We start from the raw sequence: 72089 nt of genomic DNA, 5'->3' as shown, positions 1-72089 counted from the left end.
CGATCCTCGCAGCAGATAGCGCTATTTAAGCAACAGCGAAAATCAGACCTGAAAAAAATCAGGCCTGTACGGGATTCGAACCACTGACCTCTGCGATACTAGTGCAGCGCTCTACCAATTGAGCTAACAAGCCAACTGGGAGCAGGCCATTAAATGGTTCGAATCCCGTACAGGCCTGATTTTTTTCAGGTCTGATTTTTGCTGTTGCTTAAATAGCGCCATCTACTGCGAGGATCGTGCATCATACGTATCTAATACCGCAGTTCAAAATATATGAACTTCATATATGTCATTGTATCTGATCATGAATTTAGCAGTTTTAAATCCATCCAAACGACTTGAACTTGACAGGCCAGGCAGTAGAACGCTTAAAAAGATGCATTTATAGAATTTCATTCAAGCTGAGATACAAATGGACAAATTCGAGATTCAGATTCGATTGATCAATGGCATATCAATTCTTATACCATAAGGCGACATCACGACACTACAACAGTATTCAAGGACTTGTGAAGTGTCTGACGAGTCCTTTAAAACGAAACTTTAAATGAGAATTCCCACGATACACAAGTTTTCAACACAAGTTTTCAACACAAGTGTTCGTGCCTGACATGACCCTTAACTTCTATCGTCCTCTATATCGTATTTACCTCTTAATCCGTAACAAAGATATTTTGCACTTGTCGGGATAACTAGGCATTATATTTACATTCATATACTGATAGAGTCATTGAAAGATTCAAATGACAAAAGCTATTTGAATTAGTCCAAAAAGTGGTTGAGACACAACTCAAAATTACTGTATCAAGAGTTTAAAGGTGCAGCTTGGTGACAGTATGTTTTCACAGTTTTGGGGTTGTTTGATAATCTCTTATACTGAGGTTAAAAATCCACACAGAACATGATTAGAAATGAGATATCGTGACGATTTGGCCAAAAACGGTACCTTCAATTATAGCTGCTCAGAAAATAATCAATATATTACACGCACTTTGATATGCTAACCCAATAATTATAGGGACAACCGTCTTTAGCTGGTGACTATGACAAAAAAAAAAAAAAAAACTAAGAAAGATGGAAAAAAAAGGTGTTCTCGCAATATATTCCTCGTCGGTAAACTAAAAGGACGAACATTCTACTGCTAAAATAAGTTCTCCATTGCCGAAGAAATCAACTCGTCTAGCTGCATTCTTAAATAACCATTAGAAAGCCTTAAAAAGACAAGGGAAGAAAAGGCCAAAGACAAAATTGGCATCAAACAAGAATTGTTCTGTATTTTTAAATTTCCAAGGAATTTAAGGCTTGGAATATTCTTGGATGGAGGCTGCTAAATTTGTTCTTGTAGATGTATTTGTGTTTTGATTGCAAAATGCAAAAAGCTTTTTGTTATCTGTTATGAAGCAGTGTAGCCTTAGAAGCATGACAAATACAGATTATAAGCAGCACATTATTAATATTAGCAAATACGCATGTAACTCATGAGTAAAGAGTCTTAATCTTGTTCATTAATCAGTTAGCTCACATACACTTACAGTAGAGTTAAGCTGGTCAAGTTGTCAAATATTCCCTCTGGCAAAGTGTGCAGTTCGTTGCTCGCGACGCTTCTAAATTTGGGAGCAAAAGCGAACATTTATATTTAAGTAAATTTTCAGTTGTGATCGACTCTAAAAGTTGCCTCTATCCATTCATTACCCGAATTGAGAGACATTGTATATCCCCTTGATAGTACACACCATTCCAATACAGGTACTTAAGGCGAGGATTATTCTGCCTAAATACAACAATATTTATAACATTCCAAAAATGAATTGGCTCTTCTATGCTAAAATTACTATAATATTCTAATTACGCTATATCGTATAATTTACAATAAATCACATTCTAATTAAGAATTAAGATATAAACAAGCTAAAGGGCCTGAGATTCATGTTACTTCTAATCTTGAAATGATAGGATGTCAAATTACTCTTAAGGATCGAAAGTCCGTACAGTTCCGCAGATAACTTGGTAATGCATCGAAAATGGCTGTTGAGCTAACCATTTTTTTTTTTTCACTGCATTACCGCAGTAGGGTAGGACTAGAACGGAACATATGCGAACGATGCGAGTAGTCCACCCAATAAATCCCACCCATCCCACCCATCCCACTCCAGGGGAGGACATCCATCACACAGTAACCTCGTGCGTGGGAAATTAATGTCTTCTACCCCTAACCCTTTAGGAGACGGGACCTCCATTTGTTCGTCCGAGAAGAATATAATATCTAACCATTTCTTGGTGTTATAGAAAGGTAACATATTCTTCTCAATTATTTTAAGACCTTGAATGTTGGTCCGGCCGGGGCTTGCACCCTCGACCTCCCGCACAACAGTCCAGCGCTCTAACCATTAAGCTAATCGGGAGGCGGTCTTGAAAAGTACCACTTTTGATGGGCACCTTTAATCTGACTTCACAAGACGAGCGTAGATTTCTTGCTGGTGCGTGTTGTTCGAGTTTTAAGTACTGTGGCCAATAGTCGAAATATAATGCTTTCAATACGCAGTGCAGTAACTGAAAACTTCTACACTCTATCAGCTGTAGGCAGTCTGCTTCTTTCGCACAGCGACCTAGTACATAACCCGCGCATACATTTTGGACTCTTTGTAAGCGCTTTTGCCGACACAATGGCAATGGATAGAACACTGTACTAGCGTAATCTAACTTAGATAGGATCAAACTCTCTACTAACTACTTCTTCACACGGAACGGTACTAGGTTACGTAACTTTTTTAGCACGACCAATATACTAGATCAACAAAATATATGTCCAGACTAACAAAAAATGCATTAAGCGATTGAATATAGATGTAATTAAGTGGTGATTGAACTTCGCGTCGTGCAATTTTCTTCTAAAATCAAACAAAATTGCACTCCACTCAGTTCAATTACCATTACTTATTTCTGCGCTAACAATTTATCTTGTAATTTCACTCAGAAACATTGTGAGCTGTCATTTCCGTACGCTAATCTACATGGAAAGTCAAAATAGTCCTGCAAAGTTAATTACAAGTTGTCCGCTACTGGACCTCTTTCGCTTTGCCCTGCTGAAATATAACCAAATTTTTGGAGAGATTTGCTCTGGTTTATAAAACTCAAAAAAAAAATTATTCAAGATATTTCCAGTTCGTTAGCGTCCTTACTTTACACTTAAAAAAGCTGTTGTCTTTTCTTACCGTGAAAGGATAGTCTGTTTAACTGTGCAAAATATTCTTATTAAGCTGCTATTCATTTTGATTGAGTTCCATACTCTTCTATCGCGGAGTCGAGAAGAAAACAAATGCTCAGTTACTACGTGTGGTGATTGGACCTGGCGGTAAGTTATATTCCATGTTATTAAAGCTCTATACGATATTATTATTCAGGTGACAGCACTTAGCTCTTTAAGGTGCGCTAACTACTGTAGGCCCTTTGTTCTCCAAACTCTCTCTTTACTTTATTTATTAAGTAACAGTCTTTAAGGAGCGCTACCTACTGTAGGCCCTTTCTTCTCCAAACTCTCTCTTTACTTTATTTATTAAGTAACAGTCTTTAAGGAGCGCCACCTACTGTAGGCCCTTTCTTCTCCAAACTCTCTCTTTACTTTATTTGTTAAGTAACAGTCTTTAAGGAGCGCTACCTATTGTAGGCCCTTTCATCTCCAAACTCTCTCTATACTTTATTTGGTAAGTAACAGTCTTTAAAGGCTTCTTTTTCTCTGTAGACTTCTTTTTTAAGCGTAATTCAAATTTTAACAGTAGGTTTTCTATAATTTTCATATTGTCAAACGTGCTTTTGTTTTGCTAGATCTTTACTGAAAATTTATGAAATTTAGGTAGAAAATCACTTTGAAAAGAGTCAACAGAACGGAGGAACGTACTTATTCCATTAGATTTGAGCTAGCCTATCGTATTGCAACAGACTGAGTGTTTTAGGAAAGTGTACAAGGTATCAAGGCGTGCTCAAATTGAGAGTCAGAGGAATCTTGAATTCTTCTTCTAACCCTTTTCTATAACTTTTTCCGCGTTAAATGTGCCTCAAACGAAGAACAACATAAAAGAGCATATAGTCGTAAACAAATTCACGTAGTGAAAATCACCGAAGCTGTCTTCATACGAATCTACACAAGAAGCATCCTTTTGCCGAAGATGGGACAATACGTACAATCTCGGTTCTAATATTTTGTCTTTCTATGGAAAAAGTCCTTTCAAACACGGAATTGGCCTGTGGCAACCGGTTATATTACATTGTGCGCTGACGTTCTGACAACTAAGCCGGAGAACTTCAGGAAGGTAAAGCAGCTCTCGGTGAAAAAGACGCTTAAATGCTTTAAGGCTCGTGACCACGATTTCGAAAAGAAAGAAAACCCTGCAGACTCAAATATCGAGGTTACAAGACGGTTTTGTCGCCAGAGAACGGTATATTTCGGTTAAAACTTAAGTGAAAAGGCGAGGTAGACAGACACTTGATTCTTTTGAGGGTTTTTCCATGTGATCGAATCTCTATATAAATTGATCAGCTCACTCATTTATAATCTTCCGCTCTTTACGCGGAACGCGGGCTTATATTGGATCAGGTGGGTTAAGACAGAAACGCTCGTAACCTTCCGTTTTTTCTTTTTTTTCCATCTCCAAATGCTTTGGGGAGATACGTCACCATCCGGAACCAGGGTACTTTCTCGAGGGAAGAAGAGAGAAGATTCTGGGTCCAGGAATCGAAGCTGTCCGAATGCCTCTTCTTATTTTTTCTTAACACATTTTGATGTCACCTGGGATTTATATCTGTACAGTTGCACGGCAACGTGGATATCTATTTGTTAATTATGATTTCCATAAGTTCAGTGTCCCTCCTCCTGTTTATGACCAATTATCAGGAGTCAATTCATTAAAATGTTTGTGGTAGTTCTTTATTAACCACCAGTGATAAATGATGTCGGTGGCAGATTAGTAATAACAATGTCATAATATATTCAGTGAAATTGATAAAATCGACCATATCGACATTAACTAACCATTTGTTTAATAATTTTCCCGCTGCTTTCCATCAAGTATACTTGCTACGTTTCAGCTCACTTGAAAGGCACTCCACACACTATATCCTTTCCTTCATTCTGCTCACCCAGTATCTTTTAATCAACTACGTAATTTTATCAGTAAATTTCTATAGTGAAACAGCTCTGATCAAGTACTTACATAGAATCACTCAATGTATTTTCGCACAAGAATTCCCGTGACTTAAATTTGAGATATTGATTTTGACTCGATTTAATTCTTTAACTTGCCGGTCGATTACAAGTTGAAAAAATCGTTAAACTAGGACCTGCAAATGCATATATATGTAACATATGCACGTGCACAATATTAAATAACCCCATGCTTCTAATACTATCTAATAAATGCTACTAATGATCTAATACTAACTGCGTGCTTCTAACACTATATCGTCACATCTTCCCTTTCTTATAGTTAAGCTCTAGTTATCGATCCTTAGGACATTGTTCAGTCTGATCACGACATAACAAAATCTTTAAAACGATCAGGAGTTTTTCTCTGTCTTGTTGATCTCCTGGCCTTCCGCTCGACTGACGTATCTGGAGTTGGGTTAGATTTAACTGCAGGGGGCAACGCTGAGGGTGTGACTAAACGAGTCTGGGAATGGGTGGACGAGTTTGGAGTTGGTGCGGAGCCAGTTAGGGGAAAAAACACTGAGGGTGTGTCTACTGAAAATGGCACCACAGGTTCAGTTACGGGGAAATGCGTCGCAGGCTCAGCCAATAGGAGTGGAGTGGAGTCAGTGGAGTGGCGGGCCAGCAGCAATATCGTGCTGAAGTATAGCTTCTCTGACTTTTGAGTCGCGGTGAGTGGGACAAACATCACATTGAATAACAAAATCTTCATTTGCGAGCTCATTCCGGGCCAGAACATGCATTCTCGCAGACGGCGAAGGCAACCACTAAGTCCGGTGTGACTTGAATGAGCGAGGGCCAAGACTTCTTTTCTGAGCACACTGGCAACAAACAGACGAGAGCCACAGAGAACCAAGTGTTCTTGGACAATCAGCTCCCCACAGAACTAGAAGAAAGGACGGAGGGCTGAATCGCAATCACGAATATCGTCTGGCCACCCATTTAACACAACTTGCCTGAGAAATTTACAGATGTGATGTTGGAAGGATTCTTTTTCAATCGGTGCCAGTCTCCATGGAGAAACACGCAAGGTCTCGATATGGTCCATAAGCTCAAGAGACTTCACTTCCTCACAAGATGCTGTTTCAAGAAGGTAAGTACGACTCAGACTCTCAGCAATATACATGAGAGGATCTTTCTCGTACCGAACTTCGAGATTGTAACGCTGAAGGAGGAGAAGCATTCGCTGCAGTCTTTGAGGGGCATCACAGAGGCTCCTCTTAAAGATCGCTTCTGAGGACTTGTGGTCTGTTTCTACATGAATTACATTGCGCCCAAAAATATACTCGTCAAATTTCTCGCAGGCTAACACAATGGCGACGAGCTCTATCTCGATTTGAGTGTACCTAGTCTCGGTTTGAGTGAGGGCTCTAGATGCAAAGCCCACTGGCTGCTTTAATTCAAGTAGAGAGGCTCTTAAGTGTCCCTGTCTGAGAAAGTGTTCCAGGAGCCAGAAGTAGTGGTCAACCGATTCGGCAGAAACTTGGCACAAAAGTTGAGTGTGATGAGATATTTCAAAAGCTACTTTGGCTCACTTCTCTGATTGTTTGTTCTGGAGTTTCAGGAGGGGTCCCATTTGTGGCCTGTGGAGCACCAAAAGTTCATCCTTCTAGTTGGCATTTTGAAAGTGCTATATAACTCCATTGGTAAATTGTGCTGCAAAACAAATTTGACCATGGCCTACACTATAGTGGAGCTTTTACTTCATAAATATAAATGTGTTCTCAAGTTATTAGGGTGAGGGGGGCCTGGGGCCAAAGTTAGGTCAAATTTGAGGTCAAAATCATCACCCAAAATTGCCATTCAACAAAAGACCATAACACTCACTTGCATTTCTGCATAACTTTCATACCAAATCTAGTATTGTTATGAATAATTTGAATATATCAACAAAGTTGAAATGGTAAATTGGCCATCGTTACGATTATAAAAGCTGACGGAGGTGTCTACGTGATGACAGTTTTGATGTCGTTCCACACCTTTTCTTGTGAATCTAATCATGTCCATTCCTCGTTTTTCGCAGTCAGCTGGCGAGGCGGATGAGACATTTCTAACAGGCGAGGGAGAAATTTAGCCAAGTGCTGAACTTTCTCATTTAAGTGAAGTAAGCTCTTGACATCAGTGGGGCGTGGCACTTCAAGTATGGCGTGAACCTTGTCCGGATGAACTTTCAGGCCCGATCAAGTTCTTTAGTGACCTATCAAAGGAACTTCTTACAAGCACAGTTGAAGTTTCCCTACTACAAGCTTTACCCCACGCTGGGAGCAGCGCTGAAGAAAGGCCACAAGGCTTCCGTTGTGATCGCAGACCGCTTCCTCATATGTCTCTGCAAAACCAGCCACAAAAGAATCAGCTGCCACAACCTTGGTACCGGTGAGACCCTCATCGGCTCATGAATTCGCCCTTGAAAAACGTCTGGAGCAGAAGTTATACCAAGCGACATTCTACACCATCGATAGTGACCAAAGGGTGTATGGAAAATGGTAAGATAAGACGAATCTTTGTACAACTTCACGTGCCAAAAACCATGTAATTTTGCGTCCAAGTCTGAGAATATTTTAGCGCCATGTAGACGAGTAGCAATATCCTCCATATGACACGATTGACGATTTTACAAGGCTTACGTCCTTAAGGCTGTTGCCTTCTTATGGATTTGAGACGGTAAAACAAACCGTATAAATTTCCCACTTGCCACTTAAAGCATTACGAGGTTCGAGTCACAATTCTGGCTCGTTGACACTTTGAACGCCTGAAAGACTCTTCTTCCTCCTCTACCACTGACACTTGATTGGAGTTAGAATTCAAACCACATTTCTTTGCAAAGTGGTTATCCTTTCTGCACCCGTTATACTTCTTGCCCTAAGCGGGGCAAGCCTCGCGTTTTCCATACGGTGTTTTCTTCCACAAAATCTCCAAAGATACCGCAATTGCTATGCTGGAGCCATGGGGGATTTTTCTTTCCAGGTTTCTTTAACTTGGTGAACTTTTATGCTAGCCGATGTGAGGTCATCCACCGCTTTAATCTGAGCCTGAGACATTTCTGCGGCGCGGCAATTATCAAGCGTCTTGTCGAGATCGAGTTCGGGTTCCCGAAAAAGCTCCTCCCTGACTTTGTTGTCGCCAAAGATAATCCTGTCTGTAAGAATATCATCCGGCGTAATAGTATCAAAACCACACTTAACAGTCATATGGCGAAGGGTAGTTACGCACCGATCAAATGATTCGCCGGGCTCTTGTTGTCGTAAATTAAAATGATACCGCTTAAAAAGAATATTCTTCCTCGGGTTACAGTAATTTTCGAATCGCTCGATGACAGTTTTGATGTCTTTCTTTTCATCGGCGGTTAGATTCCAAGTTTTAAAGACTTTCCTCACTTCAGGACCAATAGCCGCGAGAAAGGTGGCCACTTGAACCTCGCCAGCTTCTTTGTTGGCTTTAGCCGCGACGCTGTAGTGTAGCCACATTTCTTTCCACTCGTTCCATTTCTCTGTGACGTTGAGTCATTTATATCGAGAGAATGAGTCGCAGACAACGATTGAAGATAAGCCATTGGTGGTCAAACCACCCGACACCATGTAACGACGAGATTATGTTTAAAATGAAAAAAAACTCCAGTTCATTCTTTAACTTGCTGGCCGATTACAAGTTGAAAAAACCGTTAAACTAGGACTTGCGAATGCATATATACGTAAGCCCCAAACATATGCACATGTATAATAATTAATGCTACCAATGATCTAACACTAACTGAATGCTTCTAACACTATATAATAAATACTACTACTGATCTGCCATTAATTGCGTACTTCTAAAATCACATCGTCACAGATTTCTATAATTTACAGAACAAAATAAAACAAAAAACAAAAAACAAAACACAACTAATCAATTTCCAAGGGCTTTAAGTTCTTCAATATTCCCGGATGAAGGCTACTTAGTTTGTTTTTGTAGATGTACCTGTAATTTGATGGCTAAACGCAAACAGCGCTCATTACCATATGTTATGAAGCTGCGTAAAAGAAAGCCGGCTTCCTATTTCTGGTGTCATGAACCTTGTGCAGTCTGAGTTTGAAACTTAAAGTCGTAGTAGCATAACAAATGCAGCCTATGAGCGGCACGTTCAGAACTTAGGAAAGAATCCCCAGAATCGCAAAGCACTCCCCGCAGATATTGTTGACTTGTCAAGAATTTCAAGTCGCTTTTACTTTTGTTAACAACCATTTTTTTTATGCCACTTAGTTGCACGATCACTGGGCGTTATTCATATCTCTTCTGCATTTTCAATTACATCAGAGACGACCTCTTTATCAGATTCCCGGCTAAAGATGATGCAATTGTGTTATTCAAATTGGAGAAGATGATTGGACTGGACTTGTTTGGAAAATGTACTTCGTATTGCATATCGATAAAAACGGATCATACGGCGGTCATTCTACCGGCGGGAACAAAACTCAAGCCCTTGCGCCAAATAGTTCGCATTCGGGATTGTAGGAAACACAGAAAGGAAGCGTTATATCTGGAACTAGCGAGTGAATGAGGCGGTGAATATTTTAGAGACTCTTATTCACAATTACATGGACAGGTGCATGCCTTATCGGAGAGTGCGCATGTCATCGCGTGATCCGGCGTGGATGACTCCCTTAGTTAAGTGCTTGATGAGGGCTAAATCGAGTATTGATTCAAACAATGTAGTTCGGCTACGTGAGATAAACAGAAGAATAAGTGAATTGATCAACAAGAACAGAAGAAATCTTCTGCAAGTACTCATAGGTACTAGGGAGTGGTGGAAAAATGTAGATGACCTGTCACAGCGTCGCTGTCACTCAGCTAAGATTACATTGGACATGCAATCGCTGGTTGAACTGAATGATTATTTTGCTGAGTTATATTGGGACACTGAGTATAAGCAACCTACACCTGCCCAAGTGGAGAATGGAGTCCAAGTTCCTGAGATCGGCAGAAAGACAACTGTTTGCGGCTCTTAAAAAACCAGCCACTGGACCAGACGACATACCTTTTTGGGTGAGGGAAGACCAGGCAGAAATCTTTACACCTATAATTTGTAAGAACTGGAACTTGTCTCTGAAGTTTAGTACCTGGCCCTCATCGTGGAAAAGAGCTCACGTAACACCCCTCACTAAGGTTGATGTTCCCAAGGGAAAGACGAATCAAAACAGAGGAATCAATAGTACTCCAGTAATTGCGCGAGCTTTTGAGAAGAGCGTGTATAACATCCACGCGCGGGACACTGTTGAGAAACACTTGAGCTCGACTCAGTTCGCTAACAGAACAGGGGGGAGCTGTATAGATGCACTTATAAGTATGCCGCACATCGCGTACAGCTATCTCGACGATCCTAAGTGCAAAGCTGTGCGGTTATTTGCTATGGATTTCAGTAAAGCGTTTGACAGCGTTAATCACGAACTTTTGTCTATTAAGCTTAAGCAGGTACCATTAAATCCATTTATAATCAATTGGTACTTAAGCTTTCTTGAGAAATGTCAACATCGCGTGATTTACAATAGTTTTCGAGGACAGTGGAAATGTGTTAATGGCGAAATGGGTAACTCGACATAAGCCCATAAAGAAGAAAATATTGTTTAACCTTAAGGATAATTTATTGTCTATACGAATGCCAAGTTCATTTGTCATAATGATCCCTACGGTTTCTCGAAGTTTCTCTCGACCAGGAGGTTTTGATTTGAGGTGGGAGGAATGTTACGGGAAAATTTAATGATTTTTCCGTTGGTTGTTCAGGCATATGTATTCGTTGTTTTCGGTATTTTGGCGTTCTCAATTCATGCGAGTTTCTTTCAGTGCGATGTTTCATAACCTATCGTCACACAAGCATATAACTGGTAAAGAGGCTTAATCTCGTTGATCAATCATTCAGCTGATATATATGTATAGCTACAGTTAAGTTAAGCTGCTTAGGTCGTCAAATATTCGCTCTGGCAACCTCTGGAGCTGTACTCATTTTTCCAATACCTGCTTCGAGGATCGTGTTTTTTCATTGTTAGACTTGAATGCGATATATTATCATCGGTCAATTTCCAAACGAAATATTGATAAAACAGGGTAATCCATTGCTCCAAGTTTGCACCGATTTTAATGAAATGAAGGACAAGTAAGTATAAACAAGTACAATTTGTTTCAATCAATTGTTATAATGTTTCTTTACGATAAAGAAGGGCACTAAAATTTGCCTCGCTCTCGACGCTTAGCTTCGTCGGTCGGTCGGCTCCCGTCACAGCACCAATATTTTTGTAAGCTTCATTTTTGGAATTTCTTTAAATACAGCTAACCCACTAGATCATACCTCGAGTCATTTTAATTGAGAGTAATAGACTGCTGACTTAATTTAATCCCACTTTGGGATCAAAAAAACAAACGACACGTCACTTTCTTTCGTTGACACTGAGCAGCAGAAACACTCAAAGGATGAATAATAAGTTAAGTAAACACTGCTAATTAAATTTTGACAGGCTTAAAATTTAAAATACTTGTACTACGTCTATGAGAGAGAAACAAAAACAAAAGAAAAACGCTGAACGAGACGTATCTGCCGGTCATTGTGGCAGCTTGGGGAACTAAAAGCTACTTTATACAGATATTTTCCGGGCCATCTCAGGATAATTGTTCCTCAGAGAAAGAACGAAAGAGCATATAGCCGATAAGCAGATACTTAACCCCAGCAGCTCTAGTTTTTCCTAAACCAAACTGTCCTAGTCAACTTAGCAATCATATCAAAAAATATTAACATCGGAAGAGATCTTCTAAGGAGCCCCTATTAAGAAAATTACAATGAAGTCATTTAATTTTCTAATAAAAGTGTGCCTGATCTCTGCTGTTTACAAAAAACAGGCAAACAAACAAAAAACACGACCACTCACAGATATTCCAAGGACTTTAAGGTTTTGAACATTCCTGGATGAAGGCTGTTGAGTTTGTTGTTGTTGATATACCTATGATTTGATTCGAAAGAGAAACAACAAAAACGCTTTAGGTGACTTATCTGCCGATCGTTGTGGAAGCGTGGAGAACTTAAAGGTATTTTATAGATATTTTCCAGATCACCTTAACATAATTATTCCCCAGACGAAGAACAAAAGAGCATAGAGCTAAAACAAAGACTTAACCCAAGCAATCATAGCAACAAATCTTAACATCTGAAGAGATCTCCCGAGGAGCTCTTATGTAAAAAATTGCAAATAATAAGTCATGTAATTTTCGAATAAAAGTGTACTTGACCAAAAGTTTTCCTTGTGATTTCTACATTTTCCAAAGAAACAACAACAAATTAAAAAAAAAAAAACACACACAACCTCCCACAAACGTTTCAAGGACTTTATAGTCCTGAATATTCCTGTATGAAGGCTGCTAAGTTTGTTGCTCTTGATATCACTATGATTTGATTGGAACAATCGTCAAAAACGCAAGCAGCACTCTTTGTTATCTGTTCTGATTCAGTGTAAAAAAAAAACCTGGCTTTCTTTGAGTGGTCTTATGCACTCAGTACAATAAAAGCTGGAAAATTACTGACCGTGTGGCATTAGAATGCAGCTTATTAGTGGCATATTTGAATTTTATGAGGCAAATATTGTTTACTTGTCTAATAATAATAATAATAATAATAATAATAATAATAACAACGGTTTTATTGCAGTTTATTTATTTATTTTATTTGTTAATCTATTTATTTATTAACTTCTCCACTACAAAGTATGGCAGGGGAACCGCAACATCGGGTAGCAAGTTACTGCGGGCCTTGAGAAAGAAAATGACTAAAATAAAGATAATAATAAAATAGATACAATAACAAAAACAACTAAAAGAATCTAAAAATAGGTACAATTACATGCAGCATGTAACGGGCATAGCAAAGCTTCTACAGCGATTACACTTGAGACATACAGTTTTGAACGAAGGGGGTTATTAACATCGTAGGTGGCACTAAGGGCGGGATCGTAGCATAGTGGCCATAAAAGAATAGATACTGTCCATATTAAGCTCAAGTTCATCGGCAAGTGTGTTCCAAATTCGCGTAGATCTGATAAGAAAAGATTTCTGAAATGTTGAAGTTCTATATCTATTGTCTGTATATTTGATGAAATTAGTGTTCGATCTTGTGTTTCTACCGGTAGATCGAATACGGAGAACAATGTTGATATCTACTTTAACAAGACCGTGGGTCAGTTTAAAGAAAAATACCATATCAAGATATTGTGCCAATATGTTATGGGAAGCAACTTCAACAATAAGAAACAGGGCTCAAAAAAAGGCAATTTCAGAATGTATTTAGTTGCACGCGTTTGCTCTCTCTCAATAGAAGAGATGATACAAGTACAGATGTTAATATATATATATATAGTTTGAGCACTCTGGCATGGCTTAGACGATACCACAAAGGTTGGGTCGTTTGGGGTGACCGTCTCGGTTCTCCCCCATCCTAGCATTAGCACTGCACTGATGAGGCCCAGAAGGCCGAAACAGTACTGTCTGCAGTTAGTTATATATATATATATATATATATATATATATATATATATATATATATATACATAATGTATACAATTGGTGACCATGGAGCTTTTATTAGATCTTCAAGGAATGTATCACAATTAAAGCGTTTGAAATTCCGAGTAACAATAATTCTCGGTAGCGGTTTCAAACGATGTAACTTACGAACTGCAAAAATAGCAGAAGGATCACTACCCAAGACCATTCCGATAAAACTTTTCAGCGGCATTCTCCCTTAACGCTTATCTACAACGATTGCCATGCCACGCCCACTATTTCAAAATTTGATCCCTTCCTTACCACATGTGGGAAAATCGTCTCACTGCAAAGGGGAAGATGTTGGTTTTGAGCACCATGAATATATATTTTGTTAAAAAGGGTTTTACTTTAAGTTTCTGTTTGGTTTTTATTGCGCAAGGAACGGGCATCAGGATACTTGATTGGTTCTCAAGGACTTGTGATTGGTCAAGGAAAGCCAACCAAGTGTCATGAATATGTCAGGTATATTTCAGGAGGCGTGGCACTTCTGTTACTATGAATTCTTTTAAAAACCCCTAGTGGATGACACGATTAAAAATGTATTGCAAGGTCACTGTCTCTTTGTTATATAATGCGTTTACATGTCCAGGGTCGACTCCCTGTTAAATCTCTCGCCTTTGCACACTTTTGTGTCCAAGAATATAATTTTCTAGTCTCATACTTCCTCGGTGAGTCTGATTGCAATTTTTTTGTGCCTGGTTGTGTACTTCATAAAGAAAGGTTGTCAAAATAGCTATTCCAAACCAGCGGTTTAGTTGTACTCTGGTTGATTATACCTTTTCTCTTTCTACGGCCATTGTCATTCGTGGGTTGTGAGAAACAGTACTGCGCTCCCGAATAATAACTACAACTGAATGCCGCGCAAAGCACATTGGTGGGCGGGGCCCTTTAGGGACCCTTAAACCGCCATCGAAACAAAAGAATTTGTTTAAGGAAAATAGACAGCCGGTGTTAACGATAAGAGACAGCGCAGTAACTGTAGCTTTTGAACAAATTGATTGAATTGTTACAGTGACAATGATATCATAATATAGCTATCCATGCCCTTATATTGGTCATTGTAAAACTATGCGACGACCACGGCGACTATGACGAGGTCGTACCAAAGTCATGCCTCTTTTGTGAATTTAACATGTCGGCCGGAAGAACATCCCAATATTATTTTCTATAGAAATCCATCCACAATAATCAACAAAAGCAGAGACCTTTCAGGCTCGAGTGATCGATGCCTTATTCTAAACGGCACTTCATGTCGGTAACTTAGAGAAATTTCGCATGTGTCATTAGCGACACTTTACCAGTATTCAAGGACTTGTGAGGTGTGTGACGAGTCCTTTTCAACAAAACTCTAAGTGAGACTTCTCACGATAAACAAGTTTTCAACAGAAGTGTACGTGCCTTTCCCTACCCTTAACCTCTATCGTCCTCTGTATCTTATCTACCTCTCAATCCGTAACAAAGATATTATGGACTTCTCTTCTCATATTCACATTTATATGCTGATAGAGTCATTGAAAGATTTAAACGACAAAAGCCATTTAAATTAGTCCACAAAGGGGTGAGACACCATTTTTGTATCTCAATTTGTCCGAACTTTTCTTTCCAAAATCATGGAACTAAAAACATTTCTTTAACCTTAAAGTTGTTTTCTCTTTTTTAGGAGCGGTGGAAGATTTTCATCTTCACTTAGAGTTCAGTTATTTGTACATTTATTTTTAATACTAGATATATTGATCTGACTGGCCGGACTAGAACTAGAAGGAACCATGATTTTAAAATCAGACCAAGAGCTGCAACTATTTTTTAAACATTATGTTAATGTTAATGATTGGAACTCGTTACCTAATCCTGTTATGTCGACTCCCAGTTTAAATGTATTTAAAAATCGATTATTTAATTATCTTTATACTCATTTGTTTTGTATTATTTAGTATGATTTACTGTATTTAGACTTTATTGTATTATTTATTATAATTAACAATCATTCCATGAGCACGCGTTGGATATGAGATGATAGATAGCCAACGAGGCGCGTAGCGCCGAGTTGGCCATAATCATCTCATATCCAACAAGAGCGAGTGGATTAATTGTTTTATTAAAAACGTTAAATTAAGTATAAAATTTTATTAAATTCTTAGTTCCCTTTTAATATTAAGCTGACACGTACGATGGCCATATTTGTAGATTATGGTATAAAGGCTGATATACCATAATGGCTAAGCCAATAAAAAGTCTTGAATTGCACTATCCAATGATCTAGTTTTTAATAATTTACTATATTTTCATTTTATTGTCAAGACATAGTAGTTCCTTCACTTTCTTTTTTATCTAGATGCGTGGTTATGCAGTTGTCATTTCTTTTTATTTTATTGTCTTCTAACTTGGAGAGCAGTTTTTACATGGGAATTCAGTTTCTCCCTATTGCTTTCCTTTACTTTCTGTACCTATTTATTGTTTATTATTCTTGTAAGTGGTAAAAAGCCTTATTAAACTTAAACTTAATCCCATACAATCCTCTGTAATTTTCGTCCGCCATTTTTAAAGGCCGCTCTGAATGAAATGTGATCGATGACTCGAATTCTGGTAATGAGAGCATATAGCTGTGAACAAATTTTTAACACCAGAAACTCTCATATGAATCGAACCGCCCCTATCAACTTAGCTATCATATCCGGCAGTAAACACTTAAAGGGGAAGAGAACTCCAAAGGAGCCCTTACATGGAAAATTGCAAAGAAGTCATTTCATTTTCGAATAAAAGTGTGCAAGACCAACACTTAACCAAATTATTTATACTTTTTACCAAAAAAACAAAAAAACACAACTACTCACAAAAGTTCCAATGACTTTAAGGTCTTGAATATTCCTGGATGAAGGCTGCTAAGTTTGTTGTTGGAAAGATACCTGTGATATGATTGAAAAAGTTGTCAGACTACTATTCAAAAACGGAACGGCGTTCTTTGTTTTCTGTTATTAAGCAGTGTCAAAACCGGCTTTTTTTAGTTACAAACGCAGCTTATTAACTGCTTATTCAAAACTTATAAAGGAATCATTAGATAACCCCAAGAGTTTGCTGCAATATCGTTTAGTTGCGGTATGGTGTAAAAAATCGGCTTCCTCTCATAATTTGGTTTTAAGTAACCCGTTATAGTTTCAAAACTCACATTGATATAAGATTCACATAACTATAGAAGTCATATTGATATAAGAGTCACTGGTTTATCAAAGATATATTTTCGTTAAAAACATTTCTTGAAGTGAAGACGTAAGAGCATTCACGATCATTGCACAGGATTGAACATAAATATTTTTGTGTCAACTATTTTCCAGAATTATTTCATTTCGTTTTCCTTGTTTCATATAGTTGCCCAGAATTTAATTAAGATATTAGGTAAACTCTGATATGCCGATTCCATAATTATGTGGATAAACTGTCTTTGGCTCGTGAAAACAAGAAAAAAAAGGAAAAATCCGTGTTCTCGCAACATCCTCCATGGATTATTAAGGATACGGTAAACCTTTGCGTGTGTCATGAAAAGGTCATGAAATAATTGTGTGCACTCTTCGCCAAAAATAATTTTGTTTCAGCTTGATCCAGTCCGAAACCGAGTGGGGCGCGACAATTCCAAATGAACAATATTTCCCTGTGCGTACTAATCGCGTATTAAATCTGACCGCACAAGTTAAATCTATGCACAATTTCAAATCTACATAAGTTTCTCATTTTAGTAAACTTTCTTTCCAGTGAAATTAATTTCAGAGAAACGTATCTCTAAAATCGCTGTATCCTCTATTCTTTAAGCAGCGTGTTTTCAAACTCTGTACGTTTGCACATCAATAATATTCCTGGATAGAGGCTGTTGAGTTTGTTGTTGTTGTCGATATACTTGTGACTTGATTAAAACAATTGTCAGACTAATTTTCAAATGCTGAGAACAGCGCCCTTTGTTATCTATTATGAAGCAGTATGAAAACAACCTTCCTTTGAGTGGTCTTATGTACCCTTTCTCTAGAACTCTTACGCCGTTGTAAAAGAACGCCGAGATGTGAACGATAAGGAGCTGATTAAAAGTTATGATTAATTCTATAAGTTAAAACACGTATCTTGACGGGAAATAGGGCTTAAAGACATTTCACAAGTCTTTGGCTTGCAATTTCTGTAAATTTTGGAAACATTCGTGATATCAATCCTTTATTTCACTTGGCCCCATGCGATTACATCTACAAAGTGGAACTATAAATATTCAAGATATCCAATACATTCTGCCTTTATGGCTTCTTCGACATAGCCAATGTATCTAGGCAGTACGTCTGCAAATTGAAAAATACTCGATAGTTACAGCGATGGAAAGTTCTCGGTAACTTAATATTTAATAATGTCTTCACGTCATACGAGCCCGCAATGTACCCCCTCAACAACATAATCTGCGCCGTATGATGGTTGATTTGGCATCATCAAACTGCTACGGTGATCACAGGTTCCACATCGAAATTTGAATAAAGTCAAGTTCTTTTGTGAGGTTAACATGCTAGCCAGAAAAAAATTTACGTTTCTTTAGAGCCTTATCCACGATATTCAACAAAAGTAGAGACCTTTCAAACTTGAGTGATCAATGCCGTATTTTAAACGGCACATCATGTCGGTGAATTAGGGATTTGTGTTGTTGTTGTTATTGTTTTCTGTTGCATGCGGGATGAGCATCGCGAAGTGCGTGTTTCAAGCTTATTTAGGTGTTTAGTAAATGAATGGAAACAATATGTTATCGTTAGCCATTCAGCAAGGATGTAAAAGCTAACTGATCATCTATTTTGTAAGCGACCTTACTTTACAAGTAGAGCATTTGTTGTCTTTTCTTACCGTAGGAAGATAGTCTATTTAACTCTGCAAAATATTTGTATTGAGCTGCAATTAATTTTGATCAAGATTCACACTCTCCTATCGTGGATTCGAGAAGGTGAACAAATGTTCAGTTTCTACGTACGGTGATAAGACCTCGCGGTAAAAGCTATTTACGCTTGATAATGAAGAAAGTAAGTTGATCTCCGTACAGGAATTTCCTGGAAATTAGCTTTCTTACATTTTCGATCCCTTTGAGTCTCGTTTTTAGGTTAATCCCCTTTTGAATTCTCGATCAGCACAAAAACTCATTAATTTGGTTTTCAGCCCGTTTAACAGCTCTTCCCTTTAAGGTTAACCTTTCTTCTTCAAACTCTGTTACTTTATTGTTAACTAACAGTCTTTAAAGGCTATTTTCTCTGTAGATCTCTTCTAAGTGTAATTCTAATTTCATTAATAAGTTCTCTATAACTTTCATATTGCCAAACGTGTTTCTAGATCTTAACTAAACATTTATGAAATGTTTAGGCAGACGGTCATTTTGCAAAACTCAACATCTCAAAAGAACATACTCTTTTTATTAGATCTGAGCTAGCCTTCCGTGCTCTAACTTCGCTTTAATTAGAAAAGTGTACAAGACATAAAGGCGTAATCAACTCGAGAGTTAGAGGGATCTTGAATTTTCTTTTAACACTTTTTCCAGAAATTTTTCTGAGGTAAATGACAAAAAAGACGAAGAAAATCATGATTTCCATCAGTTCCTTGCAGTAAAAAGTCCACTGGTGACACAATTTTTGCAATCTTTGGCAAAACTAAATCCACAAGTTCTTCATCGTTCAGACAGTTCAGCAGTTCACTGACCCTTTGCTTCCTGGATTAAGGATTACTCTCGTCGTCTAGAAATTTTTCTGCGCATTGTCTTAATGAAACCCGTTTCCGAGAGGTTGACAAGCCATCCAGTTTGTGCTCCGGATAAAGACGAAGATGTTTGTTTAAATTCTTTTTGTTTTTCTAAAATTTTGCACAGTTTTGAAATGGACAATGAATTCGAATTACTGACTCGGCATGAAGCACATTTTCCTTTGCTCGATAAGACATCCAAACAAACAATAAAAATCACAATAAAAACAATTAGCCGGCAAAAGAAACAATACATATTTTAAAGTACTTAAAATGCTGAATATCGCCGCGTCGAAAAGCCCGCGATAATGGAACTTAATTCGAGAGAGCAACGAAGGCTCGATCAAAACTTCTTTAAAATTAGCACATATAAAAAATAAAATCAACACAAACACACCATTCCCAGAGACAAGGCAGCTTTAATACGAATAACATTTACTGTTGATAAAGCGAATGCCCGATCCAGTACATTTGTAAGCAGAAGTAAGAAATAAAAAAGCAAACTTCATACAATGCATGAGTACATCGAGCTTACATTTGGATTGTCTGCAATGTTCATCGCGAAATGCTGTCAAAGTATTTAATCACGCAGACACGGAGTTTCTCACGGCAGTAGCTGCATTGTTAAGACTGCCGATGACAAGTCTTCTCACTTGTCAAAGTGCGAAAGTAGTTAGCTACATCGACCTCGCATCAGCCGACCGGCCCCCGTGAAAACAGATTGAATTGGTGCGCGCGTTGGTTGATGGGATACGGTATTAAAATTTCTTTCCCCAGGCCCCCGCAATGACGTCACAGATCACCTGGTAGAGAAGTGCTCATTAACGATCTTCGCTTTCTTGTAATCAGATGTTTCGATTTCCCCATCTGATGACCTAATTCCAAGTATAGGCTGCGCGGCACAGAACTTTAAGCAGCTTTTTAGACCAACTTCCAGTATGACTTGCAATGTTTTATTCGTCAAAAAGATCGATGTAGAACTTGCATTTAGCAACTCTAACATCGCGCGTAACCCTACTTCTTAATGAGCAATATTTAGCCCACAGTTCTTGATTTTTGGATTGTTTTGCTTTAAGAAGAGTGTTAAATATTGATATTGCGACGTTTAATCCAGAGTTTCCCGAGTATGACCTGAAATCTATCAAAGAATAGAGAATCTGAAGGTGGTCTATAAACAGGTCCTACGATGAAAACGGACGAGTTTACCAGAATTTTAAGCCATATAGCCTCAGTGTCCTTCGATTCCAAGGATTCGATTCCAAGCCTTGTCGAGCATATATGATTGGCGATGTAGAATAAACATCCACCACCGATGGTGTTAGCGTCTCTGTCCCTTCGGATAATCTTGTAGTTATCAATCTCGAGTTGTCGATTGGAAATTTTCCGATCCAAGTGAGTTTCAGTAATTGCAAGAATGTCAAAACGGCAGCCGTGTGCTGCAATATTTTTATCTCGTCCACCTTATTCCTAAGGATGCGGATATAGATGTGTGCTACACTCATGTTTAATCCCTGGTGAACAGACCTTGCGAGGTCCTGCAGATAATAGCCCGTTTGGTCAATCACGCCTTGCCATCCGGGGTTGGTTTCAACATCGCCCGAAAGAAGGAAAAGCTGCTTGATCGCCATCGTAATAGCGTAATATGAAATTCGGCTATTAGAGAATTTACGCTTGCACTTGCTATTGTTTAAGATGGCAAAATGATGGAACAATGAATTAGCAGGTTTAAACAATGTAGGTTTAAACAATGTAGGGCACATTACCATATCATCTACCAAGATGCAAATTTCAATCTCAACGTTTCTCAAGCACCAGTGACGAGAGCAGAGTTCTTCTAAATTATTAAAACCGCTTTCCTTTCCAGAGTCCGGCTTGCACAAAATGATTGTAGGGTCAGTCACCGATAAGTTAAGTGTGTTGCCAGACGAGCATTCATCACATCGTCTACCAAAATGCAGGTTTCAATCACAACGTATCTCATACACCAGCAGTGAAGAGAGCTAAGTTCTCAAAAATTATTAAAACCATTTTCCCTTCCAGAACTCAGCTTGCCCTAAATAATTGTGGGTTTAGTTTCCAATAAGTTAGGTGTGTTGCAAGACGAGTATTCATCCACAGTCAGCCAGCCATAGCAAAAACACGGAGGCCAATATTGCGTGGCAGACCGCCATGATTACACCTGCCTGTATGCAGGTTCAGTAAGCAGTGACAACAGCAGTGCAGTAAGCAGTAAGCAGTGCAGTAAGGAGTGCCAAAAAAACCTGGCTCTCTTTGTGTGGTCTAGTGTACCGATTGCAAGCTGAGTTTGAAAACTCAACGCTCTAGTAGCATGACAAATGCAGTTTACAAGCACCACATTTCAACTTAGAAGTAAAGTAAAGTCATCACCCTTTTTTATCTGTTACGAGAACCACCATGCCATTGGGGATTTTTTGGAGTTGTTGTATTCTAGAATGTATTTGTTTCCTTTTTATCACCCATTAGAATAAGATGCACTGCGCAGTGAATACTCTGTGTATTTGCACCCTGTTTACAACGTCAAGTCTCCGCCACCTTTCTGCTAATCGTGCGAATCTAATGTGGCCAAAGTCAAAGGATTTTAGACGAAGGACCTCCTCTAATGGTATACAGCCTTCATATTTTCCTGATTTTTCTTTATTATTTCATTGAATGCCTATTCTATTTCAATAAACTGTTCAGCAATATGTGAATATCCTAACCAACTACTAAGTATCCTTCATTCAGAGTTTTCTTTAGAGAGGAGATAAGATACGACCACCTTTTCGAGTTAGATGGAGGCTTTTTATATTTTTATGAGCACGCGCTCGTCTCATCGAGTTATTTTGAAGCCATGATGATCTTAATCGCTTTATTAGTTTCTCAGCCTCGGATATTGCACCTCAAGTGTTTAGACTGGTTAGCTGAACTCACTCAAGTGTTGCTGGCTGAATTTAATTTCTCAATCCGGCATTTCCCTCGCTAAGTTTCAAATGACAAATCACTTGTGCAAACTGTGTACAATTTCCAGTACTCAGAGAGGAAAGAAGGAAAGAGAGTTTTTTTCGAGAAACTACAATGATCTCTGTCAGGGTTCGAACCCCAACCTCTCGATCGGAGGTTCAACGCGCCAGACACCGGCTATAGTAACGATAAGGTCACAATATATCGCGTATTTATTTGTTGATTTTCCCCTTTTATATTACAATTATAAAAATGCTTACCAACTGTTTACAATTATTATCAGTAAAGAGCTGTCAGACAATTACTGAAAAACTCAGCGCGAGCAAACCTTCACATTAAATAAAGGGAGGGGCAGCGCCATCCCCTCTCGCTTACATGTACGATTAGTCCACATTAGATATCATGATACATGGCAGTTTTTATTCTTTCCGTTAGTCGAACGTGATCCGTTATACTGTATAATCTTCTCAGTATATTGGCCCTTTAGTTGCAACCCACGATTAGTCACGGCTCTTAGACGTCTCTGCCAACCTCTGTACCAGCTGAGTGAACCGTAAAATGTTCCAAGTGCAAACAAGATAAAGCCATAAGGTTTACCATGCATAACTTCATTAGACGGTTTCCCAATTAATCAAGTTTCATGTTATTGTTGTTAAAAAAAAAAATAAGAAAAAGATGCAGTCTTCTCACGTGATTTCGTCTTGTTAACAGAATAGGGTAACGCGCTGCGATGTCCAGTGGAGCGTTCCCCAGACTGCCTTTGCACCTCAGAATGTTACCATCTTGGCTGAACAAACCGAGTAGTTGCTTTAGATTCTCAAAATTCTTTTCATGCTTTATAGGCTCATGTATTTCGCGAATCCATAAGCTCTTTACTTCACTGATCTCTTCTACCGTCAGGGTTGGTTTTTTGTTATGCGGTTCTCTTCTCCGGTTTCTCGCTGCCTTTAAACTTCTGATAAACTTTAGGATGAGAGCGGTGACTCTGAATAGTTTCGTCGCATTGCTGAACTGTTTGAAGTCAATTGCTTCACTCAACTTTATGGTCTTGATACGCATAGGCTCTTTGGTCAGAATAACTGTAATTGTAGCTGCATGTGCCACATTCTCTGAGTTACAGGTTCTCTTTCTTTAAATTCTCTGAAACATTCTTCCGAAAGCTCTTCGCCTCTGACTGCAGTTCCATTCACTATCTTTAATTTCACGGCCCACGAAAAGGCGGACATCATCGGAAATTTTGGTCATAACTACGGGCTGAACCACTTCCACTTTCTTCTTTATCTTTCCGAGACAACACACTCTCTATTTCGATAGATAGATAGATAGTTTATCTATATAACTTTAGAACCCAAAAGGTGAATTACGTCATATTTACATGGTAAAAAAATATGTATAAGTCCCTACATAATTAAAGTGCACCTAAAACCCAAATTTTTTTTTCGATTAACGAAATAAGCTTTTTTTTTGGAGTATTTGTGTGCAAAAATTTTTTAATTTGCTTAAATCTTAAATTTTTTGTGCCTAGTCAAAATACGGAAAATCGGCCGCCATCTTGCCCCACGACCGAGTTTAAAGAGGAATGGCTCTAGCGGATAATGTGACGTCAAATCGAGAACACGAAAGTCTGCTTTTCACACATTTTCACTTGTTTGGGAAGGTTGTGGTCGATATTGTCCGAAATATGCCGACCAGGTGTATTGTATGAGGAATGTATGAAGCGTGATACCCTCTTGCAAAATTCGCAGGTTGCTACATCCTCCTATAACACACTTAGTCGGCATATTTTCGGACAAAATCGACTACAACCTTCCTAAACAAGCGAAAATGTGTGAAATGTAGACTTTCGTGTTCTCGATTTGACGTCACATTACCCGCTAGAGCCATTCCTCTTTAAACTCGGCCGTGGTGCAAGATGGCGGCCGATTTTCCGTATTTTGACTGGGCACAGACAATTGAAGATTTGAGCAAATAAAAAAATGTTTGCACAGAAATACTCCAAAAAATACGCTTATTTCGTCAAGCGAAAAAAAATTTTTGGGTTTAGGTGCACTTTAAGGGGATTAAAACTATATCTACAAACTATTAAAGTATAGAATCAGAAATCTTGCATCTTAAACGATGAAACTTTTACGAAATCTCAGTCTTGAAAACCGGGTTCAACATGCGTGACTTCTTGAGGTTATAACACTTGGTATTTTGTGGGGGGAGTAAATTCTTAAGCTTACTGTCTTTGTTTTCCAAAATGTTCTTAAAAAGTTTGTCCGTCAGGGCTTGTCTTCTGCCTGACAGAGTTACAAGTCCTGCCTTAAACAGCGCTTCGTCATAAGGAAAACATGGACAAATAATACGCATCGTTCTCCTTTGCACTGCCTCTGACTCACGAGAAAGATACACGGGTAGACTATCATGACAGACTGGGCAGGCATATTCAGTAATAGGGCAAATGCAGCTACGACAGAACTGCACTAATTCCTCAGAACCTAGACCTCAGCGCTTTAACTGAGAGAGACAGAACAAGCGTTTCCTAGCCTTCTTAACAGCTTCGGAAATATGATGGTACCATTTTAAGTCGCTCGAAACATTTACATATCAATTTGCTTGTCATTAATAAGGATAGGACAGAGATCGAGAGTCTCCTTTGTACTTTGGGGGACCTCCACCGGTACATCACGCCACTCTGAAAAACAATTTTGACCAAGTTCCACTCGCTGCTTTCGGCAACGCAGGAAGTCAGTTGAGTTCAAGTACTCTTACAATCTTGATGTTGTACTGGAAGCTGTACTCCTTGATGGTATCAATCGCCTTCCCTACCTCATCAACTTTTGCACTCACTCGGGCAAGACGAGCACTTAACCGCCTGAACTCTGCTTCTGCTCTAGTTTGGACTGGCTGAAAATCAGTTTGCTCAGTTGTGAGAGATCGTTGGTCTCTCTCAGCCTGTGCTCCTGCTGATGTTGACTCGTCGCCATCTTTGTTAGCTAACTGCGATTTGAGATTCCTGATCTCTTCAACGAGATCTTCAATTTGAGCTTTAGGCTCCGGATCATTCTTCTTTAACAATGAATTAGAGTCAGTCGGCATTTTGATGATTGAAAATTTGACAATTATTGGAGAAAATAGTATACAATACACGAAGAAAATGTTGAAAAAGTTAAAGCTAGGACGGAGCTGCAAACCATGCTTCCATCTTGGTCGCTCACCGCTGACCATGTTGTCAAACGTGTTTTTTGTTTTGCTAGATCTTAATTGAACATTTATGAAATTTTCAGGAAGAAAATCATTTTGCAAAGAGCCAATATCTCAAAGGAACGTACTTTTTCCATTAGATCTGAGCTAGCCTTTCCTACTGTAACAGTGTTTTAGAAAAGTGCACTAGGTATTAAGTCGTAATCAACTTGAGAGTTAGAAGAATCTTAAATTTTCTTCTCACACTTTTACTAGAACGTTTTCCAAAGTTAATGTACCTCAAACAAAGAACAACACAAAAGAGCATACAATTGTAACAAATTCACGTGGTGAAAATCGCCGAAGCTGCTTTAAACGAATCTACCCAAGATGCATCCTTCATCATCTTTAATAGTAACATCCTCGTGAGGTTTTTCAGGAACTATTTACAAACTTTTTGCAATTTATAAAAACATAAATAACGATAAAACTCATGGTCAGAATTTATGATAGTATTCCACCAAGTTCTAGAGCTTATAAAGGAAATGTCTGCCTCAATAGTGTGTCTTGCAGAGTGCGCTTGAAAGATGCCAATGAGGCATTTTGCCTAAGTTCTTTATGCAAGTTATTCCAGATGTTGGCCCCTCTATCGGAAAAAGTGCGCTGGCCAGTAGCCGTTCTGTATAGCGGAATCTGCAAAGAGTTCCGCGTACGAGTGTTAAGAGTATGTATATTTGATCGCTTGGTAAACTTACTCGTTAAGTATCGAGGCGCAAGACCGTTCTGACATTTAAAGGTCCGAACTCAGTCTCTATAAAATAATCGTTCTTTAACAGGAAGTTAATTTAGCTCACGAAGCAAAGGTGTTACATGGTCGAACTTCCTAGAGTTTGTTACGATCTTGCTGGCAAAATTTTGAATAGATTGTAATCTGTTTATATTCTGGAGTGTGGTATTTGACCTTACATATGAGCAATAAAGTATCGTACTAAAAACTAGTGACGTTATTAACAACTCTAATGTTGTTTTGTCGAAGCTCCTTTTGACTCTGTTAATTTGACAAAGCTTTGCGAAACAAGATGACACTACACGTGAAATGGGGTGATCGTAGGTAAGCTGGGGGCCAAGGAAGATTCCCAAGTCCTTAGCAGAGTCTACTGGCTTCAGTGTTTTACCCAAGAATACCACACTAGGATCTTCCGGTAACCTGCTTAAAATCTGTCTATTGCCGAGGAAAAGGACTTTGCTTTTATCGGGGTTGATAAGTAGATAGTTCTCACAACACCATTGGGCTACACTGTAAAGGTATTGTTCGAGCTTTTCAATGGCAGCATCAAGCTCAACGAGCGGAAATGACACGAAAATTTTTGAGTAATCCACATACGATTCCAAATTGTAGAAAGTCGGTGCCGTGGGTAAATCATTGAGATAAATGCAGAACAACAATGGTGATAGGATTGCGCCTTGAGGGACCCCGTGAGATATAGGTAGAGTGTCGGAGTAGGTGGAGCCAATTCTCACGTATTGCCTGCGAACAGTTAAATAGGTCTTCAGCCATTTGACAGTAGAGTGCGGTGAGGCTCCTATGGCGAAAAGTTTGTGGAACAGTCTTGCATGGTCTATACTGTCAAAGGCTTGAGATAGATCTAATAGTACTAATGCTGTTATCAGCTTTTTATCCATTGCTTCGAGTATGTTATCCATAAGCAGGATGTTTAAGGTCTCTGTAGAATGAACATTTTTATTGCCGCTTTGGTGTGTGGTGAGGCGATTGTTCTTTGTGAGATAGGCGCTGAACTGATTCAAGACAATCCTTTCAAGGACACGTACAATCTCGTTTATTTTTCTAAGGAAAAACGCCTTTCAAACCGACGGAATTGGCCTGAGGTAAATGGTCGTACATATATTGCATTGTGAGCTGTCGTTCAGACAACTAACCCTGAGAATTTCAGTAAGGCAAAGCACCTCTCTATGAAAAAGGCCTCTTACGTTTTGTAAGACTGGTGACCATGATTTCGAAAAGAAGGAAGACTCTGCAGGCCCAAATATCGAGGCTACAAGACGGTTTTGTTGCCGGAGAACGGTATATTTCGGTCAACTTCAATCAAAAGGCGAGGTAGAGAGATACACGATTCTTTTGATGGTTTTCCATGAGATCGAATCTCTACATAAATTGATCAGCACACTCACTTAGAATCCTCAGCTGTTTACGCGGAATGCGGGCTTAAATTGGATTGGGCGACTCAGGATCGATCGAAACGCTCGTAATCTTCTGATTTGTTTGTTGTTGTTTTTTTGGATTTTTCATCTTCAAAAATTTCGTGAGAAACGAGAGGATGAAATAAAGAGGATGCTGAGTCCTGGAAGCGAAGTTCGTTTTGTGTCTTTTTTTCTTGACACATTTTGACTGGCGTCATATGTGATCTATCCGGCTGTACAGTCGCACGACAATGTGGAAATCTACTTGTTAATTATAATTTCCATACGTTCAGTGACCCTGTTCCTTTTTATAGCCAATCTCGTTGATTTTTCATCGAGAGAACCAGAGAGTGCTCTTTGTAATCTCTGCATCAAATATGTTTGGTGGTAGTTCTTTTTTAACCACCTGTGATAAATAATTTCAGTTGCAGATCAGTAATAACAAAGTCATAGAATATTGAAGTTTATTGAAATTTATCAAATCGACCATATCGACATTTACTCGAGATTTGTTTATTAACTTTTTCCGCTGCTTTCCATCAAGTATATTTGCATTGACGGCAACATTTCACCTTAGTTGAAAGGCACACCACTTGCTATATCCTTTCCTTCAACCTGCTCACTCAGTATTTTCTAATCCACTACGTAATTACATCAGTAAATGTCTCTGGTGAAACAACTCTGATGGAGCACCTACAGAGAATCAGTCAATGTATTTCCGTATGAAAGAGGCCGTGACTTAAATTTTAGCTGTTGATTTCTATAATTTATAATTTAGAAAGTCCGGTCATCTCTAATTTAAGCATTCAGTGCTTCAGTTATTTATCACACAGTCACCTGTGCCGCTATCTCGCATAGAGCACAGGTGTGGTGCCAACTTCCAAGGTTAAGAAAGGAAATGAGAGTGTAACAGCGTAGCCTTCTGGTATTAGTAATTTCTGAAACAGTTATTTTCGTTAAAGGCCATTCAGTTCGTTATGCGACCAGATTGTCCAAACCCGTCCAAGCGTCATTCCTGTCTTTTCGAAATTTTCTATTACATCGTTGACCGTATCTTAAGCAGATTCTTTGCCTCAGATTGAACAAAATTAGCGTTGAAATAAAAGAATAGGAATTTTCAACGAAACCGAAAGAGCTCATTGCTCCAGCTAAGATAATGTAACAATAGTTACATGATATTCGGGGATTAAAAATCTTATGCAAGGTTTTCAACACATAACAGCCTGTTTGCATTCTCCGTCATAGCATTTAAAAGGTATTTAGGCAGTACGTCTGAGAATTAAAACTCAGGATTGATGATTGAAGTTCTGGAAAGTTACTGGTGACTCAGAATTTCTTTCCTTCTCATCACATAAGCCCGTAATGGATCCTCTTCAAAACATGCCTGAGCTGCACGATGGTTGATTTGGCAATGTACTGCTATGACAATCACGGGTTCCACGTTGAGATAGCAATTGTGCGAGTCTAATCACTACCTTACCTTTTGTTATCAATAAACTCGCATATAACTGGAAAACGGGTTCAATCTCGTTCATCAATCAATCAATCAATCAATCAATCAGATGATATATACTTTCAGTCTAGTTAAGTTGGTCAGGTGGTTAAATATTCCCTTTGGCAACACTTGGAGTTGGTTTTCCGCGACAGCTCTAAATTTGAGTTTAAAGCAAACATTGAGATATTCGGGCTGGACCAATTCATATTCTCTTCCTCCCTGTCTAGACCACTTTATTCTTACTTGTGATCGACTCTAAAACCCATACGTCTATCCATTCATTACCCGCGGCAGGATGCAGAGGTACGATCGATTTCCTTGCTAGTACTCACTATTCCAATACTCCTTTCTAGGATTTTTCTGCTTTTTATTAACAGGCTTGAATGCAAAATTATCATCTGTCAGTTTTTAAACGAAATATGGAGACCTATTGGCTTTAAAGTCTGATCTGATCTACCAACTCGATCATTATGGGGATCAAATGTGTTTATCACGCCAACCCTCCCTCCCCCCTTAGAAAAAGGAAGGAGATACGTTTTCTCCGTTTTCTTGCAGTAGTCCGGATCTTTTATGATGCCAGTAAACTGACAGAATGTATGGTCTAAAGCTAAATCAAATTCTCAACCACCTACTTTGTGAAAAGATCAAAATCTTCAGTAAATTTTTTCCCATTTATCAAAACAAGACATGGCGAGACCTTTGCGTTGCCCCAGTCATTGGTTTTTTTTTCTTAGATGCTGATAAGTCTATTGTCACTGGTTACTTTTCCAGTGAATTTAGAAAAGGACATGCTACAAAAGAAGGTGAAAAACGCTATCATTTGAAATTGATCCCAGAAATCCTTCCTTAAGAAAAATTCATTTCAGTCCTTTTTCCCACGGTTGGACAAGTGAAAAGTGACTGAAGAACAAGTAACAATAGATATGCGTTATTGACAGACTGTGAGGTCAAGATGGATGGATATTGGCGGACTTCTTTATTTATTTATTTATTTATTTTTTTGCGTTTTTATGGATCGAGACGAAGTAGAGGCACATAAAAATGCAATATCCAGCCACGTTGACCGTACAAGCTTGGTGAATAAAAGATTTGTTTCATAAGTTCAGCCAAATCCCAGCTAAATAATAATCAAAAATACTTTTTTATATAACAAACTTGAGTGAATATTTTACATGAATTAAATTCTGCAATCAAGGGAGGATTTAGATTTGGTCTTGCTCTTGATTTAACCTATCTTGTTTGCAACTACATTTTATCAAAGACGTCAGAGAGTGCTACTCACAAGTATTCCAGCCGAGTCAGGTCATCAAAAATGTTCGGTGGCAGCTCTTTTAACTGATTACCAAATAACCACCTGTGATAAATGATGTCGATGACAGGTTAGTAATAACAGTGACAATGCTGCTCAATCAGTAGTTCCCAATCAACTAAGTGATCATATAAGTAGAGACCTACAATGAAAGAGGACTCCAAAGTAACCCGCACAAAGAAGATTGCAAATCAGTCACTCTATTTTCTATTAGGGAGCAGTGTGAAAAAACCCGGCTTTCTTTATGCAGTCAGTTCAATCAGAGCTCAAAACTCAACGACGGAGTAGCATTTTAAATGTTATAATCTTCGTAGCCAGTATTTTCTATTGATGACTTACTCGCCATATAAATATAGAATGATGCAAACATTTTTTTCTTCTATGATATGAGCAACTGTAAATGAATTTGATAAATTTGATCCCATGGTCGATTTATAGCGAAAACGTCTGCGAATTCTAGCGAAAAATTGATCATTGCAGATAGAGAAAGTTTTCGATAATTCAGTGTTTATTGCCTTTATTAAGTAACAGTCTGTAAGGTGTGGTACCTAATGTAGGCCGTTTCTTCTCCAAACTCTCTCTTTACTTTATTTATTAAGTAACAGTTTTTAAGGAGCGCTACCTACTGTAGGCTCTTTCTTCTCCAAACTCTCTCTTTACTTTATTTATTAAGTAACAGTCTTTAAGGAGCGGCACCTACTGTAAGCCCTTTCTTCTTCAAACTCTCTCTTAATCTTTTTTATTAAGTTACAGTTTCTAAAGGCTTTTTTTTCTCTGTAGACTTCTTTTTTAAGTGTATATAGTCGTAAAGTGTATATAGTGTATATAAGTGTATATAGTGTAAGTGTATGTAGTGTAAGTGTATGTGATGTATAAGTAAAGTGTATATAGTGTATATAAGTGTATATAGTCGTAAAGAAATTCACGTAGTGAGAATCGCCGAAGCTGTCTTCAAACGAATTTACACAAGAGGCATCCTTTTGCCTCCGTACTCTGTATGTATTGTGTGCTTCGCCGAATATTCAGTTCATTATGAATAATTGTTATGTTGAACGCGCGCGCTAATTATGTTTAAGGCTGCGCGTGCGCTTCTTTCAAATATATATATCGCACCACTTATCACGATGTTTGTTGCGTACAAAGTTTCAATAAAGACGCGTAATCTATGTGCTAAGTAAATTGTAAGGCTCAACTAGTTTCACTCTTACACTGGTTTCTGCGGTAAAATGATGAGACCATTTAAGCCACGGAAAACCATCTTTGTAATCCATTAGAATCAGATCATTGTTGGATGTAATTATTACACTCTGAGTTCCAGGTTGGGCAAGAAACAATGAAATGTACTTTTCAATAGCAACATGGCCTACAACCACTTCTCCAAATTCATTAAATTCTAGACTAATTAGTTTCAGTAATTCTTGGCGGGTGTCATTCAGATTACCAAAAATCTCATCTTTACTTAAAATTGGATTGATGCCAATAACCACTTCCAATTTTTCCCCACTTGTTTCTTAGTGCATCTTGTGTTTCCTTTTGTCCAATCGCAAGGGACCCGACAATTCCACAAGAATATTCCAAAAATGCCAAGTGTTGTGTTTTTAAAAACACAAGGCATAACAACATGAAAAAAGAACCATAGACCACTTTCATAAATGGCTGCCGGATTCATATTCTTTTGTTTAAATTTAAATTTGCCCTTCTGACTTCGTTCTCCAGTACAAAATTTAAAAGAATACATTATCTCAAGCGAGGCCAGAAGGGCTTATTTAAATTTAAACAAAAGAATATTAATCCGGCAGCCATTTATGAAAGTGGTCTATTGTCAATTTCAAGGAGTCAGTTGCAAGAATTAGGTTTGTTCTTTTGAACTATTTCAGTAAACACGTGCCTCTGGTTATAGAAACCAGTGCTTGGTGAGGGCTCTGGATATAACAGTGCTTAAAGTTCTGGGTAGTGCAGGAAAAGTTCATCTCTGAGCTTGCATAATTTGCTGTGAAAATCATGATTTCCATCAGTTCCTTGCAGTAAAAAGTCTACAGGTGACACAATTTTTGCAATCTTTGGCAAAACTAAATCCACAAGTTCTTCATCGTTCAGACAGTTCAGCAGTTCACTGACCCTTTGCTTCCTGGATTAAGGATACTCTCGTCGTCTAGAAATTTTTCTGCGCATTGTCTTAATGAAACCCGTTTCCGAGAGGTTGACAAGCCATCCAGTTTGTGCTCCGGATAAAGACGAAGATGTTTGTTTAAATTCTTTTTGTTTTACTAAAATTTTGCATAGTTTTGAAATGGACAATGAAGTCGAATTACTGACTCGGCATGAAGCACATTTTCCTTTGCTCGATAAGACATCCAAACAAACAATAAAAATCACAATAAAAACAATTAGCCGGTTAAAGAAACAATACATATTTAAAAGTACTTAAAATGCTGAATATCGCCGCGTCGAAAAGCCCGCGATAATGGAACTGACTTCGAGAGAGCAACGAAGGCTCGATCAAAACTTCTTTAAAATTAGCACATATAAAAAAATAAAATCAACACAAACACACCATTCCCAGAGACAAGGCAGCTTTAATACGAATAACATTTACTGTTGATAAAGCGAATGCCCGATCCAGTACATATGTAAGCAGAAGTAAGAAATAAAAAAGCAAACTTCATACAATGCATGAGTATATCGAGCTTACGTTTGGATTGTCTGCAATGTTCATCGCGAAATGCTGTCAAAGCATTTAATCACGCAGACAAGGAGTTTCTCACGGCAGTAGCTGCATTGTTAAGACTGCCGATGACAAGTCTTCTCACTTGTCAAAGTGCGAAAGTAGTTAGCTACATCGACCTCGCATCACGCCGACCGGCCCCCATGAAAACAGATTGAATTGGTGCGCGCGTTGGTTGATGGGATACGGCATTAAAATTTCTTTCCCCGGGCCCCCGCAATGACGTCACAGATCACCTGGTAGAGAAGTGCTCATTAACGATCTTCGCTTTCTTGTAATCAGATGTTTCGATTTCCCCGTCTGATGACCTAATTCCAAGTATAGGCTACGCGGCACAGAACTGTAAGCAGCTTTTTAGACCAACTTCCAGTATGACTTGCAATCTTTTACTTCGTCAAAAAGATCGATGTAGAACTTGCATTTAGCAACTCTAACATCGCGCGTAACCCTAATTCTTAATAAGCGATACTTAGCCCACAGTTCTTGATTTTTGGATTGTTTTGCTTTAAGAAGAGTGTTAAAAATCTACATTGCGGCGTTGAATCCAGAGTTTCCCGAGTATGACTTGAAATCTATCAAAGAATAGAGAATCTGAGGGTGGTCTATAAACAGTTCCTACAATGAAAACGGACGAGTTTACCAGAATTTTTTAAGCCATATAGCCTCAGTGTCCTTCGATTCCAAGGAGCTTAGCCTTGTTGAGCATATATGATTGGCGATGTAGAATAAACATCCACCGCCGATGGTGTTAGCGTCTCTGTCCCTTCGGATAATCTTGTAGTTATCAATCTCGAGTTGTCGACTGGAAATTTTCCGATCCAAGTGAGTTTCAGTAATCGCAAGAATTTCAAAACGGCAGCCGTGTGCAGCAATATTTTTATCTCGTCCACCTTATTCCTAAGGCTGCGGATATAGATGTGTGCTACACTCATGTTTAATCCCTGGTGAACAGACCTTGCGAGGTCCTGCAGATAATAGCCCGTTTGGTCAATCACGCCTTGCCATCCGGGGTTGGTTTCAACATCGCCCGAAAGAAGGAAAAGCTGCTTGGTCGCCATCGTATTAGCGTAATATGAAATTCGGCTATTAGAGAATTTACGCTAGCACTTGCTATTGTTTAAGATGGCAAAATGATGGAACAATGAATTAGCAGGTTTAAACAATGTAGGTTTCAAAAATGTAGGGCACATTACCATATCATCTACCAAGATGCAAATTTCAATCTCAACGTTTCTCAAGCACCAGTGACGAGAGCAGAGTTCTTCTAAATTATTAAAACCGCTTTCCTTTCCAGAGCCCAGTTTGCACAATATGATTGTAGGGTCAGTCACCGATAAGTTAAGTGTGTTGCCAGACGAGCATTCATCACATCTTCTACCAAAATGCAGGTTTCAATCACAACGTATCTCATACGCCAGCAGTGAAAAGAGCTAAGTTCTTAAAAATTATTAAAACTATTTTCCCTTCCAGAACTCAGCTTGCCCTAAATTATTGTGGGTTTAGTTACCAATAAGTTAGGTGTGTTGCAAGACGAGTATTCATCCACAGTCAGCCAGCCATAGCAAAAACACGGAGGCCAATATTGCGTGGCAGACCGCCATGATTACACCTGCCTGTATGCAGGTTCAGTAAGCAGTGACAACAGCAGTGCAGTAAGCAGTAAGCAGTGCAGTAAGGAGTGCCAAAAAAACCTGGCTCTCTTTGTGTGGTCTAGTGTACCGATTGCAAGCTGAGTTTGAAAACTCAACGCTCTAGTAGCGTGACAAATGCAGTTTACAAGCACCACATTTCAACTTAGAAGTAAAGTAAAGTCATCACCCTTTTTTATCTGTTACGAGAACCACCATGCCATTGGGGATTTTTTAGAGTTGTTGTATTCTAGAATGTATTTGTTTCCTTTTTATCACCCATTAGAATAAGATGCATTGCGCAGTGAATACTCTGTGTATTTGCACCCTGTTTACAACGTCAAGCCTCCGCCACCTTTCTGCTAATCCTGCGAATCTAATGTGGCCAAAGTAAAAGGATTTTAGACGAAGGACCTCCTCTAATGGTATACAGCCTTCATATTTTCCTGATTTTTCTTTATTATTTCATTGAATGCCTCTTCTATTTTAATAAACTGTTCAGTAATATATGAATATCCTAACCAAGTACTAAGTATCCTTCATTCAGAGTTTTCTTTAGAGAGGAGATAAGATACGACCACCTTTTCGAGTTAGATGGAGGCTTTTTATCTTTTTATGAGCACACGCTTGTCTCATAAAAAGTGTTTACACTGGTTAGCTGAACTCACTCAGGTGTTGCTGGCTGAATTTAATATCTCAATTCAGCATTTCCCTCGCTAAGTTTTAAAAGACAAAACACTTGTCCAAACTGTGTACAATTTCCAGTACTCGGAGAGTAAAGAAGAGTTGTGTTCGAGAAACTACAATGATCTCTGTTAGGGTTCGAACCCCAACCTCTCGATCGCATGTCCAACGCGCCAGACACCGGCTATAGTAATGATAAGGCCACAATATATCGTGTAAATATTTGTTGATTTTCCCCTTTTATATTGCATAATTATAAAAATGCCTACCAACTGTTTACAATTATTATCAATAAAGAGCTGTCAGGCAATTACTCAAAAACTCAGCGCGAGCAAACCTTCACATTCAATGAAAGGGGGGGGGGGGGGGGCAGCGCCATCCCCTTGCGCTTACATGTACGATTAGTGCACATTAGATATCATGATACATGGCAGTTTTTATTCTTTCCGTTAGTCGAACGTGATACGTTATGCTGTATAATCTTCTCAGTGTATTGGCCCTTTAGTTGCAACCCACGATTATTTACGGCTCTTGAACGTCTCTGCCAACCTCTGTACCAGCTGAGTGAACCGTAAAATGTTCCAAGTGCAAACAAGATAAAGCCATAAGGTTTACCATGCATAACTTCATTAGACGGTTTCCCAATTAATCAAGTTTCATGTTATTGTTGTTAAAAATAATAATGAAAAAGATGCAGAAAGAGAACAAAAAGTCTTAAACAAACACTTTACCCAACCAATCAGGGTTTTAAAAAAAGGAACTTTCCTAATTGTGGAAACAGCCCGCAATTTTGTCCCAGAAAGGTGAAATATATATCGCACTACGTATCGCGATGTTTGTCGCGTTCAACGTTTCATTAAAGACTCGTAATCTTTTTTTTCCAGGCGTTCAGTTCAGTTTCAACCAAGTTAACCAATTATTGTAACTACTAATCATGTATTTGCCACAATGTTACGGAGGCATTGAAGAAGTAACTTTTAAGTTAATTTCCAGAGTTTAATTTCAATTTTTTTTGAACTCTTTTAGGGCTTGGTATTTTAGATGGAAAAAAAAACTGTTAAAAAAAAACACTATGCAAAAATACATTAAAAATCAAGAAATTATGCCAAAATTGTTTACACTACTTAGTTTTTCAATCACTGTGGGTCATTTGTATCGTTATGCTGCATAGATTACAGTGGTAACTTCTAAAGCTGTATTTAATGAAGAGTGATTATTTCCCAGCTGTAGGTGCGAGTTACATGTGCGTAACATTTGGTTCTCAACAAGATAGAAATATTTAGCAAAGCAGGAAATAAATTTCTATAGAAAATGAAAGGGATCTCGCGCCTTCATTGTGCCTTCACGTTTCCCGGAACCATGGTTGAAGGAGTCAGATTTGAAAATTTAGTTATTAGCCCTTACAAGGCACGAAACGTGGTAGATAAGAGGGCAACCCAAAAATTTTGTATTGCAAGTTTTTTCGAAACCAGGCCCCGTAATCTTTACATTACGAGCGGCACAGGAGCACGAGGAATGATAGATAGATTGATAGATAGACAGTAATCACTCTTTTATTCCCCACTTTGCTCCTGTGCTGCCCTCATATATTAAGAAGACAATGTGGAATAAGCCATTGAGACCTCTAATGAAAATTGTCAATATTCAAACGTGTGTGCACACTGTTAATTGCGAGAGGTAACATTCCCAAGGTGCTGTGAAATAACTTTTTACTCGGCTGTTGCCACTAAAAGCCTCATCCATCAGTGTAGTATGCAACAGAAATTCTCAGCAAACACAAGCAAATAAGTCCTGGCTAAATAGTTGGGGAGGGGGAGGGAGTGGGGATGGCGTTGTGTGTTCTTATCGCAACAGTTATACATGGTCTTCATTGTAGTAACCTAGATCTAAATCGAGACATTTGCGATCTCCATGTTACTACTTTGATAAAATGAAGTTGGGCTTAAAAATCTCAGTATTGAACATTTTACATAGCTTAGCCAACGTACACTCGCCAATTTAATTATGTAAGTTCTTCACCATTTTCTTTCCAATGATCGTTTCTTATTCGCGTTTCCATACTCCGGATCCATTGTGAAGTCACTGCACCCGAATACGAGGAGAGAAAACAAATGTTAAAAACGAAGTATGGTGGTACGCGCCGGCGTCTGTGAGCATACTTGGATCAACTAGAACAGGCGCCGTTAACAAGAAGCAACGATGTCCACGCGCTAGAAAAGTTCGCTGACCCTGTTGGAATCGCAGTGATAAAGTTACAGGCTGAAAAAAAGACGGCGAGTTAGGAGATGGAACTCTTCACAGCTTGCGGGTTAAAAAGCTGCCCGATCATCAACTAAAGAACTTCAGTCGCTGGTTAAATGAACGCGCCAGACAAAGATCAGTCATATCTTTCATAGAATGGTTGAAAGACGAACACAGATTCAGAATATAAGAAGCGGAACTGGTAAACGGGATTGAGTCAAACTGTCGAGCACGTTGGACTACCGAGAGTATCTAGACACCACGAACAGAACACGATGCGAAATTTGCATGCTGTTGCAATGGGGAAAGTGGAGCGTAGTACGAAGCGTCCATGTTCTATCTGTTACAGATTCGATCACGGGGTATGGGATTGTAAGGAGTTTTACAACAGAGGAGTGGATGACCACTGGAAGATCGAGAAAGAAAGAAAGCTGTGTTTTCGTTGCGTAGCCTCTGATCATATAGGGGAAAGACTGCCCAAAGGCCTGCAAGGGTGGAATACATGGTTGCTCTAAAAATCACCACAACTTTCTTCACGGAGGTGAAGTTTTTGTCAGAGACCGGACCGATGACAAAGTTGCCTTATGTTGACGATTGCAAACGCCCAGATTTTCCATGGGAGGGAGCGCCCGCTGTGATCCTGACCAGCTGTAATGTAAAAACACTGACTGAATCTTATTCTTCACGAACTGTCCCTGTGTGGATGAAGGTCAATGGTAGAAAAAAATACAAGTAAACGCCATTATAGACGACACATCGAGCGAAAGTTTCCTAAACGAAGAGGTTGCTGGGATACTGGGACAAGCCATAAAGTATTGGTAAAAGCTGCTTCGAAAGCCACTTACGCCGTTGAAGGGAAACGAGATGTAAACGATGAGAAGCTGATCACTGTGTTCTCTGGTCTGGAGTCCTTTTTAGCTTCCCGTCCGTCTACTTATCCACGAGACGATGTTCCATTGACATCTAATTTCTTGCACGAACAAATGGGGGAAGAGTTGCTGAGTCCGTTGAAACAACTAATTTGCATCAGCATTATTTCGCGAGTGTGGAGAGATGGCTCATGGAGTTCGTTCGAGCCCTTACTTAAAAGCCGACCAAACTGGACCTCAGAATGCCGAGACCTACAAGTTGAGGATGCAGTTCTTTTGATTCAGCCCAATACTCCAAGAGGACGTTTGCCATAAGGAAGGATTGTTGAAATGCATCCTGGACGAGATGGCCACACCCGTGTAGCTAAAGTTGCGTGTGGTGCCTAGACTTTTTTGAGACTAATAACAAACTGGTTCAGCTTGGAAATAATTGTCAATTACTTCTTAAGAAACCCACCAAGACTACCTCCCAGTGTGGGGGGTGGGAAATGTTACAGAAACAGTCACTGAGCTTGTGTGCGTCCTTTGAAAATTCGTAATTTCTAAAAAATTTCGTCGCCAAGTCATGCGGACGATTTTCGCGTGTGTAAGTTGTAGGGAGCTAAGAGTTGTGATTTTTTCTTGAATCGCAATTTTTTATCATGTTATCATGTTATAGTTTTATTTTTCACTCAATTAAACATGCCGTTCTTAAGAGATTTCCGTTTCCGCTTCCAAACAGATCTATTGCTCCAGGGTTGCACAAATTTTGAAATGCTGAAACTTTAGATATTGAGCTTATGCGCGCGCTTTGTAATTTCGTAAATTTCGTAAGCAAGTCAAACGGCCGATTTTCTCGTGTGCAAGTTCACTTTAGGATCACAAATAACAACCGACACGCCACTTTCCTTTGTCGAATATGAGCAGCAGAATCACTCAAACGATTAATAACAGGATACCGCAAAGGTAAAAGTTCCTCAGCCTGATAAAGTATTCTTTGGTCCATCGTTTCCGAAAATGTCCTACGAGTTTGCTGAGGTGTCGCGCCTTTCGTTGTAGTCTGGAGGCGCAATCTTCATGGTCGCTAAGCTCTGTCCTATCAGGAAGAGTGTTCAGGCGTCTCCCAATCACCAAGTGCGATGGCGTTAATGACTCTTCCGTGACCTTGGGGTAGATGTACGTAAGGGGTCGTGAGTTGAGCACTCCCTCTACTTCAATTAAGACTGTAAGAAGTTCTTTGTAAGACAGCTGCGCCTTTCCAAGCACCGTGCAAAAGCTTCTCTTGACTAGCTAGATCATACACTCATAATATCCTCCCCACCGTGGCGCTTTCACTAGTATGAAGTTCCAAGTGATGTTTTTGGTGGTGGTAAAATCTTGGGCTTTCATGTCTCTGAATAGCTGGGTAAGGTCTTTGTTGGCTCCCTTGAACGTTTTGGCGTTGACAGATGTTATGGAGGCTGGTATTCCTCGTCTTCCAGCAAATCGTTAAAGGCCTCCAATGAACGCTTCTGAGGATAAGTCTGGGAGAGGTTCCAGGTGCATCACTCTGGACGTAGCACATGTAAACAGGCAGATGTAAGTTCTGGTTGTGCCTCTGGTAGTCTTTGTAAATAACAGGTCGGCGAAATCAACTCCCACGTGCGTGAACGCAGGGATATCGGTGACCCTTGTTTCGGGTAGATCAGTTCCTTTGGGGGCCCTGTAAGGCAAACCTGGTTTCTTGCAGATAACACACTGATGAGGCGTTTTCTTCACAAGTTGTCTGCCCTTGGGAACCCAGATTTCACTTCTCAGTTGTACGAGAGTTACAATTCTTACTCCTCCCTGATTCAGCTTTCTGTGACAGGGTTACACGATCAGTCTTCTCACGTGATTTCGTCTTGTTAACAGAATAGGGTAACGCGCTGCGATGTCCAGTGGAGCGTTCCCCAGACTGCCTTTGCACCTCAGAATGTTACCATCTTGGCTGACCAAACCGAGTAGTTGCTTTAGATTCTCAAAATTCTTTTCATGCTTCATAGGCTCATGTATTTCGCGAATCCATAAGCTCTTTACTTCACTGATCTCTTCTACCGTCAAGGTTGGTTTTTTGTTATGCGGTTCTCTTCTCCGGTTTCTCGCTGCCTTTAAACTTCTGATAAACTTTAGGATGAGAGCGGTGACTCTGAATAGTTTCGTCGCATTGCTGAACTGTTTGAAGTCAATTGCTTTACTCAACTTTATGGTCTTGATACGCATAGGCTCTTTGGTCAGAATAACTGTAATTGTAGCTGCATGTGCCACATTCTCTGAGTTACAGGTTCTCTTTCTTTAAATTCTCTGAAACATTCTTCCGTAAGCTCTTCGCCACTGACTGCAGTTCCATTCGCTATCTTTAATTTCACGGCGCACGAAAAGGCGGACATCATCGGAAATTTTGGTCATAACTACAGGCTGAACCACTTCCACTTTCTTCTTCATCTTTCCGAGACAACACACTCTCTATTTCGATAGATAGATAGTTTATCTATATAACTTTAAAACCCAAAAGATGAATTACGTCATATTTACATGGTAAAAAAATATGTATAAATCCCTACATAATTAAAGTGCACCTAAACCCAAAAATTTTTTTTTCGCTTAACGAAATAAGCTTATTTTTTGGAGTATTTCTGTGCAAAAATTTTTTAATTTGCTTAAATCTTAAATTTTCTGTACCTAGTCAAAATACGGAAAATCGGCCGCCATCTTGCCCCACGACCGAGTTTAAAGAGGAATGGCTCTAGCGGATAATGTGACGTCAAATCGAGAACACGAAAGTCTGCTTTTCACACATTTTCACTTATTTGGGAAGGTTGTGGTCGATATTGTCCGAAATATGCCGACCAGGTGTATTGTATGAGGAATGTATGAAGCGTGATACCCTCTTGCAAATTTTGCACGTTGCTACATCCTCCTATAACACACTTAGTCGGCATATTTTCGGACAAAATCGACTACAACCTTCCTAAACAAGCGAAAATGTGTGAAATGTAGACTTTCGTGTTCTCGATTTGACGTCACATTACCCGCTAGAGCCATTCCTCTTTAAACTCGGCCGTGGTGCAAGATGGCGGCCGATTTTCCGTATTTTGACTGGGCACAGACAATTGAAGATTTGAGCAAATAAAAAAATGTTTGCACAGAAATACTCCAAAAAATACGCTTATTTCGTCAAGCGAAAAAAAATTTTTGGGTTTAGGTGCACTTTAAGGGGATTAAAACTATATCTACAAACTATTAAAGTATAGAATCAGAAATCTTGCATCTTAAACGATGAAACTTTTACGAAATCTCAGTCTTGAAAACCGGGTTCAACATGCATGACTTCTTGAGGTTATAACACTTGGTATTTTGTGGGGGGGGAGTAAATTCTTAAGCTTACTGTCTTTGTTTTCCAAAATGTTCTTAAAAAGTTTGTCCGTCAGGGCTTGTCTTCTGCCTGACAGAGTTACAAGTCCTGCCTTAACCAGCGCCTCGTCATAAGGAAAACATGGAAAAATAATACGCATCGTCCTCCTTTGCACGGCCTCTAACTCACGAGAAAGATACACGGGTAGACTATCATGACAGACTGGGCAGGCATATTCAGTAACAGGGCAAATGCAGCTACGACAGAACTGCACTAATTCCTCAGAACCTAGACCTCAGCGCTTTAACTGAGAGGGACAGAACAAGCGTTTCCTAGCCTTCTTAACAGCTTCGGAAATATGATGGTTCCATTTTAAGTCGCTCGAAACATTTACACCAAGGATCTTAGCATACGAAACAACATCAATTTGCTTGTCATTAATAAGAATAGGACAGAGATCGAGAGTCTCCTTTGTACTTTGGGGGACCTCCACCGGTACATCACGCCACTCTGAAAAACAATTTTGACCAAGTTCCACTCGCTGCTTTCGGCAACCCAGGAAGTCAGTTGAGTTCAGGTACTCTTACAATCTTGATGTTGTACTGGAAGCTGTACTCCTTGATGGTATCAATCGCCTTCCCTACCTCATCAACTTTTGCACTCACTTGGGAAAGACGAGCACTTAACCGCCTGAGCTCTGCTTCTGCTCTAGTTTGGACTGGCTGAAAATCTGTTTGCTCAGTTGTGGGAGATCGTTGGTCTCTCTCAGCCTGTGCTCCTGCTGATATTGACTCCTCGCCATCTTTGTTAGCTAACTGCGATTTGAGATTCCTGATCTCTTCAGCGAGATCATAAAATTTGAGCTTTAGGCTCCGGATTATTCTTCTTTAACGATGAATTAGAGTCAGTCGGCATGTTTATGATTGAAAATTTGACAATTATTGAAGAAAATAGTACACAATACACGAAGAAAGTGTTGAAAAAGTTGAAGCTAGGACGGAGCTGCAAACCATGCGTCCATCTTGGTCGCTCAGCGCTGACCATATTGTCAAACGTGTTTTTTGTTTTGCTAGATCTTAATTGAACATTTATGAAATTTTTAGGAAGAAAATCATTTTGCAAAGAGCCAATATCTAAAAGGAACGTACTTTTTCCATTAGATCTGAGCTAGCCTTTCCTACTGTAACAGTGTTTTAGAAAAGTGCACTAGGTATTAAGTCGTAATCAACTTGAGAGTTAGAAGAATCTTGAATTTTCTTCTCACACTTTTACTAGAACGTTTTCCAAAGTTAATGTACCTCAAACAAAGAACAACACAAAAGAGCATAAAATTGTAAACAAATTCACGTGGTGAAAATCGCCGAAGCTGCTTTAAACGAATCTACCCAAGATGCATCCTTCATCATCTTTAATAGTAACATCCCCGTGAGGTTTTTCAGGAACTATTTACAAACTTTTTACAATTTATAAAAACATAAATAACGATAAAACTCATGGTCAGAATTTATGATAGTAGTCCACCAAGTTCTAGAGCTTATAAAGGAAATGTCTGCCTCAATAGTGTGTCTTGCAGAGCGCGCTTGAAAGATGCCAATGAGGCATTTTGCCTAAGTTCTTTATGCAAGTTATTCCAGATGTTGGCCCCTCTATAGGAAAAAGTGCGCTGGCCAGTAGCCGTTCTGTATAGCGGAATCTGCAAATAGTTCCGCGTACGAGTGTTACGAGTATGTATATTTGATCGTTTGGTAAACTTACTCGTTAAGTATCGAGGCGCAAGACCGTTTTGACATTTAAAGGTCCGAACGGAGTCTCTATAAAATAATTGTTCTTTAACAGGAAGCCAATTTAGCTCACGAAGCAAAGGTGTTACATGGTCGAACTTCCTAGAGTTTGTTACGATCTTACTGGCAAAATTTTGAATAGATTGTAATCTGTTTATATTCTGGAGTGTGGTATTAGACCATACATATGAGCAATAAAGCATCGTACTAAAAACTAGCGACGTTATTAACAACTCTAATGTTGTTTTGTTGAAGCTCCTTTTGACTCTATTAATTTGACAAAGCTTTCCGAAACAAGATGACACTACACGTGAAATGTGGTGATCGTAGGTCAGATGAGGGTCAAGGAAGATTCCCAAGTCCTTAGCAGAGTCTACTGGCTTCAGTGTTTTACCCAAGAATACCACACTAGGATCTTCCGGTAACCTGCTTAAAATCTGTCTAGTGCTAAGGAAAAGGCCTTTGGTTTTATCGGGGTTGATAAGTAGATAGTTCTCACAACACCATTGGGCTACACAGTAAAGGTCTTGTTCGAGCTTTTCAATGGCAGCATCAAGCTCAACGAGCAGAAATGACATGAATATTTTTGAGTCATCCACGATTCCAAATTGCAGAAAGTCGGTGCCGTGGGTAAATCATTGAGATAAATGCAGAACAACAATGGTGATAGGATTGCGCCTTGAGGGACTCCGTGAGTTATAGGTAGAGCGTCGGAGTAGGCGGAGCCAATTCTCACGTATTGCCTGCGAACAGTTAAATAGCTCTTCAACCATTTGACAGTAGAGTGCGTTGAGGCTCCTATGGTGAAAAGTTTGTGGAGCAGTCTTGCATGATCTATACTGTCAAAGGCTCTGGATAGATCTAATAGTACTAGTGCTGTTATCAGCTTTTTATCCATTGCTTCGGGTATGTTATCCGCAAGCAGGATGTTTAAGGTCTCTGTAGAATGAGCATTTTTATTGCCGCTTTGGTGTGTGGTGAGGTGATAGTTCTTTGTGAGATAGGCGCTGAACTGATTCAAGACAATCCTTTCAAGGACACGTACAATCCTTTCAACACGCACAATCTTGGTTATCTTTCTAAGGGAAAACGCCTTTCAAACCGACGGAATTGGCCTGAGGTAAATGGTCGTACATATATTGCATTGTGAGCTGTCGTTCAGACGACTAACCCAGAGAATTTCAGTAAGGCAAAGCACCTCTCTATGAAAAAGGCCTCTTACGTTTTGTAAGACTCGTGACCATGATTTCGAAAAGAAGGAAAATTCTGCAGGCCCAAATATCGAGGCTACAAGACGGTTTTGTTGCCGGAGAACGGTATATTTCGGTCAACTTCAGTGAAAAGGCTAGGTAGAGAGATACACAATTCTTTTGAGGGTTTTCCATGCGATCGAATCTCTACATAAATTGATCAGCACACTCACTTAGAATCCTCAGCTGTTTACGCGGAATGCGGGCTTAAATTGGATTGGGCGACTCAGGATCGATCCAAACGCTCGTAATCTTCCGATTAGTTTGTTGTTGTTTTTTTGGTTTTTTCATCTTCAAAAATTTCGTGAGACACGCGAGGATGAAATAAAGAAGATGCTGAATCCTGGAAGCGAATTTCGTTTTGTGTCTTTTTTTTCTAGACACATTTTGACTGGCGTCATATGTGATCTATCCGGCTGTACAGTCGCACGACAATGTGGAAATCTACTTGTTAATTATAATTTCCATAAGTTCAGTGACCCTGTTCCTTTTTATAGCCAATCTCGTTGATTTTTCATCGAGAGAACCAGAGAGTGCTCTTTGTAATCTCTGCATCAAATATGTTTGGTGGTAGTTCTTTTTTAACCACCTGTGATAAATAATTTCAGTTGCAGATCAGTAATAACAAAGTCATAGAATATTGAAGTTTATTGAAATTTATCAAATCGACCATATCGACATTTACTCGAGATTTGTTTATTAACTTTTTCCGCTGCTTTCCATCAAGTATATTTGCCTTGACGGCAACATTTCACCTAAGTTGAAAAGCACACTACTTGCTATATCGTTTCCTTCAACCTGCTCACTCAGTATTTTCTAATCCACTACGTAATTACATCAGTAAATGTCTCTGGTGAAACAACTCTGTTGGAGCACCTACAGAGAATCAGTCAATGTATTTCCGTATGAAAGAGGCCGTGACTTAAATTTTAGCTGTTGATTTCTATAATTTATAATTTAGATAGTCTGGTCATCTCTAATTTAAGCATTCAGTGCTTCATTTATTTATCACACAGTCAACTGTGCCGCTATCTCGCATAGAGCACAGGTATGGTGCCAACTTCCAAGGTTAAGAAAGGAAATGAGAGTGTAACAGCGTAGCCTTCTGGTTTTAGTAATTTCTGAAACAGTTATTTTCGTTAAAAGCCATTCAGTTCGTTATGTGACCGGATTGTCCAGACCCGTCCAAGCGTCATTCCCATCTTTTCGAAATTTTCTATTACATCGTTGATCGTATCTTAAGCAGATTCTTTGCCTCAGATTGAACAAAATTAGCGTTGAAATAAAAGAATAGGAATTTTCAACCAAACCGAAAGAGCTCATTGCTCCAGCCAAGATAATGTAACAATAGTTACATGATATTCGGGGATTAAAAATCTTATGCAAGGTTTTCAACACATAACGGCCTGTTTGCATTATCCGTCATAGCATTTAAAAGGTATTTAGGCAGTACGTCTGAGAAATTAAACTCGGGGTTGATGATTGAAGTTCTGGAAAGTTTCTGGTGACTCAGAATTTCTTTTCTTCTCATCACATGAGCCCGTAATGGACCCTCTTCAAACCATGCCTGAGCTGCACGATGGTTGATTTGGCAATGTACTGCTATGACATTCACGGGTTCCACGTTGAGATAGCAATTGTGCGAGTCTAATCACTACTTTACCTTTTGTTATCAATAAACTCGCATATAACTGGAAAAGGGGTTCAATCTCGTTCATCAATCAATCAATCAATCAATCAGATGATATATACTTACAGTCTAGTTAAGCTGGTCAGGTTGTTAAATATTCCCTTTGGCAACACTTGGAGTTGGTTTTCCGAGACAGCTCTAAATTTGAGTTTAAAGCAAACATTGAGATATTCGGGCTGGACCAATTCATATTCTCTTCCTCCCTGACTGGACCACTTTATTCTTACTTGTGATCGACTCTAAAACCCATACGTCTATCCATTCATTACCCGCGGCCGAGTGCAGAGGTACGATCGATTTCCTTGCTAGTACTCACTATTCCAATACTCCTTTCTAGGATTTTTCTGCTTTTTATTAACAGGCTTGAATGCAAAATTATCATCTGTCAGTTTTTAAACGAAATATGGAGACCTATTGGCTTTAAAGTCTGATCTGATCTGCCAACTCGATCATTATGGGGATCAAATGTGTTTATCACGCTAACCCTCCCTCCCCCCTTAGAAAAAGGAAGGAGATACGTTTTCTCCGTTTTCTTGCGGTAGTCCGGATCTTTTATGATGCCAGTAAACCGACAGAATGTATGGTCTAAAGCTAAATCAAATTCTCAACCACCTACTTTGTGAAAAGATCAAAATCTTCGGTAAATTTTTTCCCATTTCTCAAAACAAGACATGGCGAGACCTTTGCGTTGCCCCAGTCATTGGTTTTTTTTCTTAAATGCTGATAAGTCTATTGTCACTGGTTACTTTTCCAGTGAATTTAGAAAAGGACATGCTACAAAAGAACGTGAAAAACGCTATCATTTGAAATTGATCCCAGAAATCCTTCCTTAAGAAAAATTAATTTCAGTCCTTTTTCCCACGTTGGACAAGTGAAAAATGACTGAAGAACAAGTAACAATAGATATGCATTATTGACAGACTGTGAAGTCAAGATGGATGGATATTGGCCGACTTATTTATTTATTTATTTATTTTTTTTTTTTTTGCGTTTTTATGAATCGAGACGAAGTAGAGGCCCACAAAAATGCAATATCCAGCCACGTTGACCGTACAAGCTTGGTGAATAAAAGATTTGTTACATAAGTTCAGCCAAATCCCAGCTAAATAATAATCAAAAGTACTTTTTTATATAACAAACTTGAGTGAATATTTTATATGAATTAAATTCTGCAATCAAGGGAGGATTTAGATTTGGTCTTGCTCTTGATTTAACCTATCTTGTTTGCAACTACATTATCAAAGACGTCAGAGAGTGCTACTCACAAGTTTTCCAGCCGAGTCAGGTCATCAAAAATGTTTGGTGGTAGCTCTTTTAACTGATTGCGATGTAATCCCCTGTGATAAATGATGTCGAGGACAGGTTAGTAATAACAATGACAATGCTGCTCAACCAGTAGTTCCCAATCAACTAAGTGATCATATAAGTCGACAGCTACAATGAAAGAGGACTCCAAAGTAACCCACACAAACAAGATTGCAAATCAGTCACTCTATTTTCTATTAGGGAGCAGTGTGAAAAAACCCGGCTTTTTTTATGCAGTCAGTTCAGTCAGAGCTCAAAACTCAACGACGGAGTAGCATTTTAAATGTTATAATCTTCGTAGCCAGTATTTTCTAGTGATGACTTACTCGCCATATAAATATAGAATGATGCAAACATTTTTTTTCTTCTATGATATGAGCAACTGTAAATGAATTTGATGAATTTGATCCCATGGTCGGTTTATAGCGAAAACGAAGACCTCCGAAAGCTAAGAGCTATGACTTAAGACCCTAAAGCGATGACCCAAAAACGAAGATAATTCTATGGTGATTATTCTAACATTGCTACTTCTATAAAAAAAAAAATAAAATAGGAAAAAAAATTCTTTTTTTCCAAAAACTCGTACCATTAATAAGGGCCTAGTTGGTGAAACCACAAGCTATTACTTATATAACAGGGGTTTTACATACATTCTTGCAAAAGTATTGAAATTGAATCCAATCGAAGTATGGTACATATCAGAGCAAATCATTTTAATCATGTTTAGAGGAGATCGCTAATCCGAGAGGGTGCGTCATTTTAATCATTAGTCATAACCACATTGTATAACTGCAATTATTAAAAACTGGATCATTGGATAATGCAATTCAAGACTTTTTATTGGCTTAGCCATTATGGTATATGAGCCGATATACCATAATCTACAAATATGGTAAGCGAACGCGTCAGACTTAAAATCAAAAGGGAGCTAAAACATCCGGTTTCTCCCAACATGGTGGCGGCGTTACAACTTTTCAAGTCTATTTCTCACCTTCGCCAAGAAAGGCATGACTTAGACATGCAGATGTTCGTATCACAGAAAAGTGAATCGAGAAAGCGAAAGCTTCAGATGATGGAAGATGATGAAATAGACACAGCCAAAGCAATAGGTTTGTGTGCCGTCCGAGCCAAACGACGAGTCGAGCATAAATGCGTCCTAGTTTACAACGTCCCGTCTTTATACCAGACGACTTTAACGTCTGAGACGTTAAAGTCGTCTGCCTTATTTACCGTTGTTATACCATACGTTACTGAAGTCGCCTTAAGACCACTTTAACGTCTCAGACGACTTTAACGTCTCTAGCATAAAAACGGCAAATATGACTTTGCCCATCTTAGTTTTACCGAAGTGTCCTTGTTTTGTAAATTTAACATGCCGCCTAGAATCTTAAATCCTTAGTATCTTCAGAGTCTCATTCATGATTATCAAAAAAGCATTCGAGTGACAAATGGCATTTTCTTAACTAGCACGTCACGTCGAAAAATTAGGACCTGAGGAACATTTCACATATGTCTTAAGTTTTTTGTTTTTTCTGTTTTCTGTTTTTTTTTTGGCTGCTACTGTTTTTTTTCTTGCGAACGGGATGAGCATAACGATACTTGATCCGAGTAGTTAAAGACTTGTGAGGTGTCTAGCGAGTCCCTTGAAAGGAGACTTAACATGAGACTTCTTATGATATACAAGTTTTTGACAGAAGAGCCTTGTGGGATCCGTAGCTTTTATTGTCACAATTTATTTCTTATTCAATCCTTTCTACGAAATTATTTTTGGACTAATTTGGCAAAGTAAATATCTCAGCTTATAAGCAACACTTTCAGAACTGAGGAAAGAATCCACAGGTACCGCTAAGGACCTCCCGCAGAAGTCGTTGACTTGTTAGTAATTTCAATTCACTTTTCTTCAAAGATTTATTTTCGTTAAAAGCCACTTTTTTTAATGCGACTAAGTTGTCCGATCAGTGGGCGTTATTCGTATCGTTTCTGAATTTTCAGTTTCATCAGAGACGACCAGATTCCCGGCTTAAGGAAATGCAAATTTATTGTTCAAATTTGAGAAGTTGAGTTATTATTCATACCAGTAGGAAAGTGCACATGGCTTCAGTAAAGTAAGTGTGATTGTAGTCACGTGATACTATAAATATTTTGCAAGGTTTTCAATACATTTCGCCTGTTAGTGATTTCCAACATAACAAATGTATTTAAGCAGTACGTTTGCGAATTCTACAGGAAAATTCATTATCTGACCAGGGAATTCTGCGTTAAATTGCACGCGAAAACCGATATCGCACGAATCGTGAAGCGATGAGTGGGATATCGGTTTTCAAGTGCAATTTAGTGCGCAATTTATGTGTGAAGTAATGGATTTTCCTTGAATCGCATAACTGAATGAAAATGAGAAAAAAAGGAAACAGTATTACTTAAAATTGTTATGTTTACGTAGACGCGAAACAATATCACTTAGCCTCGTTTTGAACTCGCAATTCCACGCTAAATACCTCACTTCGTTAACCAATCAGAATGCCAGATTTTAATCAGTGATGCGATTCAACAAAAAATTGATCGATGCAGTTAGGCTAGGTTTTCGGTAATTCAGTGTTTATTGCCTTTACGTCACATGAGCCCCCAATGAAATATTATCATAACATAATCTGCAAAGCCAGATGATGTCGGCCGGAAGAACTTTCCAAAATTAGTTTCTATAGAACTTCATCCACGATAATCAGCCCCAAGCAGAGACCTTCTAGACTCGAGTGATCGACGCCCTATTCTAAACGGCACATCATGTAGGTAAATTAAGGCTTTAAATAATTTTGCATGTGTGATTAGCGTGTTGTTGTTGTTTTTGTTGTTGCTGTTGTTGTTATCGTTGTTTGATGCCTGCGGGGTGAGCACCACGATGCTTAACCAGTATTCAAGGACTTGTGAGGTGAGTCCTTTTAAACGAAATTTTTAATGAGACTTCGCACGATATACAAGTTTTCAACAGAAGTGTACATGCCTTATCTGACCCTTAACTTCTATCCTCTTCTATGGGAAAATTCATTACTTGACAAGGGAATTCTACATTAAATTGCACACGAAAACCGATATCGCACGAATCGCGAAGGGACGAGTGCGATATCGGTTTTCAAGGACAATTTATAATGGTGATTGAACTGAGTGGAGTGCAATTTGGGCTGAAATCATACGCGTGATTTCAAAATCGAACGAGCGCGCAGCGCGAGTTCGATTTGAAATCACAAGTATGATTTAGGCAAACACACGATTCTTTTGAAGGTTCTCCATGTGATTGAGTCTCTACATAAATTGATCAGCACACTCACTTATAACCTTTTGCTGTTTACGCGGAACGCGGGCTTATACTGGATCAGGTGGCTCAAGACCGAAACGCTCGTAACCTTCCGGTATGTTGCTGTTGTTGCTGTTTTATTTCCATCTCCAGAAATTTTGGGAGACACGTGACCAGCCGGAACCAGGTACTTTCTCGAGGGGGGAAGAGAGAAGATTGTGAGTCCTGGAAACGAAGTTGTCCGAATACCTCTTTTTTTTTTCTTCGGCGCATATGCATTTTAATGTCTCCTGTGATTTATATCTGTACAGTCGCACGGAAACGTGAATATCTATTGGTTAATTATGATTTCGATAAGTTCAGCGTCCCCCTTCCTGTTAATGACCATCAGGAGTCAATTTACAAAAAGTGTTTAGTTGTAGTTCTTTGTTAACCACCAGTGATAAATGACGTCAGTGGCAGATAAGTAATAACAATGTCATAATGTATTGAAATTCATGAAATCTACCATATCGACATTTACTTGCTGTTTGTTTATTAATTTTTTTCCACTGCTTTCAATCAAGTATACCCCAATTGAAAGGTGCACCACTTGCTATATCCTTTCCTTCAACCTGCTCACTCAGTGTTTTTTTAACCAAGTACGTAATAACAAGGGGTGATGCGTATTTGGACAAGGTCTTCCCAAACCGGCCGGATTTATTTGCAAAGAGCAATATACCGCAGTGTGCAGAGTTATCCATATTAGGTATTACTTTCAAAAAAAATTGTAAATATAGTAGTCACGTGCGCGCGAAGGTAATTAAAGCGAACAAGTCATTATTCATATTAGGATCTTTACATAAGAAAGGAATGTCCCAGGAGGAAGTAGATCCCCTTTTTAATGCCATAGTTTTACCAAATTTTTCTTATGCCCTGCCGGTTTATGGTGCCTCAGACTCCGACCTTTCTATAATACAGAATTTTTTGGACCGGTGTTTGAAAAGGAAGTTTATGTCCAAGAATGTAGATATCAGGGATTTGCTAGAGAAGGCGGAAAAGGCACTCTACAAAAAAAAATCGAATGACCCCGAATGCCGTTTTTTCAACTTTTACCTAAGGAAAAGAAAATGAGGTACAATCTTAGAAATACGTCAGTCTCTGTCCCTAGAATCCACACTGAAAGGTTTAAGAACGTTTTTAGTAATAGGATAATTTTTAAATATGACATGTAATAGTTTTCCTTGTGAGTTTATGTTGTAACTTAGGATATGTGATTTTATCTTAAGAAATAAAGATTATTTAACAATTATTCGCCGAAGGCGAGGTGAATATCGTCGAATAATCCCCGAGACGAAGTCGAGGGGATTATTCGACAATATTCATCGAACCCGAGGCGAATAATTGTTTTAGTATAATTTCAGAGCTGAACAACAGGGAAATTTCTAAAATCATAACATTTTAGTAACATTTATTAACATTTTATTTTAACATTTTATATAAACCGCGTGGAGCGGTTTATATGGCGTCATATAAGGAACCGCTCGACCAATCTGATTGCTGGAAACTCTTTGCTTAGCTCTAAAATTATACTAAGTTATGTTATGTTATGTTATGTAATTATATCAGTAAATTTCTATGGTGAAACAACTCTGATAGAGCACCCAAAGAAATCACTCAATGTATTTCCATAGAAAGGAGCCCGTGACTTAAATTTCAGTTGTTGATTTCTATAATTTACAGAACAAAAAATCAATAAGCAAAAAACAAAAAACACAACCACTCACAAAAGTTCCAGGGACTTTAAGTTACTGAATATTCCCGGATGAAGGCTGCTGAGTTTGTTATTGTAGATGTACCTGTAATTTGATGGGAAAATGCAAACAGCGCTCTTTAATATCTATTATGAAGTTGTGTAAAAGAAAGCTTGCTTCCTATTCAGTTGGTGTCATTAACCTTGTGCAATCTGAGTTTAAGACTTAACGTCTCATTAAAATGACAAATGCAGCCTATAAACAGCACATTCAGAACTTAGAAAAGAATCCCTAGTACTGCTAGGGACTTCCCGCAGATATCGTTGACTTGTCAATAATTCCAATTCACCTTTTTTCAAAGATAATTTTTTTCGTTAAAACCCACTTTTTGTAATGCGACTAAGTTGTCCGATCACTGGGCGTTATTCATACCTTTTCTCAATTTTCAATTTCATCGGAGACGACCAGATTCCCGGGTTAAGAAAATGTAAATTTATTGTTCAAATTAGAAAGGTTGAGTTATCATCCTTACCAATAGGAGAGTGCAGATAGCTTCAGTAAAGTAAGTGTGATTTTAATCACGTGATACTATAAATGTTTCGGAAGGTTCTCCAAACATTTGGCCTTTTTGTATTCTCCGACATAACAAATGTATTTAAACAGTACGTCTGCGAATTCAACAAAAAAACTGATCGCTGCAGTTAGGAAAGGTTTTTCGGTAATTCGGTGTTTATTACCTTGACGTCAAATGAGCCCGCAATCAACCCTTATCATAACATAGTCTCCTAAGCTGTATAGATGTCGGCCGGAAGAACTTTCCAAAATTAGTTTCTATAGAACTTCATCCACAAGAATCAACACAAGCAGGGACCCTCCAGACTCGAGTGAACAATGCCTTGTTCTAAACGGCACATCATGTCGGTAAATTAAGGCTTTACAGTAATTTTGCACGTGTCATTAGGGTGTTGTTGTTATTCTTGGTATTGTTGTTTGTTACCTGTGGAATGAGCGCCACAATGCTTAACCACTGTTCAAGGACTTGTGAGGTGAATTACATGTCCTTTTAAACGAAACTTTAAATGAGATTTCTTACGATATACAAGTTTTCAACAGAAGTATACGTGCCTTATCTGACCCTTAACTTCTATCGTCTTCTATACTGTATTTACCTCTCATTCCGTCAAAAAGATATTTTGGACCACTCTACCATTTTGGATTGGAGATGAGAGGAAGAAAGACGTGTGAAATAAGCTGTCACTAAATTCCTGTGTTGGAACATGATGATTGTATTGGAGAAGGTCTGTTTATTGCCTTCAGAAATTAGTGAGAGAATATTGTTGAATTTGTCAATAAATATGGCAATGTTTTGACTTGGTGGTCTGTACACGCGACCGACAATGTTTTTTCTTTTTTTCCGCAAGAAACGAAAATCTTCTAGAAAAGTGACTCAATTACATCTGGATCTGAGAATTTGCATTCTTCGCATCGAGAAGCTTGTATTCAAGGCCGTTTGGTAAAAGAAATTCCGACTCCGCCCCCTCTTTTCGATTTACGATAGTTGGAGACAAAATTGTATCCTGTAATGTTTACGAACTCTGCAGTGCAACCAGTTAGTCAAGTTTCTGACAAAGCAACCACAGAGAACGGCATATTAAGATTCTCAGCAATGAATTAAATTTATCGAAATTGCTCAATAAGCTTCGAGAATTTAAATGTATATTGAATAAGTTTGTTTTGTCGCCAAAAGTAGCTACTCAGTAGAAGGCGCAATCGCATAAGTCGTAGTGTCATCGGCATACATGTGAATATCACCATCGCAATCCCCAACTATATCAGGCAAATCGTTGCAAAACAACAAAAACAAGGTGAGACCCAAAACGGATCCCTGTGGCACGCCAAACTTCACAGGTAGGATTTCGGAGTGAAAACCATTTACGACTGTGGCTTGAGAGCGGCCAGCTAAGTAATCTTTGATCCAGCACCATAGATCGCTAGCAACACCAACTGCTTGCAACTTTTTCAACAGGACATGATGAGAGATGGAATCGAAGGTCTTTAGGAAGTCAACGAAGACGATGCCAACCACTAGATTTTTATCCAGTGCACGTCTCCAGTCCTCGAACATTTTTACCAACAACAATTCCGTTGAGTGGCCCTTTTTGTGGGCCCACTGGTGAGAGTGGCTGAGATTATGCTCAGAAATATGAGCAGTTATTGTGGTGGCAACAGCCTGTTCAATCAGCTTTCCTGGGATACTGAATTGATTTACCACTAGATTCTCCTTAAAGAAGTATAAGAAAGTACATGGCTCTCACTAAGGAGAAGTACTACTAACAACAACGTTTATAATTGTTCAAAAAACGAAATTACCTGAAGGTTTTTTAAATTGTATGGAAATCTTTCTTGTGTGTTTCTTTAATTTTAACTCCTTAAAACAGAGAGAATGTTGCCTTTGGTCTTTTTTTAATATTTTCGCCAGACCCCACGATTCTTTTGGGCAGCCACAAGATCTGGGAACGCCCCATTGTCGTCCCCAGAGCCCAAAAGAATCGAGGGCTCTGGGAACGAGAATGCTTTTCTCCCTCCTTTGGGTCCTCCCTTAACGCTCAATGCTCAATGCTTGCACAACATGAGTTCATATTCTCCGACGAAATCTGCCTCATCTACCCCTTACAAGGACGTTCGCGTATACGTCCATTCAGTCTCTGAAGTAAAAATACCTGCTAATCCAAATTCTTCTAGATATTTCCACTTCACAATCCAAGAAAGCGACGACGAAACGCAGGTGATATGTTTCACGGCAGAAAAGAAAGATGAGCTGAAACGGAGGGAGAAAGCCAAAGCTCCTACGTGCGTCACAAAAATCAGCCCACGAAAGAGAAGGTACGGCGAAGAAGAAGAATACAAAATGAATAAGTGCTCCAGAATAGAACAAGCCAAAAACTTGGCGTTTCAATGGCAAGAATTGAACAACGAGCGAAGTGAAATAACTGTAGCACAGATTCTCCAAAGTGCACCAAATGGTCAATCTGTCGGACTGAAAGCTAAAGTTATATTCAAGGGAGATTGTTACGTGCACGATTGACTAACAGATGTCCGCTAACAAAGCATATTTGAAAATAGACTCCCGAGTACGATATAAGGCACGCAACAAAAATGTAACGACAACCAGTTACCCATTTTAACTATTATTTAATTAGTTTTACATTGTTTAATTTACGTAGGTTAAAGATTAAGTTAAGTAGTTCGTAAAGCAGGCTTAAAATCCTTCACGCCGTGTAAGTGTTTATCGTCTTGATCAACCTCCAATTCCAACTTCCGCCGACTGAAGACCACAGCGCTTGGCTTTCTTGATTCACAGCTTTCTTTCCGTGTACACAAACTCTTCCGAAGGACTTCATAGTGAACTCTAAATTCTTTATCTCCTTCCTCTCTCAGCTATCGTCTTTTTCTTCTCTTTCCTCTCTTCGGATATCGCAAGGTCAAAAGGTCATAGCCTCGTCACATCATAGCTTCCACAAGTTCACTCAGTAAGCCAAGAGGGTAAGCCCTCGGGTAAATCCTTTTTGTACTTCTCACAAGCCAACTTTTATACATTTACTTTAGTTATCTAGAATGTTCTATTACTATTTATAGCGTATTACAAGTTGTACTATTTTTGGAAACTGCTGAGTCACATGAAAGAAGTTTCTGGAATATTACAGATTATAGATAACTCTAGATAAGTCTGGGATTGCGCGACAGATTCAGTGAAGATAATTCGATCCTCCTTACAAGACAACGAGACTGTGTATTCAAAACACACGAAGAAAAACCTCACTAAATGTGCCATTGTTCTCGCTGACACCACCGTAGCCATCACTGCAATTCTGTGGGAAAGTCAAATTGCCGAAATCGAACAGAACAGCTGTTATCAATTCAAAGAATTGAGGTTGAACTGCTATAACAAAAAATATCTCGGCTCTTCCACCAAAACCACGATTGAAAAGTGCGCAAACATCGACATTCCAGATCACAGGTGGCCCAAGCTCTGTCACAGGCTCTTTCACAGTGAATAATTAAAAATTTTGTATAGTGGTTTAGTTGGACTTGCTTTTGAGCTCCGTAAATGTAAAGTTGTGTGAAATAATCAAAGAAATAAAGTCTTACCTTCATAGAGAATAGTCTTTGTTGTTCTCCTCGCGATTTGAGGCCGTTTTGATGTGTTTTAGCTTGACGCCCTAAATTACCGTGCATAAAATACGGGAAGGTCGGAAACTTCTTTTGTCACAGGCTCGCCAAAATCGCTCGAAAACAACACAAATACTTTCCCTCGAATCAAAACTCGGCAGCACGAAAGCCAAATAGTTGCCCTTTAAGTTCACCGAAAAAAATCCCACAAAATATGGTTTGTCGAGCAACCAATCCAGCGAGAATTTCAAATTAGCAGCCGTTCTGAACTCTTCTAATGCATGGAAGGAACATCTTGTGCAGCTGAGACTGTTAATGCGCGGTTGAGAAAGATTTGACTAAGGTCCAGGTCAACCGCGCATTAACGGTCTCTCAGCTGCACAAGATGTTCCTTCCACGCATTAGAAGAATTCAGAACGGCCGCTAATTTGAAATTCTCGCTGGATTGGTTGCTCGACAAACCATCTTTTGTGGGATTTTTTTCGGTGAATTTAAAGAGCAACTATTTGGCTTTCTTGCTGCCGAGTTTTGATTCGAGGGAAAGTATTTAAGTGTTGTTTTCGAGCGATTTTGGCGAGCACGTGTCAAAAGAAGTTTCCGACCTTCCCGTATTTTATGCACGGTAATTTAGGGCGTCAAGCTAAAACACATCAAAACGGCCTCAAATCGCAAGGAGAACAACGAAGACTACTCTCTATTAAGGTAAGACTTTATTTCTTTGATTACTTCACACAACTTTACATTTACGGACTCAAAAGCAAGTCCAACTAAACCACTATACAAACTCTTTAATTATTCACTGTGAAAGAGCCTGTGACAGAGCTTGGGCCACCTGTGTCCAGATACGGTCACCAGTGAAGCTGACAACCTAAAACCTCACGACAAGGAAATGAAGAGCATCACCTGTACTACATTGGCTGTTGAAGTAAAGAAGACCTACATTTGCATAAATTGCAAATCCAAAATTAATGATCCTCGTGATACAGCTATTATCAAGTGTACCAACTGTAACCTGAAGATCAAGAGATTTGAATTGGTATCTAGTACCACGGCCAACATCATGATAAAAGACGAAAAGGGTGAAAATATGGGAAGATTCTTCTGTACCCATTCTGTTCTGAGTGATAATTTTAAGCAATCGCTTGTGCCCCAGGATTCAACATAGACAAAGATATTGATAAATTATCGTCAGACATCATGGAAGAAACCCTTCTTAATGTCAACCACTTCTCTTTTCAAGTCATCATGGACAACAAAATTGTAAAATCCATTGAACTTGGTGATACTCAGTGACATTCATACAAACAATAGATACAACTGTACAACATCAATCCCAACACTTTTATTTTGTTATGTTATGTTTTGTTGATTAAAGCAAGATAACCTCTTCATGTCGCCACAACGGTCCATAGTTCATTTGATGCTTTCTTTGCACAAAAAGGCAAATTTCACGGAAGTGATTGCAATTTAGGTTGTGTTCATATTGTTTAATATTCTCAGTTAATGGGAAAAAAACTGCAGTGAACATGGTAATACTTGATTACCCTAGAACCTGCAATGGTAGTTCTCCGACTGTTATTGTTACTGTTCTTCTTTATCTATTAGAGCGCGACGCGCGCTACCGTTTCCACAAAACCAAGAATTTTTACGAATTTTTGACACCTTTTTGAAACTTTTTTGATTGAACGGCGGAGTTTCTAAGACCGTTTGAAATTCGTAAGCATAGATAATTAATTACATGCAATCTGTCTGAAGCCATAACATTTTAGTTATTTCAATTCTGAATGATTTTTTTTTTTAGTTGGTTTGTTGATGCTCACATATTAACCTTATCATGAACTTGTTTGCTACAATACCATGCGGTTTCTACTTTTAACTCAAGTGGTGAGAAAAATTGGAAAATGTTGCATGAAGCAGTAAAATGGTTAGTAAAAATATTCCTCTAAGTTGTTGGGTTGTAACTGAAAAATAAATCAGTTCTCAAGCAGACTATAGAATAATATTTGTGAAATTACTTTACAAAATGTTAAAGAACAGTTACAGGTAAATAGCGAAACATTTTATAAGTGGAATGTAAACATTCAACAGTAAAACAAGCCGCATAATTCGACACAACCAACTTCGAAACTCAACGTAAACATAAAGATCGGCTGACGTAGTCAAACAGTGTACCTGTGCTGTCGTATATGCTCAGTCGTTACAAACTCAACGAAGATCGACGATCTATAGCGGTATTCAAATATGTATCAACACCTCTATTTCGATACTGTTCAATCAGAATTGGCAATTGCCAGTACTCGCTCGCATCAAATTAAGGAACTCTCAAAAAATCGTTTCCGATACAGCCCTTCATCTACCGAACTAGCACGAACAAACATCTTTTGAAAGTTCTCTGTATCGTCCTCGCTTTGATTCACATAATCGCCATCTTCGTTTTTTTATTGTACTCGCAGAGTGCTTGACGTGTGATATCGCAAGCTACCACAGGTCCGTCTGATATCCTCCACAAGCGAAGAAAACGAATACTTTAGCACGATTCCATTAACAAGGTCCGCTTCCGTATAGAACTTCATAAATTTATCTTTGCCGTACTCGACTTTTACCTGGAACTTCATGGTTCTTTACACCAGGGATGGGCCGATACCGATACCAAATATTCGATACCAGCGATACCGAGGTTGGATCGGAAAATAACGATACTAGCGAAGAGTATCGATTCTTTCGATACTGCACGTGACCTATCTGCGCTTTAAACTCCCGCGACTAGCCGCTGACAAGTACCCGAAAGAGACTACGGGCTCAAGATGGTGCATGCGTGCGTGCTGTGCAGCGATCAAAGTGGCGAATTCTTCCATTACATAGTACAACATTTCATCATGAAATAGGTTCCGATTTCATTAACTGTAAATGTTGAGTCACTCAACGTGCTCTTTACAAAGACAATGAAATCACGACTCGTAACAATCTAGGCATTACAAGGAGATAGTGAGTGACAAAAAAAAAATGAGTTGCCTGCTGATCAAAGAAATACCTCGAGCAGGAAAAGCGCTGAGAAAGGTTAAATAGTCCTGATGTATGGTACCACTGTAAGGTCCTGTATGGCAGGAATTCTCTGATGTGTCGAGTATTGAAGCGCAAGATCCATAATAAGTGGGGTACTCGTGTTTGGTTAATATTGATGCCCCGTGCAGTCACTGGTTCATAAAAAAAAAATTACCACTACGTACCCCATTACAACATTATCAATATCAATCTCTTCTTTACCCTTTGCTTCAGATGACCAGCAATAACGGCTACATAAAAATTGCCCATCACCATGAAATGAATGAGCTGGCTCCAAGAGCCCTTTAATTTTATCTTGCTTTGTTGCTCGTTTAGTAATGGGCAAAGTCAGCGAAGGAAAAACCCGCGGCAGAAAGGGTAAATCTGTCACATTCCTCTTTTTCTCCATCACTTGCGTCAGATTCCTACGAAGAATTTTGTTTACGATCTTCTACGGTGTTGACTTTACTTTTTAAGCTGCTAGCCCCAAAGATAATCGAATGCTGCCGATCTTCAGCAGATGCCGAGCTTGTCGAAGGTTCCTGGCCAAACCAAGAGCGTTTGTCACTTTTAGCAAGGACTGTTTTCTTCTTTTTTTCGACAAAACGCTGCCCTTTCTCTCTTCTTTGGGCCTGTTATTTTTTCTTTTCTTTACCCAAGGACTCCTCTCTAATTTTGAGTTATGCTTTTTATCCATGATAAAAGACTTTCCATGAGCAGATAACTTCCACGCGTGAATTTTGTCAAGTGCGCGATGTAAACAAAATACTGCAAACGACATGAAATTGCCGCAAACATTCCCCCGTGGGGTTCGCCCATTTACGAGAGTATATATATCTTATTAGACGTTTTGTTGTGCAGTATCGCTGAGTATTTTTACGAGCCCGTAAGGCGAGTCAAAATACAAATAACGAGTAAAAATACTCAGCGATACTGCACAACAAAACGTCCAATAAGGTATTTATTATCCAACACGCCAAACTGTTATTTCATTGCGGGCGAATTTCGCGGATATTTATTTACAGAGAGTGCCTGACAGAAGTATGCGAAGCAGAACGGAATTGGCGCTTTGTCGTGTTGCTGTTTCTATTTTCTTCAATAAGTGAAGAAATTTCCAGGTCGTCTAGCTCTTTTTCTTCGTTCGATTCATGGAATAGGCTTGGATGTATATTTGCCAACCATTCTGACTCTTCGTCGTCGGAAATATGATTCAAATTGTCCGCCATTTTTTTTCGTAACTACAATTCAATTATTCGCTTGCGTGATGCGAGAAAACCTGTTTAACCGGTACTCTAGAGTACAAATACCGCGTGATAATAGTACTCGTCTATGGCGTTATTTGTACTCTACGAAGTGTAGTTGGATAATAAGACACCTTGATTTATTAACTTTTATTTCAAAATACGTTTTTCTAAATAAGTCGGACGCTTTTTGAGATTTTAATTTTTTTTTCTGTAAACGTTAGTTAAAATGTCTAAATTCAATCTAGTCCAAAAAAAACCAAAAAACGATTTTTTCGGCCTCTGAAGGTTCGAAGTAACCTTAAGATAATGCAAATTTATTGTTCAAATTGGAGAAGATAAGTTATCATCCACACCAATAGGAGAGTGCACGTGGCTTCAGTAAGAAAGTGTAATTGTAATCAAGTGATACTATAAATATTTTGCAAGGTTTTCAACACATTCCGCCTGTTGATATTCTCCGACATAACAAATGCATTTAAGCAGTACGTGTGCGAATCGCGAAAGAAAATTGACCGTTGCAGTTAAGGAAAGTTTTCTGTAATTCAGTGTTTTACATCTTTACGTCACATGAGCCCACATTTTACCCTTATCATGACATAATCTGCAAAGCTAGATGATGGTTGATCAAGCATCGTACTCCTATCACGATCACGGTTTTCAAGTAGAAATTTCTATCATCATACCTATAAATTATTAATCTTTTAACTCTAACAAACGCGCATATAACTACCAAAGAGGCTTAATCTCGTTCATCAATCAGTTAGGTGATATATACTTACAGATTAGTTAAGCTGGTTAGGTTGTCAAATATTCTCTCTGGCAATATCTGGAGCTCGTTGTCTTCAATAGTTCTAAATTTGGTATAAAGATAAACCTTCAAGTGTTCAGTTCAAAGCAATTCACTTTCTCTTTTCCACAGGGTAGAGTATCTTTTTAGTCGTGATCGACTACACGTAAAAGCTGCATCTATTCATACCCGCATGCAATGGTAAGACTGATCTTCTTGCTTGTACTCATTTTTCCAATACTGAGTTCTAGGATTATTCTGTTGCTCATTGTCAGACTTAAATACGTAATTATCATGATGATTGGTTAATTTCCAAACGAAATAGAGAAAACATGGCAACCCCGGCCGTTGCTCCAGGTTGCACATATTTAAAACAAATTTGAAGGACAGGTAAGTATTACGCTCTGCACTCTCACAAAAACACGACTTCGACTCCCGTCGCGGCATGGACACTTTTTTTAAGGCTTCTTTCTTCTTTTTTCCTTTAGTTATTTATCATCGTTCGATCAAAATTAACTTTATTCTACTTAATTGAGAGTAGTAGACTGTTGAGTTAATTCACTCTGGGATAAAAAATAACGACCGACACGCCACTGTTTTGCGTTGACACTGAGCAACAGAATCCTTCAAAGGATGAATATAACTTTAGTAGGCATGCTTAATTATTTTTAACAAGCTTAAAATTTAAAATACTAATATACTAAGTCTATGAAAGAGAAACAACAAAACTAACAGACGGATCTACCGATCACTGCGGTAGCTTTGTAAACTAGAAGGTATTTCATGCAGATATATTCCAGACCACCACAGGATAATTGTTCCTCAAACAAAGGACAAAAAGGCATATAGCTATAAACAAATATCTAACGCCGGTAACTCTTACTTGGACAAAACTGTCCAATTTTAGTTTGGAATCATAACAATAAATATAAACATCGGAAGAGATCCGCTAAGGAGTCCCTATATAGAAAATTGCAAATAAGTCATTTGATTTTCGGTGAAAAGTGTGTCTGCGAAAACGCTTTCTTTATAATAATTTTTGCTATTTATAAAATAGAATTAAAAAAAGACATAACTACTCACAGATATTCCAAGGACTTTAAGTTCTTGAATATTCCTGGACGAAGGCTGCTAAGTTTGTTGCTGCTGATATACCTATGATTTGATTGGAACGGTTGTCAAAAACGGAAACAGCGCTCTTTGTAATTTCTTATGCGGAAGCAGCGTTAAAAACCCTGCCTTTCTTTGCGTGATCCTATGAGAAAATCATCTCACTGCAAAGGGGAAGATGTTGGTTTTGAACACCATGAATATATATTTTGCTAAAAAGGGTTTTACTTTAAGTTTCTGTTTGGTTTTTGTTGCGCAAGGAACGGGCATCACGATACTTGATTAGTTCTCAAGGACTTGTGATTGGTCAAGGAAAGCCAACCAAGTGTCATGAATATGTCAGGTATATTTCAGGAGGCGTGGCACTTCTGTTACTATGAATTCTTTCTTTACCCCTAGTGGATGACACGATTAAAAATGTATTGCAAGGTCACTGTCTCTTTGTTATATAATGCGTTTACATGTCCAGGGTCGACTCCCTGTTAAATCTCTCGCCTTTGAACACTTTTGTGTCCAAGAATATAATTTTCTAGTCTCATACTTCCTCGGTGAGTCTGATTGCAGTTTTTTTGTGCCTGGTTGTGTACTTCATAAAGAAAGGTTGTCAATATAGCTATTCCAAACCAGCGGTTTAGTTGTACTCTGGTTGATTATACCTTTTCTCTTTCTACGGCCATTGTCATTCGTGGGTTTCTGAGAAACAGTACTGCGCTCCCGAATAATAACTACAAATGAATGCCGCGCAAAGCACATTGGTGGGCGGGGCCCTTTAGGGACCCTTAAACCGCCTTCGAAACAAAAGAATTTGTTTAAGGAAAACAGACAACCGGTGTTAAAGATAAGAGACAGCGCAGTAACTGTAGCTTTTGAACAAATGGATTGAATTGTTATAGTGACTATGTTATCATAATATAGCTATCCATGCCCTTATATTGGTCATTGTAAAACTATGCGACGACCACGGCGACTATGACGTGGCTTTTGAAAAACTGGTTGGTAATTTTTATGTTACGAAAAATTGTATTGCGTGACAGCATGACGTTCTAGAAGCTTCGCCATAGTTTGTTTATTTTAGTGTATTGCGTAAGCATTTGTTAAAGCGGTATAATTTGTAATCTTTCTATAATGAGACTATTTAGAAAGTTCTACAATTTTATAGCGTAAGTATATAGGTAGGCGAGTCCAAGCGAAGCTTTTATCAAGCGTAACGAGGCATTGTTTATTGTAGTTGGCGGAGGCCGTGTGAATTTATCAAGTTAAGTGCAGTTGGCGGAGGCCGTGCAAGTTTATCAAATTACGTGCTGTTGTAAAGTTTTACTTCGTGGAAACTACGTTAATTTTTGGAATAAATCCTCTTTTTGTTATTCCGACAACCCTGAGTTCAGTCTGTCTGCAAGCTACCTGTCATCTAAAAGATTAAACGTGTAACATTTTAAGAACGTGTCCACCCCAGAGCACCAGGCAGTCGTGATATATGCTATTTCACCATTTCAATGAAATTTTGCCAGTTCAATTACCCCAAAACTCAAAATAACAAACTGGTTTCTACTTTGGTTATTTCCGGAGGGAGATAGACCACCCCCGGTTTTTCGAGGTTTTCACTAAAAAACTGGCCTCAAAACAGATAAAATGTATGAGGCTCTTACTGCAACTGTACTTCGCAAATTACTGTGAAAGTTCGCATACATACTGGTACATCCTTAATTCCTTAATGAAGGCTCGATACAAGTTTCAATTGATTTGATTGACGGCTTGTCACTCAACAGAGGTGAATAAATTGGTGTGTTTTTACACTTTTCGATACACTCAAATATTTGGAAACTCTGAGGTTAAATATCTCCCCTCGCCAGAAAGCTACAACACTAATATTAAAGCTTCTTTCTAGTCCATTATTTCATCTCTGAAAATCATTTAAAAAATCTTTGGGCACTGCCATATTTTTGTCTGGAATGCCTTTTGAAATCTGCGACTGTGAAAGCTTCTCTCAATTACACCTGTCACGCAATTCTAGCTGTAGGCAGTTATTTAGGCAAGCATACCATCATTTTATAGCTCGTTAAACAAGTTAATGAGTCAAGGAAGCTAAGAAATGTAAGCAACGTTCCAGATTCTTGGTAAAAATTGGAAATTTCACGTTTAAAGAGCAGCATGTATGTGAAATATTGATGGGAGAATCGTACCGTTTCTCCCTTCCGTCGTTTATTTTAAAGATTAGCCAAAAATAGGCAAATATGGCTTTCTTACGGCAAAAACCATTTTGTGGCAGCTTAATGAACTAAATAGTATATTATACAGATATTTTCCAGACCTCCCAAAGATAACTGAACCTCAGACAAAGAATAACATAAAAGAGCGTAGAGCTGTAAACAAATTCCTAACCCCGGCCAGAAACTCTCACATGGATCAAGCCGCCTCAATCAACTTAGCCGTCCCCTAGTAAACACTTACGTGGAAAATTGCAAATAAGTCATTTAATTCTCGAATAAAAGTGTGCAAGACCAACACTTTACCAAATGAGCTCTACTTTTTACCAAAGGAATTATAAAACACAACTACTCACAAAGTTTTCAATGACTTTAAGGTCTTGAATATTCCTGAATGAAGACTGCTAAGTTTGTTCGTGTTAAGATACCTGTGATATGATTGAAAAAATTGTCAGACTAATTCTCAAAAACGGAACGGCTTTCATTATTTTCTGTTGTGAAGCAGTGCCGGTAAAAAAATAATCCGGCTTACTCTATTGCATATGCAGTTTATTAGCTGCTTTCTCAGAACTTATAAAAGAATCATTGAGTAACGCCAAGAGTTTGCTGCAATATCGTTTAGTTGCGGTATTGTGTAAAAAAGTCGGCTTGCTCTCTTAATTTGGTTTTAAGTAACCCATTATAGTTTGAAAACTCATATTGATATAAGACTCAAAAAAATGTAAAAGTCATATTGATAGGAGTCACTGGTTCTCAAAGATCTAATTTTGTTAAAAACATTATTTCTCGCACAACTAAGTTGTCCCTTCACCGAACGTTATCCACATTTTCGATTAAATAGCCACATCCAGAGCTGTTTTCGATTAGAAGATGAATACTTTCCAAGCTGTAGGCACGAGTTACCTTTGCTTCATGTTTTTGTCTCCGCAAGGTAAAAAAATGTTGCAAGCAAAGCAAGAGATACATTCCTCCAAAATGAATTCCATTTTGCGCCCCCTTTTGCCAGCCCAGCTGCAACTGTCCCTAACCCATTGTGTTTCTTAGGCCCATAAATTAAGATCAATCAACATTAGTTGTCAGTCCTTGGAAGATACGAAACGGATGCGTAGCTGCTGCTGCCGCAGCAGTTGTGTGTAACATACATACAGGCTGATTTCTTAATAATACAGAAGCATCCCCCGTACTAAGTGACGATGCACAAGTGTGGGGCTAAGTATGTGTGGTCCCTAGGTCCCGGGTTAGGTGTCTTACTAAACTGTCCAAATAGAGACATGAGCCACTAGAGCTCGGATCAAAACATCAAGAATTTTTCCGAACTCGAATGGTTGTTTGCAAGCTAATTTGTAACACGAGCCGCGTATTTCAATATGTGACAACTCAAAAAAAAAAAAAAAAGAAATATAGTGCACTGCAAAGAGTTCATTCGAAACAGTCATTTCAGTTTTCCAAATTGTGTCTCCAGGCACTGCAGAAAATGCAACAGCCCAGTACAGGCTTCGTTTATCCTGCCTTTATTGACTACGGTGTATTGTTTCCTCTCATCAAATATCCTCTGCGTAAATACTTGTTCAGAATACTTTATTTTCTCTCGACTCTTCATTATGTAGTCATTGAATCTGATGAAAATGTACAGGGTCAAGGGAAATATCTTGACACTGTATGAACGCAAGTCTACATAGAGCGTTTCTTTCCTCACTTCTAATCATTTGTCCTCAGAGTTTCAAAATCTCGAGCTATCGATAACTCGAGTTACTTTTAAATTTCTGCTACAGATTTGAGCTATAGGGAGACGACTGCATTTATTAAAATCTTTTTTATTATTCATCCGACCAAAATGCATTGCAGAGTGACTGCATAGTGCAATTACACTTTACATACATACATACATACATACATACATACATACATACATACGTACATACAAACATACATACTTACTTACGTACGTCCATACATACATATATACATACATACGTACATACATACATACGTACGTACGTACATACATACGTACATACATACGTATGAACATACCTACACACATACTTACATACGTACGTATACACATACAGATATACATACATACATACGCACATGCATACGTACGTACGTACATACATACTTACGTACGTACATACATACATATATATATACATACATACGTACATACATACGTACGTACGTAAATGCATACATACCTAGATACGTACGTGCATACATACATACGTACGTACATACATCCATACATACATACATACATACATACATACATACGTACGTACATACATACGTACATGCATGCATACATACATACATACATACATACATACGTACATACATACGTACATACATACATACATGCATCATCGACAAGACCAACGTCCATCAATGGAAAAAGACAAGAGCTACCCTCGACTGGTTCATCAATATCCCTAACAAAGACCATTACTTGTTCATTGCCTTTGATATTGTAAACTTCTACCCGTCCATTTCACACAAGCTTCTAAGCGACGCCCTATCTTTCGCGGCTTTCTATACCGATATTTCCGCGGAAGAAACAAGAATTCTTTTTCACACCAAGCAATCACTTTTGTTCAACGACAACACCCCATGGAACAAGGAGCATTCAACAACTTCATTTGATGTTACAATGGGCTCGTTTGACGGTGCGGAAACCTGTGAACTAGTGGGATCGTAATTGCTAAACCAACTACCAGAAGGCATCAGAAAACAAATAGGCTTATACAGGGATGACGGCCTGGGCGCATTCCAGCAAACACCGAAAAAGATTGAAAAATCAAGAAAGATATTTGCAAAGTGTTCAGCACCAACGGCTTAAAAATAGCTATCGAAACAAACAAAAAAGTGGTCATGGAAAAATGAAAATATTTTGCATAAGAAAGGATTTTATTTCCCATAGGTAAAATAATCTATTGTTCCTGCCATCCAACATAGCTGCTGTGCAAAACCTCTATAAAAGGCTTAGCGAAATCTCTTCGGACAAGGTAGCCTTCGACAAAGCAGCACCCATGTATCAGCAAGCGTTAGAAGCAAGCGGCTATAATTACCAATTAAAATTTGACACAACTACTAAAGACCAGAGAAGTAGACAAGGGAGAAGAAGACACCGAAATACAACTTGATATAACCCACCTTTCAGTAAGAACGTTGTTACTAAAGGGGGAAAGAAAGTTTCAGGCATCGTAAAAAAATCCTTTACAACAGAGCACCCGCTAAGAAAAACTTTTAATAGGAACACTTTGAAAGTGAGCTATTCATGCATGCCAAATTTGGAAAGAAAAATCAGCGCCCACAACAAGTCCTCCCTCGCAAATAATTCTCAATCACAAGAAAAATCATGCAATTGTTGATTTCAATTCACTTTTCTTCATAGATATATTTTCGTTTAAAGTCCGTTTGTCTTTAATGCGACTGAGTTTTCCAATCACAGGGCGTTATTCATATCTTTTCTGCATTTTCAATTACATCAGAGTTCTGATCGACTCTGGAAGCTGCATCTATCGATTCATTACCCGCTTCTAGTCATTTTTCCAAAACCGATATCTAGGATCATTCTGTTGTTCATTTCAGATCTAACTACGAAGTTATCATTGCTCAATTTCCCAACGGAATATGGAAAAACATGGCAATCCTTTTTACGAAAATAGGTACCGAACTTGAAATTCTGTAAGTTTTAAAACATTTTGTTAGCAAGTCCTGCGGACAATTAAGGAGTTGGTAGTTTTGACCTTTTTCTAGAATCGCATTTTTTTCGAGGTTGTTGGTGTTTTTTACCGCGTTATTGTGTTACCGTTTTCATCGTTTTATTTTTCACTCAATTAAGCGTGCCACTCTTAACGATGGGAGAAAGGTAAGAGCTGTTGTTTGTTCGAGGTTTCGTTTGCGAGTTGAGTTTCTGAGTTGAGCGCTATGGCCTCCGAATCCGAGGATAGCGATATTACCGAATTTACCGAGAAAAACGACGAAACTGGACCGAGCGAAGTCCACAAAAAGAAGCGATAGGACGTTCGGTTAATACAGATTGAAAGAAGGAAACGTACTGCAAAAAAAAAGGTGACAAAATTCAGACATGAATTAGAAAGACTGTGCGTAAGGGATTCCTAAATAACGACATAGCAATTGTGATTGAACACCGGTACCTGTGGGCAACCCTAGAAAACGCACAAGAAATTTTACAGGTACTGTCCGCGTTCTTTGTCGATGTCGAAGAAGAAGCTGAGAAAAACAAAGAGTCTGAAATGATAGAAAAAGACGTGCAAAGAACAATTGAAGTGGAACAAGATGCGATCAAAGTCCCACTTCAAAGTCAGGTCAGAGAAGATCAGCTGAACGAAAGTCACGGAAGCCACGACGACCGAAACCGATATTTGAAGCTGTTAAGAGTTTAAACGTTCAATGGTGACAAAAGAAAGTTTGAAGACTTTTGGGCCCTCTTTAAAAGTATCGTAGGCTTGTCCAGGGAGCCAGTACATTTGAAAATGATAAGGTTACGACGATACCTTACATGGAACGTTTTCGATATCATCTGTAGTCTTGGAGTCACCTCCCCCGCATACGGGGAGACAAAAGAAATATTAAAAACGAAGTATGAAGGTACGCGCCGGCTTCTGCTAGCCTACTTTGATCAACTAGAACAGGCGCCGTTTATAAGAAGCAACGATGTCCACGCGCTAGAAAAGTTCGCTGACCTTGTTAGAATTGCAGTGATAAAGTTACAGGCCGAAGGAAGAGACGGCGAGTTAGGGGATGGAACTATTCACATCTTGCGAGTGAAAAAGGTACCCGACCATCCACTAAAGAATTACAGTCGCTGGTTAAGCGAACGCCCCAGACAAAGATCAGTAATAGCTTTAAGAGAATGGTTAAAAGACAAAGTCAGATTCCGAATAGAAGAAGCGGGAATGGTAAACGGGATTGAGTCAAAACCTGTCGAGCACATTGGACTACCGAGAGAATCGAGATACCACGATCAGAGCAGCATGCGAAATTTGCATACCGTTGCAGTAGGGAAAGTGCCGCGTAGTACGAAGCGTCCACGTTCTCTCTGTCGCAGTCTCGATCACAGGCTGTGGGATCGCAAGGAGTCAAATGGGGGAACAGTTGCTTATTTCGTTGAAACCATTGATTTCCAGCCGTATTATTTCGCGAGTGTAGAGGGGATGGCTCAAGGAATTAGTTCCAGCCCTTAATTAACAGCCTCCAAAGTGGACTTCAGAATGCCGAGACCAACAAGTTGAGAATGCAGTTCTTGTTATTAACCCCGATACTCCAAGAGGACGTTGGCCATAAGGAACGATTGTTGAAGTGTATCCTAGACGAGATGGCCACACCCGAGTAGCCAAAGTTGCGTGTGGTGCCAAGACTTTCTTAACGTCTGTTGACCTTTTCTTTTAAACAGGGTTATAAGCTACATCAAGGAGAAATGAGCAGACGATTTTCGTGAAAAGTGGCAGCACTTAACTTGAAATGTAAACAAGTGAACAGAGCGAACAAAACAACCACTACCACCGCAGCTGTTACAGGCACTGGTCTTCTTGATCGTCCAGAATGGTCATCACTGGTACCCGGGGAAGACAACCCTCCTGTTTGTAGTAGGCAAAACGTTGTCTGCTATTTCATCGAGAGGAAAGCTTAAGAGGACAAAAAAAAAATTAAGATTATAGGAACGTAAACAATAAAGTATTTGCCATATTTCGACATGGTCCTGTGCAAAATATCGAACTAGCGTCTGACACTGATAGAACACACTTTCTTCGCGAATGTCTGCCTCATAGCTTCCGGTTTTAGTCGCATTCGCTGTTCTCCTCGAGACTTCAAAAAGCATTCAGGCTCAAAAGGCTTGCTGCATAAAAATTATTTTTCGCTCAAAGGAGTGTTCTCTCCTCGGTTTTTTCCCAGGCACTTCTGGAGATGATCTTTGGTTGATAGCAGAAACTGCAGCTCGTACGACCAAAGGCTATATATACAGTGTCTAATCATGATGTTTTACCTAAAATCTTTTGCAACGTCTTAACTTTTTATAGACTTCTTCTGGTAGTCTTCAGAGCTGCTTGAGCCGAGAGCCTCTCTTTCGCGTATGCTAATATAGAAAACCGCTGTCCAACTGAACCGCGCGCGCGGATCTGGAATAAAAGCTATTGTAGCTGCCTGTGCCACATTCTCTGAGTTATCTTCCCTTTCTTTAAATTCTCTAGAACATTCTTCCGTTAGCTCTTGGTCGCTGACTGTTCCACTTCGTTTCGTAGAAGTTGCAATATTTCGGAGAGGTCCCATGTGCCATCTTTAATCTCACGGCCCACTAAAATTCGGGTATCGTCGGGAAGTTTGGTCATAAATCCGG

The 72089-nt window shown here is 38.9% G+C and overlaps 1 long non-coding RNA gene across 1 annotated transcript; it reads right to left on the bottom strand.

Annotated features, from left to right (window-relative positions):
- Window positions 1-45787: 45787 nt before the first annotated feature.
- LOC148741319 (uncharacterized) lies at window positions 45788-48177 on the bottom strand. The gene is made up of 3 exons (XR_015996034.1): window positions 48110-48177; window positions 46911-46982; window positions 45788-46030 (listed from the first exon to the last, which is right to left on the bottom strand). It is a non-coding gene; the product is annotated as an uncharacterized LOC148741319 (long non-coding RNA).
- Between the last annotated feature and the right edge of the window lie 23912 nt (window positions 48178-72089).

The sequence above is a fragment of the Stylophora pistillata genome, chromosome 1, assembly GCF_964205215.1.
Source record: "Stylophora pistillata chromosome 1, jaStyPist1.2, whole genome shotgun sequence".
Taxonomy (NCBI): Eukaryota; Metazoa; Cnidaria; class Anthozoa; order Scleractinia; family Pocilloporidae; genus Stylophora; species Stylophora pistillata.
This window is presented reverse-complemented; position numbering and strand designations above follow the sequence as displayed.